Source organism: Pistacia vera, unplaced genomic scaffold (assembly GCF_008641045.1).
Source record: "Pistacia vera cultivar Batoury unplaced genomic scaffold, PisVer_v2 Contig1149, whole genome shotgun sequence".
NCBI classification, from domain to species: Eukaryota; Viridiplantae; Streptophyta; class Magnoliopsida; order Sapindales; family Anacardiaceae; genus Pistacia; species Pistacia vera.
In genome coordinates this window covers 70982-141724 of record NW_022195192.1, presented here as the reverse complement: position 1 = coordinate 141724, position 70743 = coordinate 70982, and the positions used below count along the sequence as shown (strand labels likewise).

Here is a 70743-nt window from a genome sequence, read left to right as displayed (position 1 = left end):
TTCATGAAAGAGATAGGAAAGTTAGTCGGATGGCTGGCAAGTTAAAACACAACAAGGCCAAACCACTACCACCAAGTGGTGCGAATACCATAGGGACCGCCATCATGTCACGTTGACTGTATTGCTCTTTGACTCGAAGTCACGGAACTACTAAAGAGCTTACGGAACTATAAGGGAAAAACACCCTCATACACAGGATCGCCAATTCACCCTTCCCCCAAAAGAACCAACCCTAGACGGAATGTGCTATGTTTACTTAGAGGCTTGAGTAAGTGAAGTGAGTTACTTCTTGACTAATGCCCCTTGAGAGTGGTTATCTGGAAGCTCATTCTTCCTAACCTCCTCACAAGTGCTGACCAATCAGACCTCGAGATTCATTGACAATGAAAAGGTCCCCTTGTCAACCCCCACCATTGATGCACTCGTCATCACCCTCCAATTGCCAACATCCTTGTTAAGAGAATCCTTGCGGATCTAGGTCCGGCCAACTATTGTTCCTTGAAAGACTCAATGTCTGGGTATTGATGATCCAACATCAATCGATGGTCCACCCTCCTTGTTGGCTTTAGCTTGAAGCAAAAGACTCTTGGGGAAATAGCCTTTTCGGTCTACGCGGGTGGGATCGACCTCTAACCACCTTCATGTACTTGATAGCCCCTCCCCTTATATGAGTCCTCAATCCGCATGGATCCATGGCATACTCCATCCCTTCAACCTTCCACAAACCATTTGGTTCCCTACCAAGTAGGGAGTAAGAGAGATATGGGGGGATCATAAGGCTTCAAGGGATTGCTATCAAAATGCCTTCAAGGCTAAAGCGGGATTATGTAGCAATTATAGTCTTATTTGGCTGGAGGAGCCAGCCAAGCCAATTGACTAGATGACTAGAGGAGGGTCTAAATACATCCTAATCACCCAAACTGAAATACTCAAGTGGGAGCCCAACTCACCTGACATCTGAGAGAAGCTTATAAACTTCTTTAGAAAACCAAGACTACTTTGCTTGTCTTATCAAATATGATGGGGATTAGCCCAGAAGCAATCGTCTTTCAACTAAACACGCCAACCTGTCACCCCCCTATAAAGCAAAAGAGAAGGAAGTTCGCTCTTGAGAGGAACCAAGTGATCAATGAGGAGTACAGAAACTGCTATAATGGTTCGATTCAAGAAGTTCAATATCCTGACTGGTTGGAAAATGTAGTGGTCATTCGAAAGAAAAATGGGAAGTGGAGAGTTTTGGATCAATTTCATTGACCTAAACAAGGCTTTCTCCAAAGACTCATTCCCTCTCCCCCACATCGACATGTTAGTCGACGCCATCATCGGGCTGAGGTACTTAGTTTTCATAGACACCTTCTCAAGTTCATCAGATACAGCATCTGGATGACCAACAAAAAATTTGTTCATCATTGGCAGAGTATCTACTGTGCAAGGTAATGTCGTTTGTCCTAAAGAATGTCAAGGCCACCTACCAATAACTTGTGAACAAAGTTTGCCGGCCTGTTGGGACACTCCATGGTAGTGTATATCGACAACATGTTGGTGAAGTCCTAATCGTCGAGCATCGCCTTGACCACCTTAAGCAAGCATCAAGGTGTTAAGAAGTACACAATGAAGTGAATCCATCCTAAGTGTTCATTCAACATCTCCTTGGAGAATTTCCTCTAATGTTTACTTAGCGCAATATTGAGGCCAATCCTAATTAGATCCAGCATTGCTCAACACACCCTCGCCTACATGCATCAAGGACATCCAACGCCTCACTGAAGGGTGGCTGTGCTAAACCATTCATCTCCAAGTCAGTAGAGAAGTACATCTCTTATTTGCTTACTTTAGAAGTTCAAATGGTTCTAACATGCGAGAGGCATTGACACAACTCAACAAGTATTTTACCTTAACCTCCTTTGCTCTCCAGCAAAAACAAGGAATGGCTCTCACCTACTTAGCTGTATCCGAGTCAGTAATCTCGGCCATCCTAATCCATGAAGAAGAGGGAAATAATAACCTATCTACTACATAGCAAGTCCTGCTCGACGTAGAGACTCGCTACAGCCAACTTGATAAGCTTGTACTTGCTCTTATCACTGCCTCAAGGAAGTTAAGGCCATACTTCCAATGCCACCTGATCGTGACTGACTTCTTTTCCCCTCAAGGAAATCCTTCATAAACTAGATCTCCCGGTCGACTCTTTAATGGACAATCTAACTAAGTGAGTTCGATGTCTCCTTCTAACCCACACCCGTCATCAAGTCTCAAGTGCTAGCTGACTTTATCATCAAGTTCGCACCTAACATTTCAATTCAGCGGAGAGGGAACTCCTATGCTTGACAGCTTGGGCAATCATCCAAGTGGACCCTCTCGTATATGACTCAGCAACGTCAATGGCAAAGATTAGGACTTGTTCTCACCTTTTCCAAAAGGGGATATCATCCAACAGTCCATTGTGGTATGACTTCAGGCACTAACAACGACCAAATATGAAGCTTTGACAGTCGGTCTCTCTCTCCTTTGCAAAGGAAATTGGGGTTATGAATTGGAAGTTAAATCTGATCTGTTAGTAAACGGTCGCCATACACGCCGGAAACAAATAGAATTCAGGATCATTTACATAGCCAAGATCAAGGGTATAATTTTACAATTCATATTAAATAAAATCTACGAAAAAAAATAAATCGAGTTTAAAAAAAAAACAAACGCACGTTGGAGGCTCCTCCAAATTTATCGACGATGTTTTGCTACCGATCCAAGGGTAGGATCGAACCTGCGTAGTCTACACGAAGACATCTAAAAAGAACCAAGAGGGATTTGCTAGATCCTCTTTGCTTAAGAATAAGAAGAAACATCATTAATTGATTTTGGCAAAGATGTTTCTGCCGTGGGAGTGTTTGGAGTGGCGTATGTGTTTTTTAATTCAAGAAGAATCAATTAATTAAAATTAACACACACACTTTCTTTTTATAGTAAATTAATTTGCCCTATCCCATAGGAATGCTTGGTTCCAACCCAAAACCCTATGTTGCCAAACACTCCCAATTTAGATATTTTATTTTTCCATCATTATCTCAATTAAAATCAATTAATATTATATATATAACATTTAACAATTGATAAATATATTTAATATGTGCAACACACATTAAACGTATTTTACTTATTTATTTTTCTAAAATTAAATAAGGCTACGACCTCACAATTTATGCATTGTGAAATTACCAAAATACCCTTTCGCCTAAAGAGAAAACCCCTTCTTTCTTTTGGTCTTAAATTTCTTCTATTGTGGTGACCCATAGGCTCCTCATCATATCGGCAGTGTAGTATCGCGATTAACACCAATTATAGTCTCACTAATACACAGACCAAGATTGGCCCCTATCAACATCGGCCACCCGATGGATTGGATTCAGCAAGTAGCTACCTGTCAATGATATGGTTACGTCAATTCGATCCTTTCATCATTGTTATCTCGATGAGAGAAGGCATAGAAATAGTGTCAACCTTCGGTTACTCTCGTATTAGGTATTCAGTTTTAGACCAATGACTATTATAAACTGGATAGCAACAACTCAATCCCACTGTGGCACAGTTTTACGTTATTGCCATATCCTGAATTGTGGCCGTTAGTATGTAATAAAACATTTCAATATACAATAAAAACACTCATGCTTATAAAATTTCATTTCCATATACACATTTTATAATATAAGCCATCTTTCATAACACATGTTGAAATCTCTCATGCCAAGACTTCTTTCTGAACACTATTATGGTAAACGAATAAATACTCATGTTTCTCTAAAAACATCATTTCTAATAAACAGTTCATATACGGATAACATTTACATTTATAAGTTCCCATTTTCAAATAAATGATATACATATATGTACATATCCAAACCATCTCTCAATCACATGTGAAAACTCTCACCCAACTAGTACCCAAGGGTAAATCCGTCCAACCCGGCAAGATCTTACATCGCGCGGGCTGAACCAATAAATCCATCCTACTAGGCAGAATCGGTCACCGCTCAAGCCTTCGACCCAGTAAGTCCAAGCATCACTCGGGCCGGCAACATCATATCCCATGTAGCGATATCTGCCTCACTCAGGCCTTCGACCCACTTGGGTTGGCAAATCAAATCATGTGTAGCAATATCTGCCTCGCTCGGGCCTTCGACCCACTTGGGTTGGCAATATCAATCCTCATAATTGAACATTTGTCGCTCTCAGATTTTTCTTAAAAATTCTATTTATTATTTTAAGCCATAATTTTAACAGAGGGTTCTAGAGACACATAAGTTGTTCCCATAATTTCCTCAAGTCATTCCGGAATCAATAACTATTTAAAACACAATTTTCTTTTAACTCATTCAAATCTGTCCCCTGTTTCCAGAATTGAGGTTACTGACTTGAAAAATTGATAACAATTCAGCCCTTAATCAAAACCTCACGAAACTCTCTAGAAATAAACTAGACACATATAGGATTCACAGAATTTAAAATCACTCAATTTGGATAAGAATAGATGCATCAAATCATTTTCCAAAAATACATGTTCTGCAGAAAACGAAAATTCCAGAATTCACAAGGCAACCTCAAAAATCCATATAAAATTCAATCCTTCGAGTTTTTAAGTGAAATAAATTTCAAAACACTCCTCAAGAAGTCTAAAACAACATATCCAAAATTCAGCTTCAAACAAAAAACCAAAACATACAAACAATTTTCGGAGTTTCAGATGGTCAGATTTCTATACAGTAAACCCTTACATCAAAAATCATATCTTTAACTCATTTTTGTTTAGAAACAACCTCTATGTTCTACCCACACCAAATTATTAAAATCAATCTCCCTATTATAGTGCAATCTCATGTCATTACACTCAATAATAACCAACACAATCTAGTGAACTAAAACTCATCAAAAAAAAGGAAATTTTAACCTTTACTCACCTCCCATATGCTTGATCTTCCTCCACTCTCCAATCGCCGGAGTTTTGCTCACTGGCGGCCACTTTTCCAGCCACCTCCGTCAGTCTCTTATCTCCTCTCTCTCTATTCTTGGTTTCATCTTTCTCTCCCTTTTTTTTCTTTTCTTCTTCCTGTCCTTCTCTTCTTCTTCTTTCTCTCCTTTTCCTTCTCTCCTTTCCTCTCTTTCCTTTTCTTCTTCTTCCCCATTTTTCTTTTCATTGATGATCACTGTTCATCAAAATATCTGGAAAACTTTAAGTTAGTCCTCACTTATTTTGGCTATTACATTGTACTCCCCAAAACTTTCAAATTATTACGCTTTACCCCAGAATCACAAAATAAAATTTAATAAAACTCCATTAAAAAAAAAAATGGGGTATTACATATTCCTTCATTTTTTTACTTAGTGTCTATCCCATGCATCTTTTGCAGTTTCACAGTTAGCAATATTTTTCATCTAACTTATACTAATAGCATTAAACAAGCCATCTAGGGCTTTTGAGTTAAAGCTAGACTCTTCTAACTCAGCCTTGGTCCATTGATCAATGGCTATTATTTTGCTCCCACTTGCTTCTTCAACTTTAGGTTCTTTCCAACCAAAAATACAAGCCATCCAAGCCTTCTCATCAATGGATTTCAAAAAGACATGCATTCTAGGTCTCCAAAAAGCATAATTGGTTCTTTCCAACAAGTGTGGTCTACCGGTAGACCCTCCTTCACTAAACAAACTCATGGTAAACAAACAATTAGTGTGGTCACAACACACTAAGAACTGAGGTGGTCACCCTCAAGTTTGTAAGACAGAGGTGACAGTACACACACATAGGTGGTCACAAAAAAAAAAAAAATAATTCAACACGGGGTGGTCACATAGCTCCATGGTGGTCCCCTAGGTCTATAGCAAGAAAACTACAGAAAAACGTGAAAAATAACCAGAACGTAAATAGAGATAAAAGTACGATAAAAACACAATCAACAAGTAAGGATAAATTGAAATAACTTTCCAAAACAAGCTTTGATACCAATTGAAAGTTTTAATTCCTTTACCAAGTGAATTAAACCTTAAGCGTAATGGGTTGCTAAGTTGATTTTAGTGTTCATTCTTCATAATTACAAAACAACCAACCATGAAACAAAATAGAGATCGCCAAGGGTTTTTACATGGTTTGGCAAAATGCCTATGTAATATATTATCTAGCTACTAATTCTTTAAGAAATATATGACAAAATCCACTAAATAACTTTTGTAAACATATATACATAATGTAAAATCTGAAAATTCTAATTTTAATTCATATAAACATATATATAAAATAACTAATAGTACAAGGTAGTCTTGAACAGTGCCACCATACTCCTCCGCTTCTTGACGTCCCATCCGATTGTAAATCATCTAGTACCTGCAAAACAGTAAAATATGTAAATCATCTAGTACCTACAAAACAGTAAAATATCAGAGTGAGCACTAATTGCTCAATAAACAAACCATACTGCGCATGAATGTTCTTCCTCCGTTACTCATGTTTTGATTTTCCTTTTCTCACTTTAATCTTTGCTAATATTCTTCATTCCTTTATGATATTCTACATTTTTTTCTGATACTCTGATTTGCTACTTATCAACGTGCAAAGACAATCAATAAAACTGTATATCGTCGAGCACATAAGAAATATCGAATCATGTAAGCAACATAATACATATGCAGAATAATAATCTTCCTGAGAAAAGAACTCTCTTTTCTTTTCTGTTATCTGTCTCTTAAGTTGTATCTCTTTCTTTTCTTCTCTGTTTCTCTTTCTTTTCTTTCTTCTATTCTGGTTTGCCAATCAGACTAGGTTGATGCATGGATTTAGAACCCTGGCCATGTGTGTGGGTACAGTCCTCATCTACATGCACTACTAACGGACTGTACAAATGTTGTATCTCTCTGTTGTGGCCGCTCACTGGTGGTGGCATGCATGTAGGTATGCTCTATTGGGTACAATCCTCATTCACATGCACTACTGACGAACTGTACAAATATTGTATCTCTCTGCTGATGCCACTCACTGATGGCAGCGTGCATGTCGGCATCTTTGTCACTCATGGGTTCCCAATCGCAAAAACCTTATAACATAGCATGTTGTAGAAAGAGAATAGAAAGAGATACTATACACATTTCAACATGAATTTCCAAGCTATGGAAATTCTACACTTGCATTCTTTAGTAAATGAGAAAATATACATACTTGCATGTTAGCTTAAAAGAAAATTACTAGCCATTTTCTTTTCTTTCTTTCTCATTCTTTGCTAACATATTTTTTCAATTCTCATTTACTAAATCAAGGCTATGTATAAATCATATGCACAATATATGCATGATCAAGCCCATTCTTTGATGTTCTTTCCAAGTTCACATACACAAACTTGAAAATTCATTATGGTATAATGGTATCTGACATATTCTACCATTCTCTACTATCACAATTGCCATATCAAAGAAACACTTTAATTTGCAATTCTTCTCTAACACTTCCATGTGCATTTCAAGAAGTAGTAAAGGTTCAAGTAACTAGAACCGAGCACTAAGAGCCATTTCTTTCATGGAACTAACATGACCAAGTGATGTATTAAATTTTGGCATAACAATATGCACTACTCTTGAATACTAACATTTACACTTGGTTAAGCCCAAACATAATCTTCCTACTTTAATTCTTGCCTTTCTCTAATCCTTTCTTTATTAGGGTTTAGCCAACTCATGCATGCATTTTCTCTTTGGATTTTCATCAAACAATTCATATGCACATACAACTACTAAGTTGGCTACACTTCCATATCTCTCTAATTCCACGAAAATGTGAGCCAAAAACTCACTAATTATAGCATCAAACCTGTATATTTTCAACAATTCTCAACAGTTCAAAAATTTCAACACTAATTCTTCCATAACTTCACCAAATCATCACATAACCATACACTACTTCTCATGGCTGGAAATTATACATCATTCAACATAAAAAACAACCAACAATTCTCACATACAATCACATAAAAACATGCAAGAATCATACTCCACAAGTCTTGCTCAAGTAAAGGCTAAAATTGGGGTTTGCTTATCTTGAATGTGTGATACCACCTCGTTTTGCTTAAAGTCTCTTCCTCTTGGATCTTAGGATGCTTTAGGATTGAAAATCTCCAAAAATCCAAGCCAAATCCTATGATTTCCCCTTGAAATTTAGTGAAGAAAATTAAGAGAAAATGGGGTGAAGGTGGCGTGAACAAGGGCTGCATATATGGCTAGTGTTTCTTCAATGAAACCTTTTATCTAATAATATATGCAGGTATTCCCATTTTGCCCTTGCACTTTCTATGAAATTCCATCTATGTCTTTTAGTCAATTACCAAAATACCCTCATTTTTATTATCTTTTTCACATGATTTTGCTTCCTTTCATTTCCCACTTTTCAACTAATTATGAGTGAAAAGACCATTTTACCCCTAATGAAGTTTTAAGGAATTTCTTTCACATTTGTCTAAGGTTACTTCAAAGAAATCCAACTAAGGGTATTAGGCCATAAATAAAATTACGTACCTTGATGCGGGTGTTACAACCTACATCCATGGGACCAAGTCAACATGAAGCCCATCCATTATGGTAAACATTTATAGTTCAATTACAATGCCAAAGTTAGGCATTAGTTGCAAGAACACTCCTTGTTTTGCAACGCTTCAAACTCCACCCTTTGGTCGAACTTCAAACTACCACAGCAAGCTCTACATTCACAAGACCACTTGGTTAGCCTTGAGCTCCTCTCAAGGTACAACAATAAAGACGCACTTTAGCTCCAAAAGCTTGAAACCCCATCAGCAACACCAATGGAAACCCAGGTTCCAACCATGAACAAATAAACAAAGTTTATCAAAGGTATTTGTAAGCCTACTGAGGGCATATGAAACCTAATTCAAAACAAAAGAAACCTTAAGGAATTTTCAGGGTAATATCGAAGGAATAATCAGGCTTAAGGAGAATTGCATTGGAGAAGACAAATATATAGAAGACTTGGGCTCCAATGCACGGGACAAGTGGCCAAAAAGATACTTTATGCTTTTAACTTTATGAAAAGGTTTATTCCATTATCTTGATGCCACCTATCAAAGAGAATAAACTTTCCAGCACATGGAATATTAATTTGACAAGTATTATGGACCACCCAAATATCCTGTAAGAGCACAAGACAGCTAATTGAAATTTAGAAATACAATACGTGTTAACCAAAAATTCTGCCAAATGCATTGTGATCACTCTAACTCCGAGGTGCTCACTCGATATAGCAAACAAACAACTTAATAAAAGGTGGTCACTTTAACACAAGGTGGTCACACTGGAAATTTAAACAAAACAATTGTGCTAAGACAAGGTGAGGTGTTCATACCATCACTTAGTGTTACACCACTGGAATCATAAGTTTGACAAAATAACTTACAATAGTAAATGTCAGATGTATAACCCGAAAGGGAGTGCCTAACATCTTAGGGAGTTCGATTTTTAGTCGTTACAATAGAATTTGAACAATTGGAATTCATAGATTAAGTTAGTATAACTCGGTGAAGTTAAAAACCCTAGCTTCTTTGTTTTGAGTAAATTTCATCCAATTGCTTTAAATTAGTTTTAATTTCAAATCTAGCAAGTTTTAACACTTTGTTTTAGTTTATTTTAGTTTTAATTATCTCCCATCAATCCAAATTTATTGTTGTTTCAATTAGTAGTAGATTAGAAATATCTATAGTTAACACACAATCTTTGAGGGACGATACTCATTTCACCACTTTATTCCTTTTTGTGACTAGTGCACTTGCTAAACATGCATGTGAATTAAGCACACATCGAGCACTCCGGGAATATGTGGGTTGTTTCAACAAGGAGAAAATTTCCATCAATTACTATAATCAAGAGACGATGATTGACGCCTTTAGAAAGGGACTCCTCCCTAATAGTGAGCTTTACAAAGAACTCAGCAAGTTTAATTGCTCCCTCATAGAAGATGTTCTGGCTTGGGCCTTGGTCGAAATAAGGTCTGAGAAAGATGAAGTGAACCAAGCTAAACACTTGGCCTATGAAGATCGTCGCTTGAAAAGAGATGAAGGGCGCCATGACAACCGCCCGAGAAAGTTGTACCCCTAACAAAGAAGAGTTCCTAATCAAGACACCAGGCATCCAATTGATCGCCGACTGGCATGACACACCAAAAGAACCTCCATCTCTATCAACCGATACAAAATGCTCGAGTATAACCTTAATATTGAGCCAATGGAGGTTGTGGCCTTCATGAAAGAGATAGGAAAGTTAGTCGGATGGCTGGCAAAGTTAAAACACAACAAGGCCAAACCACATACCACCAAGTGGTGCGAATACCATAGGGACCGCCATCATGTCACCGTTGACTGTATTGCTCTTTGACTCGAAGTCACGGAACTACTAAAGAGCTTAACGGATAAAGGGAAAAACACCCTCATAAACAAGGATCGCCAAGTCACCCTTCCCCCAAAAGAACCAACCCTAGACGGAATGTGCTATGTGATACTTAGAGGCTTGGAAGTAAGTGAAGTGAGTTACTTCTTGACTAAGTGCCACGCTTGAGACGTGGTTAATCTGGAAGCTCATTCTTCCTAACCATCCTCACAAGTGCTGACCAATCAGACCATCGAGTTCATTGACAATGAAAAGGTCACCCTTGTCAACCCCCACCATGATGCACTCGTCATCACCCTCCAAATTGCCAACATCCTTGTTAAGAGAATCCTTGCGGATCTTAGGTCCTCGGCCAACATATTGTTCCTTGAAAGACTCAATGTCATGGGTATTGATGAATCCAACATCAATCGATGGTCCACCCTCCTTGTTGGCTTTAGCTTGAAGCAAAAGACTCTTGGGGAAATAGCCTTTTCGGTCTACGCGGGTGGGATCGACCTCTAAACCACCTTCATGATACTTGATAGCCCCTCCCCTTATAATGTGATCCTCAATCGACCATGGATCCATGGCATACGGTCCATCCCTTCAACCTTCCACCAAACCATTTGGTTCCCTACCAAGTAGGGAGTAAGAGAGATATGGGGGGATCATAAGGCTTCAAGGGATTGCTATCAAAATGCCTTCAAGGCTAAGAGCGGGATTATGTAGCAATTATAGTCTTATTTGGCTGGAGGAGCCAAGCCAAGCCAATTGACTATATAAGAGCTAGATGAGGTCTAAATACATCCTAATCACCCAAACTGAAATACTCAAGTGGGAGCCCAACTCAGACCTGACATCTGAGAGAAGCTTATAAACTTCTTTAAGAAAAACCAAGACTACTTTGCTTGGTCTTATTCAAATATGATGGGGATTAGCCCAGAAGCAATCGTCTTTCAACTAAACGCCAACCTGGATCACCCCCCTATAAAGCAAAAGAGAAGGAAGTTCGCTCTTGAGAGGAACCAAGTGATCAATGAGGAAGTACAGAAACTGCTAATTAATGGTTCGATTCAAGAAGTTCAATATCCTGACTGGTTGGAAAATGTAGTGGTCATTCGAAAGAAAAATGGGAAGTGGAGAGTTTGGATCAATTTCATTGACCTAAACAAGGCTTTCTCCAAAGACTCATTCCCTCTCCCCCACATCGACATGTTAGTCGACGCCATCATCGGGCATGAGGTACTTAGTTTCATAGACACCTTCTCAAGTTACAATCAGATACTCATGCATCTGGATGACCAACAAAAAATTGTTTTCATCATTGGCAGAGGTATCTACTGTGCAAGGTAATGTCGTTTGTCCTAAAGAATGTCAAGGCCACCTACCAATAACTTGTGAACAAGATGTTTGCCGGCCTGTTGGGACACTCCATGGTAGTGTATATCGACAACATGTTGGTGAAGTCACTAATCGTCGAGCATCGCCTTGACCACCTTAAGCAAGCATTCAAGGTGTTAAAGAAGTACAACATGAAGTTGAATCCATCTAAGTGTTCATTCAACATCTCCTTTGAGAAGTTCCTCTACTATATGGTTACTTAGCGCAATATTGAGGCCAATCCTAATTAGATCCATGCATTGCTCAACATCCCCTCGCCTACATGCATCAAGGACATCCAACGCCTCACTGGAAGGGTGGCTGTGCTAAACCAGTTCATCTCCAAGTCAGTAGAGAAGTACCATCTCTTATTTGCTTACTTTAGAAGTTCAAATGGTTCTAACATGCGAAGAGGCATTGACACAACTCAACAAGTATTTTACCTTACCTCCTTTGCTCTCCAAGCCAAAAACAAGGGAATGGCTCTTCACCTACTTAGCTGTATCCGAGTCAGTAATCTCGGCCATCCTAATCCATGAAGAAGAGGGAAAGTAATAACCTATCTACTACATTAGCAAGTCCCTGCTCGACGTAGAGACTCGCTACAGCCAACTTGATAAGCTTGTACTTGCTCTTATCACTGCCTCAAGGAAGTTAAGGCCATACTTCCAATGCCACCTGATCGTGGTACTGACTTCTTTTCCCCTCAAGAAGATCCTTCATAAACTAGATCTCCCGGGTCGACTCATTTAATGGACAATCTAACTAAGTGAGTTCGATGTCTCCTTCTAACCCCACACCGTCATCAAGTCTCAAGTGCTAGCTGACTTTATCATCAAGTTCGCACCTAACATTTCAATTCAGGCGGAGAGGGAACTCCTATGCTTGACAGCTTGGGCATCATCCAAGTGGACCCTCTCAGTATATGACTCAAGCAACGTCAATGGCAATAGATTAGGACTTGTTCTCACTTTTCCAAAAGGGGATATCATCCAACAGTCCATTTGGTATGACTTCAAGGCAACTAACAACGAAGCCAAATATGAAGCTTTGACAGTCGGTCTCTCCTTTGCAAAGGAAATTGGGGTTATGAAATTGGAAGTTAAATCTGATCTGTTAGTAAACGGTCCCATACACGTAGCGGAAACAAAAATATAATTCAGGGATCATTTACATGAGCCAAGATCAAGGGTATAATTTTACAATTCATATTAAATAAAATCTACAGAAAAAAATAAATCTGAGTTTAAAAAAAAAAACAAACGCACGTTGGAGGCTCCTCCAAATTTATCGACGAATGTTTTGCTACCGATCCAAGTGTAGGATCGAACCTGCGTAGTCTACACGAAGACAATCTAAAAAAGAACCAAAGAGGGATTTGCTAGATCCTCTTTGGCTTCAAGATTAAGAAGAAAGCAAATCAATTAAATTGATTTTAGGCAAAGGATGTTTCTGCCGTGGGAGTGTTTTGGAGTGGCTGCTATGTGTTTTAATTTCAAGAAGAAATCAATTAATTAAAAATTAACACACACACTTTTCTTTTTATAGTTAATTAATTTGCCCTAATCCCATACGGAATAGGCTTGGGTTCCAACCCAAACGCCCTATGTTGCCAAACACTCCCAATTTAATATTTTATTTTTCCATCATTATCTCAATTAAAATCAATTAATATATATATTAACATTTAACAATAATGATAATATATATTTAAATATGTGCGAACACACATTTAAACGTAATTTTACTTATTTAATTTTTCTAACAAATTAAATAAAGGCTACGACCTCAGCAAATTTAATTGCATTGTGAAATTACCAAAATACCCTTTCGCCTTAAAAGATGAAAACACCCTTCTTTCTTCTTGGATCTTAAATTGTCTTCTATGTGTGTGACCCATAGGCTCCTCATCATATCGGCAGTGTATAGTATCGCGATTAACACCAATTAATAGTCTCACTAATACACAGACCAAGATTGGCCCCTATCAAGGCATCATGGCCACCCGATGGATTTGGATTCAGCAAAGTAGCTACCTGTCAATGATATGGTTACCGTGCAATTCGATCCTTTCATCATTTGTTATCTCGATGAGATGAAGGCATAGAAATAGTGTCAACCTTCGGTTACTCTCGATATTAGGTATTCAGTTTCTAGACCAATGACCCGTATTATAAACTGGATAGAGCAACAACTCAATCCCACTGTGGCCACAGTTTTAACGTTATTGCCATATACTGAATTGTGCCGTGAGATAACTTCTCCTGTACCCGGGAGTGATGAATCCTCTGTCAATCCACCACAGTCTTGATACACTCCTTGATGCAGCCAATCACCACCGTATTGACAGCTCTAAAAAGAACTGCGTTAGGCTAGTGTCAAACTACACCAATCGGTGCACAAGGCGCTCCGGTGATCTCAAGTCTAAGGATCACATGCACCACCATTCGTTAGAGGATTTGTTCCATAGACACTGGGGTTACCATCCATATGGAATCCTCTGGTGGGTCAGTCCAGTGAACTTGCTGTGGTGTAATCGCCTACAACAAACACCCATGTGTTGCACCAGGTTGTCACCAAACAACCTTGACAAGTGAGATCAGTCACTGCCTTTCGACAGGGTCGTTCAACACTATGATAGCCTTACCGTATTATCTGTGCCCTTACTTCAGAATAATACTGGGGCTACGGACGTTTCTAGAATGGCCACCATATGTGCTCATAGGGTTCTCACTATCAAGATTTGAAACACTTGATACCCTCGTCACAGTTCTACCATTCTAAGGACATATATCAATACATATTGCAATAATAATGATTTACGCGATATAGAATAAAATTCCTTTTATTGATTAATGAACATTATTACAAAGAGTCAATTCTACAATAATTGATTGGCTCTAGGGCATCTACTCTAACATGATTCACAGTTGGTCCTGAATTAGCTCCAAGGTTCCTACCAAGCTCGAGACACCAAGATGACCTCATACCTTAACCTAGCCAAGAAGCTCCAATCAGCATTTGAAGAGATCACTATCACCCAAGCCCCAATGACCAAGAACACACATGCACATGCTTTGTCAAACCTCGGCTCGACTCTTCAAACATCGTTACCAACATCAATTCCTTTGGTCCATCTCTAATCACCAGCCATTGGGATGAGTTCGACCGAAGTATCTCCAGTCGGCTCGGACAACTCATGGATGACTCCCATCCTCTATTACTTGGAGAATGATGACCTTTCGACTAAAAGCCAAAATGGCTTGGTTCACCATCCATGATGGCCGCCTACTCAAGAGATCTTTCTCGAATCCATACCTCAAGTGCATTACCCCCGAAGAAGCAAAATATGGGCTCGTTAAGCTCCAGGAAGTTGAGTGTGGCAACCACACTGGAGGACATAACCTCACCAACCGGGCACTCACGGCTGGCTATTATTGGCCACAATGCACCCCGACTCGGCCAAATTCTCTAAGCATTTTGATAACTACCAACATTTTTTCCCAAGTATCACACCTTCCCTCAAAACGACTCAACTCCATCGTCACCCCTTAGGCATTCGTGAAGTGGGGAATGGACATAATGGGAAAGCTTCCAACCATACTTGGACAACAAGTCTACATGCTTGCAGTTACTGACTGTTAGAGTAGGTGCCCTAGAGCCAATCAATTATTGTAAAATTCACTCTTTTTAATAATGTTTATTTATCAATAAAAGACATATTCTTCCATATCATGTAAATCATAATTGTGTGTATTGATATATGTTCTTAGGATGGTAGAACCGTCATGAAGGTATCAAGTGTTTCAAATCTTGATAGTGAGAACCCTATGATCATGTATGGTGGCCATTCTAGAAATGTCTGTAGACCTAGTATTATCTTGACCAAGGACATATATAATATGGTAAGGCTATCATAGTGTTGAACAACCCTGTCAGTGACTGATCTCACTTGTCAAGGTTGTTTGCCAAGAACCTATTGCAACGCATGGGTGCTTGCTGGAGGCAAGTTCACTAGACAGACCCATCAAATGATTCCATATGGATGGTAACCTAGTGTCTATGGAATAAATCCTTTAACGAATGGTGGTACATGTGATCCTTAGACTTGAGATCATCGGAGCACCTTTTTTGCATTGATTGGTGTAGTTTGACATTGGCCCGATGTAGTTCTATTTAGAGTTATCAATACGGTAGTGATTGGCTGCATCAAGGAGTGTATCAAGACTATGGTGGATTGACAAAGAATTCATCACTAGGTATGGGAGAAGTTATCTCACTAAGCAATTCAGTAAATGACAATGACACTAAATCTGTGGGCACAGTGGGATTGAGTTGCTGCTTAATCCAATTTATTAATTCGGTCATTGGTCTAGTAACTAAATACAAAGATATCGGAATAACTGAGGTTGACACTATTTCTGTACCTCAGCCTTGATGAGACAATGTATGATGAAAGGATTTGATTGCACGATAACCATATCGTTGATAGGTAACTATTTCGTTGAATCTGAATCTATCAAGTGGCCATGATGCCTTGCTAGGGGCCAATCTTGGTTTGTGTGTAGTGAGACGATTAATTGGTGTCAATCGCGATACTACTCACTGTTGATATGATAAGGAGCCTATAGGTCACACACTTAGAAGATAATTTAAGAATCAGTCTGTGGAAGGGGTATTTTCGTCTTCTAGGACAAAAGGGTATTTTGGTAATCTCACAATGCAATTAAATTTTCTGAGGTTGTTGCCTGCATTCAATTTTAATATTGAAATTAAAATTAGTGAGATTATATTTAAATATATGTGCGCATATATTTAAATGAATTATTATTAATTAAATGTTAATATATATATACATTAATTAATTTTAATAATAATAATTAATTAAATTTAAAATACCAATTAAAGGGTGTTTGGTTGCAAGGGTGGACATACAATGAGAAGGGTAAAAGATCACATGACAATTCAAGTCTTGAGAAGCGCATAGGGCAACCTCTCGTGCCAATCATGGTATTTGGTAGTCATTTTCTTGATTATTAGGGTTGGAGCCCATGGCCATTCCTTAGCAGAATAGGGTTTTAATTAAAACGCACTATATAAGTGCAACTTAAAATTAAAACTAATAACACGTTATTCAATAAAGAAAAACCCTAGCCACCTCACTCCCTCTCACGTTTACTGAAAGAATTTTTCTTTGATTCTTTACTTGATTCTTGAAGCCTACAAATTGTTCTAGCAAAACAATTGTCAGTTCTCTAGATTGTCTTTGTGTGGATCAACGTTCATGCAAATCTATATTGAATCGGAAGCGAAATCAAATCAGAGACATTTGAAGGAGCCTCCAAACGTATGTAAGTGTTCTAATCTTTGAATGGATTAATTTTGTTTTATACAGATTTGTTTTAACATGCAAAATGCTACAAGTCTTTACCTGGATTTTGGTTGAGAGTAAATGATCGATTCGTTTCAATTGTTCGTTTTTTTGCTATGCGAATCTGGTCATTTACTTTTAGTGGTATCAGAGCCTCAAGTAAATGATTATAGTATTTTATTTGATGTTTGATAACATGAGATTTGGTTGATAACATGTTATTGTATAAACTGTTTTTTAAAATTTGTGTTAATTCCATGATTTAATTGATCAAATGATAATCAATGTTCTGATGGATGAATTTTTTGTTGGTTGATATCCTGGTCATATGCTGATGCAATCAATTCAATTCGATTCAATTTGGAATTGCAACAAACTGCAAAACGTGAACAGTACATTCAAAGATCTGTTAAACCCTTACATCAAAAATCATATCTTTAACCCATTTTTGTTTAGAAACAACCTCTATGTTCTACCCACACCAAATTATTAAAATCAATCTCCCTATTATAGTGCAATCTCATGTCATTACACTCAATAATAACCAACACAAGCTAATGAACTAAAACTCATCAAAGAAAGGAAATTTTAACCTTTACTCATCTCCCATATGCTTGATCTTCCTCCACTCTCTGATCACCGGAGTTTTGCTCGCCGGCGGCCACTTTTCCAGCCACCTCCGTCGGTCTCTTATCTCCTCTCTCTCTCTATTCTTGGTTTCATCTTTCTCTCCCCTTTTTTTTTCTTTTCTTCTTCCTTTCCTTCTCTTCTTCTTCTTTCTCTTTTCTTTCTCTTTTCTTTCTCTCCTTTTTCCTTCTCTCTTTTCCTCTCTTTTTCTTTTCTTCTTCTTCTTCCCCGTTTTTCATTTCATTGAATGGTCACTGTTCATCAAAATATCTAAAAATTTTATTTAGTCCTCACTTATTTCGGCTATTACATTGTACTCCCTAAAACTTTCAAATTATTACACTTTACCCCAGAATCAAAAAATAAAATTTAATAAAACTCCATTAAAAAAATACGGGGTATTTCAATAAGATTACGAGAATGTTTCATTCCCAATAGTGAATATTGTTGGTCATGTTGGGGGTTATCAGATTACCTAGTCTAGGGGTGTTAATCTCTTTTTACTAGAGTTATCTGTTTTTTACCAAATTTACCCTTAAATAAAAGCCATTTCAAACTGAATTACCCTCAAATGTCTACCAAATAACAATTATCCACACCCCTTACATTTGAGAACTTAGCTAAAATACCACAGCCACAAAAAGTTTAAAAGTTAACAAAATACCCATAACCACCAAAGACCACTGCCAGCTGCCAACCACCACTACCACCACCACCACCAGCCATCGACAATAGTGGCTAGATCGATATACAACCAACAGGATCTGGCTAGCCATGTGTCGATCTGGTTGTTTCCAACCATATCGAAGGATAAAAACGGCTAGAACAGATCTGGCCGTTTCCGACCAGATCCACGACGATCTGGCTGTTTTTGGCCTTCAATCTGGCTAAAAACAACCGGATTGAAGACAACTAAATTGATGTGGATCTGATCGAAAACAGCCAAATTGCCATGGATATGGGCCATATCCATGGTGATCTAGCTGTTTTTTGCCTTCGATCTGGCAAAAAACAGCCAAAACGGTGCACGATCGGCCAAATCTCGCCTGTTGTGCTCCGTTTCAATGATTGCCACCAGTAGTCGGCGGTCAACAACAGTCTTGGGTGGCTGGGGGTATTAAACTTCGTTGTTGGGTATTTAGTTAAATTCTCAAATATAGGGGGTTAAAAGTAGTTTATTTTAATAATAATAATAATAACATTATAATGATATTAAAAAGGAAAGACAATTCAGTAAAAGCTTCTATTGATAATATTTTATTCTTCCCAACCAAACATCTTAATTTTTTATATTCACTAATCTAACCAAACATATTGATATAACATTCCCCCATAATCTTCAAGGTAATCTATCTCACTGATAATCTTACCTTTTCGGCAATAAAACATTCCGCGAACCAAATGCACCCTATTGGTTTTAAAAAATTATCGAAATCTTATATTACTTGACAACCAAATGTGATAATCTAAGTACTATAAGATGACATTACCTTAGGAATAGGAGATAACCCCCAACCAAACACACCCTAAAACGATTCAAAAATTGCTTCATCCTCATTCCAAGTTAGCCTTCCACGTGTTCTACACTTGACAAAAACCCCATCTCCGTCTTTCCATAAACTAAGGGGATGTTTGTCTGATCTTATAAGCTAGTCAAAGTAGCTTATAAACTCTAAAATCAACATGATCTATTTGTTTATAACTTTTTTAAGTTTATAAGTTGGGCTTATTAGCAAAAAAAAAAAAAAAAAAAATTTGGGGAGAACCTACTCTCTTTTTTTTTTTTTTTTGGCTTATAAGCACACTGCTTATAAGTTACTTTGATCAAGCATATTATCACATTACTCTTATTTAATATAATTATAATTCATTATATTTGTTTATTAGTTTATTTTGTATAAAGAATCTAACAGTTATTCATATAAATTTTTAATAAAATATTTGTCTATAAAGTACTTGTTCATTTAATTCTAAAATTAAATTATATTGTAATACGATTGAAATATATTTTGATAATATTATAGTATAAGATTGAGTTAATATAATATATTATTTAACACAATAATATAGTACCTTTTTTACTCATTTTAATAATAAAATATACTTATGATACAGATATGTTTGAAGAAGTTTTCTTTCCTCAACCTATTTGGATATTAAATAGAGAAGAAATCAATTCTTGCTCAATTGAGGGAGCTAGAAACCTCCACAGTTTAAATAGAACCTTTTATGCAAATAATCTTCATATTCATTCCATAGAAAGTTAGGAAATATATGGGAGCTTACAACCATACTTCCCTAATAAATGGGGAAACACGTTCAACAATTTAGACAAACCAAAATACACGTTCAATCCCAACTAAAGAATCTTAAATACGTGGCTGACTTATTCAACTAAAATAAAACTTATCTATATCCTAATCTAATTTATTTAAATTATTGAGATAAACTCAATATTAATTAACAAATAAATCTATAAGAAAACTCCTAAAATACAATTTAATTAACATTTACCTATTATCAAAATGGAATATTTGACTGTGGCGGACTGATTGTTAGAGTGGTTATCTCTTGTTTTCTAGGCATTAGTTCCCACTATTTTATATTTTGTTAATTATAATCTCTTATATAATGTAGATGAATCAATAAAGAAGGTGTGCTTTTTTATAGTCAAAAGGTGTTGCCTTGAGGTCTTGGTTTCCTCCATTAAACCACAATTTATTTATTTTTCTAGCTAGCTCTGCTCTACAATATAGGTACAGTAGAACCTCTCTATAGTCCGAATGTTAGGACCAATTAAATTTATTACTATAAGGAGGTTACAATTTAATAAAGGTGTAGTTACAAGAATTATTGTTTTGATTTCTTATTTTATAATTCATGTTTTAATAGTATTAAGATTTCAATTCATTGTTTTAATAGCATTATGATAGCATAGAAATGGATATCAAAGAATCACTGTAAAATTGAGTGATCGGATTTGACAACTTCACTACACTAATCAAATGGATATTAATGTCTTCCTTAATAATCCAAATAAGCAACTAGTCATGTATGTTTTAACTGAAAAAGAAATCATTACTGGAATTAGACAAGAAGAGAAAGGAGATAATCTAGAGGATGATAGTATGGAAATACCAAAAAATTCATGCCCAAAAGCTCTAAACATGCTTGAAAGCTAGAAATATTTTGACTTCAACAAGAAGGTGTCCATGCTGATGGCTCATTATGTACCCGCAAGATAAAAGTTGTGGTAACAAGTCTAAAGCATAAATCATTGTCTCAAACAACTATAGATAAATATTTTATTTTATCTTAAACCTTTAATGTAACATAGTATATATTTTTTTGCAATATGCATATAATTATTACTATGTAGAGGCAAGTTCCTTAAGACGAGACCTAGAAAAATTATAACTTATTACAATGTGAAATTTATTCTTATTTATAAATGGCCCAAGTTGAGACCGGAAGTATTTATGACTACATGGAGGTTATTCCTATATAAAGTATCACTATAGAGGGGTTTTATTGTACTTCTAAGAAGAAAAACCAGTTCGTACCAATGTTACATGCCTATTTTGATAATAGGTAAATGTTTATTAAATTGTATTTTAGGAGTTTTCTTATGGATTTATTTGTTAATTAATATTGAGTTTATCTCAATAATTTAAATAAATTAGATTAGGATATAGATAAGTTTTATTTTAATAAGTCAACCACGTATTTATGATTCTTTAGTTGGGGTTGAAATTGTATTTTGGTTTGTTTAAATTGTTGACGTGTTTTCTTATTTAGTAGGGAAGTATGGTTGTAAGCTCCCATGTATTTCCTAGATTTCTATTGGAATAATGTGATGATTATTTGCATAAAGGTTTTATTTGAACTCTAGGGGTTTCTAGGTCCCTCAATTGAGCAAGAATTGCTTTCTTCTCTATTTAATATCAAAGTAGGTCGAGGAAAGAAAACTTCTTCAAGCACGTTTGTATCAAGTGGTATCAGAGCCCAAGCATGGACCACCAAATTCAGAAACTTGAGTAATCAGTGAAAACTTTAGTAGCGGATCAACAATTTATGAATGAAATCCAAATTTTGTTTAGCAAACTCATTGATAAGATTGATCAATTAATAGGTAGGTCACTCTTTTGAGGAGAATAGAGAAGCAAAGTGCCCAGTCCAAACCCTTGCAATCATTGTTAAAAATTGTCCCGTTCAAGCAACTATAGGACAATCATCTTTCGCTCAAGCTATTGCAGTCCAATCTTCTTCCTCTCAAGCCAACATCTTCCAATCTTATTCTGCTCAAGCCATCATAGTCCAATCTTCCTCTCAACAAGCCATTGCAACCCAATCTTATAAAGCCACTACAATATCGGAAAGTATACGGAATTTATTTGAACTAATTTTTCCAGCAACTCATATTAAGTTGTGGTTGACTTTTGCTCGGAGCTATCTATTTTACCAAAACAAAATCCTTGAGGACAAGGATTGTTTCAAGAGGAGAGGAATGTTACATACCCATTTTGATAATGGGTAAATGCTAATTAAATTGTATCTTATGAATTTTCTTATGGATTTATTTGTTAATTACGATTGAGTTTATCTCAATGATTTAAATAAATTAGATTAGGATATAGATGAGTTTTACTTTAGTTGAATAAGTCAGCCATGTATTTAGGATTCTTTAGTTGGGTTTGAACGTGTATTTTGGTTTGTTTAAGTTGTGAACGTGTTTTGCTATTTAGTAAGGAAGTATGGTTGTAGGCTCATATATATTTCCTAGATTTTTATTGGGATGAATATGATGATTATTTACATAAAATGTTCTATTTGAACTCTAGAGGTTTCTAGCTCCCTCAATTGAGCAAGAATTGCTTTCTTCTCTATTTAATATCAAAATAGGTCGAGGAAAGAAAACTTCTTCAAACATGCCTGTATAAAGTGGTATCAGAGCATAGGCATGGACCAAAGAGTGGAACATTTGGAGCAAACAATGGAAACTCTTTCAGGAGGCCAGCAAAGTATTATCAACCAGTTGTATGATTTATTTTCTCAACTCAACACACGCATTGACCAGGTTGCAGGCCACCAAATTAAAGGAAGTGGGGAGAATTTTTCGGCGTCAGCAAAATCCAGCGAGCAGCGACAGGAAGGAAATATTGCTCATGCAAATCAAGGTTCAACATCATTGTACACTCCAAAATTTGCAAAATTGGATTTTCCTCGTTTTAATGGAAGCGAAGATCCAATAGGTTGGTTGTGTAGAGCGGAACAATTTTTCTAGTTTCATACGAACTGGTTTTTCTTCTTAGAAGTACCTATATTATAGAGTAGAGCTAGCTAGAAAAATAAATTAATTGCTTGTTTAATGGAGGAAACCAAGATCTCAAGGCAACACCTTTTGACTACAAAAACGCACACCGTCCTTGTTGCTTCATCTCTCTTATATAAGAGATTACAATTAACAAAATATAAAAATAGTAAGAGCTAATGCCTAGAAAATAGGAGATAATTACTCTAACAATCACTCTCCCAAAGTCAAATACTATCCTTATTTGACTTATTCTTATTTGACTAATTCAGCTATAACTCATTAAAAAACATATAATTTAATTAAAAATATATTTATTTTTTAAGCCACATTTTATCTAACGTATCAATTACTTATCAGTTACTTATAAATACTTTAACTAAATATGTAACTGTTTAAATTTCAAATGCTTATAAACTCAAATTACCTTATAAACTCATTTTCATAAGTTTGGCCAAACGGGCTCTAAGAAAGAAGCTTGACCCTTGAGACCTAAGGTATAATCAAATAACAAAAGTCTCCTTTAAGATTTCATAAATAACAACAAATTTCTTATTGTTAGTGTACCGTTAGAGTTTATAACGTGATAAGTAAATGATTATTTACTGAATTGCTCCCCCGCCGTTTATTTTAACATAAAAAATTAATAGTAGGGGATTTCTGATATTTCTATAACTACAGGGGAATTTTATTAAAATTTTTAAAGTAAGGTTTCAAAATTAAGAAATATATACTGTATATAAGTTTAAATTCAGCCAAGTCTGTCAAATTTGCGGGCGTGTTTGTTATTTTTTGGAACTCTTGCATGTTTTATTCTTTGTATTTGTTGAAAAATGGCTTTTAGCAAAATCACATGGGGTAGAAGTGATAATGGAGAAAGGTTTAGGGACTTATATGTAATAGGCCAAAAAAAGGTTAGTTTGTCCCACATTGAAAAGGAATGAAAAGTGGGAAACTTTTGGGGCCTATATATAAGGACCTAAATCAATGTTAATTGTATCCCAAGTTGTAATTCCATTACTTCTTTTGTTTAAGGTTCTTTCTTTAAGGACCCTTTAGTTTGCAAGTTTTGTTGTATCTTCCCTTTGTTTTGGGTATTTTTTGTATTACCCAAATATTTGTAATATTGTTTGGAGATAGTGGAGTTTTCTTTTGCAGCGCCTGAGGACGTAGGTTTTAATACCGAACCTCGTTAATTCCTGGTATTCTTTATTTTTGCATTTAATTTTGGTAATTTATTTATGCTTTATTACTTATATTATTATATTCAATAAGCTAGCGTTAGAGTTTATGTTTCCGTTGCATAACAGTATTTACTAAAACCAATGAGGAAGACTAAAAGTTAATAAGATATTTAGATGGGATAGACATGTAAATCAAGGTATTATTATTCTTGATCTTTTATCCTATAAAGTTTTTGTTTCTTTCACCTCTCACTATCAATTGCATCAATTGACTTATGTCTAATCCCAATTTCATCAATCCCAGTAGAACAAATTAGAAAAATAAACAATTTAACCATTACCGTATTACCTACCAACCAACTAACTAAAACTTAAAAAATAAACACGATGTTATAAATTATAATATCGAATGTTTTTAACACATGTTTAAAAGCTGTGAATTCATATACATTAATGTATAAAGGCATGATTTGATGCCCTTGTCTCATGCTAACTACGTTGTGACTAAACCCCGTATTTGAGTTGTCGATGCAAAAACTAATAATAAACATGTGATATTTGCTGCCTATATACTATTATTAGGGTTTGTTTCATTTGATTAATACAAATGAACAGATAACTCATTAGTTTAAATACTAAGAGGTGAATTGTTATTTTATAAAACTTACATGAGGGAAATGTAATTACCTCATTTATTAGAGCGTATATCTAACCATATGATCTCATGATCCTAATTTTAAACACTGAAATTTTCACTTAATTTACATTTACCGATCAAGGTAAAGACATAATTACTCTTAATTAAAAAAGTTTTAAAACTGCCTTAACATTTATAGGAAGCGAATCCCACACGTTCATTTGACAGATCAAAGGTGACACGCATCCCCTGTTGTTGAACGTTCCCTATAATTTGCGGAGACGAGTTCGTTGGAGCAAATGCAAAACAAAAAGTCCCGTCCGAATCCACCGGAATCAAATAATTCTCGGCGGGTAAATCGAAATATTTACCACCATAGAATATAAACGACACCGTTGGGACCTTTACGGTTGATAATCCTGACAAATCGTAACACGTGTCGAACAGAGCATAAGGTCGGGTGGATTTCAAGTTGCCCGTTTGACTTCGAAACGCGTCACGTAGCGCGTAATAAGCCTCAATCTCAAGCCGAGATACAGCGGTCCCGCAATCGACGATGATCCCGCCGTTGCCAGATTTGTCCAGTTCGAAAGTCGACTCTGCGATTTGAACCGGATGACCGCCGACAGCGAACCCGGTAAGCCCTATGTAGTAAAAAGTATTGGTTTTGCTGCTTTTTGATAACGTAGTTGTGACTGAGTCACTCGGTACAGGTGAGTTTAACTCAAGAGTACCTGACTTGTTCGAGTCACGGTCCACTAAACAATAAGAAAACGACGTTGCTTTGAGTTGTTCAGGGAGAGAGAGCGAGCCACCACCGAGGCCAAGCAACCCAGCAGCTGCTGTGAATAAACCTTCATTGTCGTGGCCACAACCCATGGCGACTTTTTCCACGTATCCACTCTTCCCAAACGAGAGCGTTTCGGTCATGAGAGTGCCAACTGTGAAAGACCCGTCACCGTACGTCACTTCATAAAGACACCTGTCTCTACTACAAGCTGACACTTCAAGTTGATCACACTGACGAGACTCGCACGAGACAGACTCATAAGAGGACGACGAGGACGGGTCGAAAATCGGGTCTGATTGATCGTAACAGTCAACACAAGGTTCACATTGAATCCAGTTAACGTCACTGCCAGTGTCGATCACCATGTAGAACTGCTCCGCCGGGGACCCGACGCCGATCCGAGTGAAGTACTCGCCGCTCCCTTGGCTCTCGCCCGACACCAGCGGAGCCGATAATTTGCCACCCTGAGTAAGCACCTGATTATCAGCAGATTTCACCTCCTCTTTCTTCAGAGCACGCTGGAGTTTGGTGACCAGCGAGTTAACTCGGGTTAAATCCCGGTCAAGTCGAGCTTGGAGTAGGGATTTGTAGTCTTTGTGTTGGGTTTTGTTGAGGAGTTCTCTAGAATGAAGAGGGAATGAAAACGAAAACGAAGAAGAATCAAGAGAGGATTGTTGTATCGTTTCTTGAGCAAAAGGTTGAAAGTCTGAGTGACCATTGAGGATGTCAAGTATTTGAGTTACTCGTACAAGAGCGGAGGTGACATCAAGAGGAGATGTTGTAGTGGTGGGAGTGGTGCGGGAGAAAGTGACGGAGGTGAGAAAAGAGAAAGAGAAGAGAAGAGTGATGAGAAAGAATGGGGTAGTTGTCGCCATTGTTGTGTTGAGAGTGAGAATGAGTGTGAAGACAGTTGGGTTATTGTGGGTTTATATTTAAAAAGCCAAAAAAGAGAGATGGTGTAAAAGGCGATAAGAGAATTAAGCTCACTGCTCACGTCAAGCTGATTGTTGGCAGATGAGATAAAGAAGAAGCTTTAAAGTCTTGATTAAAGTGCGAAAAACAATTCTAGAGACCTAATTATGAGCTTTCCCGCCACATATTTAACAGGGGAAATGAACGTCGTAGAGGAACTGGTTTTTAACTGAGAAATAATTCATTTTTAAAAACTCAAAATTTTCAGCCGTTAGTAATTAAATTAAGAGTAAACAATTTTTCCCACCCAAGGTTTGCCTTAATAATTTCCGCCCATTTCAAAGTACCACTTTTTTATTCAAAATTTATATTTCGTTAATACCCAAAACCAATTCTGATGACAAAAATTTTCTTCGTCACCATTATTTAAACCTCTGATCTCTTCTTTACAAAACTCCTCTCATCTTACACCTGATTTCTTGTTAATTATTGGCCATGCAAAGTTAGAACTTCCTATTCTTAGTTAATTTTTTGTTGATTCGGATGACGAATGTTCAATCGATCACCACCACTCGATTCGTCGACCTCTATTTTATAAAACCCCTCTTACTAGCTCTTGGTAACACGTCGAACGATAACTAAGAAAGTAAAGTGTATTTTGGGTATTAATGAAATATAAATTTTGGGTGAAAAAGTAGTATTTTGAAACTTTTTTTGTGGCAAAGTGTCAATAAGGCAAACCTTGGGTGAGAAAAGCAGTTAAATAAAGGGTATTTTGGGACATATTCATAAACATATTATTTTTCAACTAACACCAACTAATGGGTTATTTAATATAATGTCTCTTATCCATATATCCAGTTTTTATTATAATGTGCAATGTATTTTTCGTAGTTTGAAATTAACATATTTGTAATTGACTTGGTTGATGAACAATAACTCTTTAATTCTTAAGATTAGTACAATTGAATTGGTGTAAAAAAATATCTCAAAAGATTAATTTAAAAGGAAGATGTTTGTGTCTATTATTTATTTATTTATTTATAACGTGCACATACCATCGCATATAAAGGTAGTTGACATTTTACATTAGAAATTTTTCATTATAAATAAGAAACATGTTGCTCTGGTTATATTATCATGATTTGTTCTCTTTAATAAGTAAGATGTGTTAAACCTGTAGACCATTACAATTAAATTGGTTTTTTAATTCTTTTTTATATTTATATTTAGATGGGTATAATTTTTAATGCGTGCTTCTAAATTCAACAATAAATTTAAAAAAATATGCATTTTTTTTTTCAAAAAAGAAACTATACATATAGTATAATATAATTTAAAATATAAAAAATCTATAATTTTTAATGTAATTATTCTAGAAGAATGGGTAATAGGTGGCAACCGCCATTAGGTGGTCGAGTAATCAATTAAGATTTTTGAGTGTATTACTCAAGATGTTTCAATCATTAATTTTAGGGTTTAGATGATTAGTTTATTTGGCAACTAGCGTGAATACAAGACAAAAAATTCAAAAAGGAACAAATTTAGGAACAAGTTATCTATTTATATATTAAAATTGTACATTATTTATAACGTGAAAGGAAATGGTTGACTTTAATCTAATTACAAAATTAAGAAACATATTGTTCTAATAATTTTATCATGATTTTGTATCTTTGTTTGTTATAGATTTTAAACCTGGTAAGCCTGCATACTAGTACACAATTATTTCTTTTTAACTATAATTAGTCCTTTATAATACAAAAATATCATTAACAATAATGTTAGGTTGACAACTTCTCTTACAACATTCTTCTATAACCTCCGCCGTGATAACTCGTCATTGGTTAGCTCGCAAATAGGTAGGCGAAACCTAATTTGTGAGCTGACTAATGACGAACTGTCACATCAGAGATTTAATTGTGAACCTAATATTACTCCATTTAAATTCATAATTTTGTTGACCCGGGAAAAAAGAAAAAACCTTTTGAGTAAAATAATTTTTTTATAATACTCTAATCCTCAAGATATACACCGACAAAAGTTTTCAGAATTTTTTAACTTTGTTCACTTCGGTCCCTTCTTTAGTTAAACTTGACACTTTGATCTCCTTATGTACTTTTATAAATTTATCTTTTTATATGATGACCTTGTTGTTATGAGCATTACATTGTGACCCCAATGTTACGTATTTTTGTTATTGTTTAAAGCATATAACTTTTTTTTTTTGAGTTTTTTTGTACTTTTTTTGAAAAACATAGTATATCAAAATCATCATGCTTAAATAATATATTATTGCATCTCACATTGCTTATCAAACGAACCTATAATTAATTTTATAAGACTTGAGTCGTTAGAACCAATTATACGCATTTTAGGTGAATGGCGTTCGTGCGAAGTCCAATAACAAATATGTGCTGGCATGAACCGAAAAGCATACTATATTAACTTAGTTGAAACCGATATTTAACAATTGGTATTAGAGCGAACTCACTACTCGTAAGTGTGGACCTCACAAGAATGTGAAGTTCACAATATGCATGAAACCCAAAAATAAATCCATACAAACTTTATCTCAACAAACAATTTCTACTTGATTTATTTAATTAACTCAATTTAATATGGAGTTGGCTTGGAATAGTACATAAATGAAAAATCTATGATAAACTATTCATAGATAACTAAATCCTTGAACTAGTGTAGGATGATATAAGTATAAAGTTAAGTTAATTTATTTTATAATTATTTTCAAAGACTGTACTACAAGTTACCAACCCAATTAATTGAAAATTTTAGAAAATTTATGTAATTAAAGAGAAGGCTATTTGATTTATTTTTTATAACTAGCTTTAGAGGGTAGAAAATATTAGTGGTGTTCAAAACCGGTTAATCGATTTTGTGAACTGAACTAGTTTTTCGGTTTAGAAAAATTCCTGAACCAAAACCGAACCAGTTAAGGGGAAAACTGATTTTAATTTAATATTTAATATTTTTATAATAAACTACATTTTTATTTATTTTATATTTTAATTTAATATTTGTTTAAATAAACGGGTTAGTAAAACTGGTTTTCATATTTTTCCAAATCGGTAATCGAATCGAAAATTCGGTTTTTTATTGTTTTTGAACCGAACTGAACAGGTTTTTTGAATAACTGAACATTCAGTTCAGTTTTCGATTCAATTGGGTTTCTTCATGTTTTTGAACACCCTTAGAAAACATAGGTTTGGTCCCATACTTGATTCATTAAAAATATAAATTAAATTAGCTTAAGTTAAATGAATTTCTAATACTTATCTTAGATAAGAAATTTTAATGTTTATTTCTTGCTGTCCTATACCACTCCCATTGGGCTAGAGATAATAACAATTTCTCATTATATGCATTTATGAAAAATTAATTTTCTAAAAAGCCCATTTTAAAAAATAGATCACTGTAATAGCTTCTTAAAAATTAAAGTAATTATTTATTTTCCATAACAATAATTATTCCCCTCTTAAATGAAAAAAATTAAAAAAGAAATTGAAGTCGAAGCCTTCAGTCTTCCACTCAGCTCTCGCGGGCCAAGCGTGGTCAAAAACTAAACTAAAACCCTAATCAGCCAAAACTCTCTCAAAACCTCTGCAAAATTACACTCTCTCACTCTCTCACTCTCTCTGAAGCTCCAATCATGTATGGAGGAGGTGAGTACTCAAATAAACTTTAAAATTTTCGCATCTTCGGAGTCTTCTGAATTTGTTCGTTTATCCTTTTCAAACATCTAATTTTTTTTTATTTTTTTATTTTTTTTTGTTTTTTTATGGTTTAACGCAGATGAAGTATCGGCCATAGTTATCGACTTGGGCTCTCACACCTGTAAAGCTGGTTACGCCGGTGAAGATGCTCCCAAGGCCGTCTTTCCTTCTGTAAGTCCTTGTTTTATTTGATTTATTGCATAGTATTATCTGTTGACTACAATGTGCTTCGTTTCGAGGGCAATTTTTGATGTTCTGTTCGGTTTTTAGTGATTTTGAGTTTGTTTGTATGATTGTTAGTTCCTTTATGAAAATTGAGTGGGGGTGTGGTTGGAGCTTTGTTTGTTAATTTTCAATTGTGTTGGAAGTTGAATTTTTGTGTTGATTTTATTTTAGGTTGTTGGGTCAATTGATCAAATGGATGTTGATGACTCTGGAAATGCTGAGAGAAATAGTGGGTCCGGTGTGGATTCTAAGAACAATGTTGATTCGAACAAAGGGAAAGGAAAACGCAAATTGTATGTAGGAACACAATCCTTAGGGTATCGCCGTGACCATATGGAGGTCAGTTTGTTGATTATCCTCTTTTGATAGCTGGAAAGTTTAGTTTTGAAGATTTTGCTTTGTTATTTGCTGTGTTATCAGGTTCTATCACCCTTTAAGGATGGAATTGTTGCTGACTGGGATATTGTGGATAGTATATGGGATCATGCTCTTAGGTAACCGTTGTTTGTTCTGGTTTGTTTCCAATTTAAGGTTTGTCTGTTTGCATGGTTTTGGAATTGCAGTGAAACCTAAAATTCAAAATCCATTTTTCAGATCCCATAAATGAGTTTGGGTTTGGAATTTAATTACAATTCCACGAGCCTCAAGTTCGTAAATCCAAGTCCACATGAATACTAAAGAATGCTAGTTGGTTTGCTTTCTTCATTAAAGAATCATAGTTTACTACTGCACTCTCTCTATCTATTCCTTCCTCCTCCCCCCCCCCCCCCCCCCCCCCCCCCCCCCCAAAAAAAAAAAAAAAAACTGATAGAGAATAATAAGAATAAATGGCAGACAAATAAGTGTAAAGATACGCATACATTAAGATGTTATGCATCAAATTTTCTATGGTTCTAGAAAAAAAAGTGTATTTCACAAATGCCATTAATGAAGAGTTATTTTATTCATATAGTATTTCTTAAAAGTAAACTGAAAATTAGAAAAAAACCAACATGAAGTATAAATAGAGTTGGATCCAAACAATAGAATTCTAAGGTATTAAATCCCAATTCCATGCCACCAGATGCAACATTGAGTGAAAATTTATATTTCCTGTTAATTATTTCTGTATTCACTGATGCTGAATTGTTATTACTGTTTTAGGGAATGTTTGTTAGTTGATCCCAAAGAGCATCCAATGCTACTTGCTGAACCATCTTCAAACACTCAACAACAGAGGGAAAGGTGATCTGCCACTCTGAAGTTTTCTGTTACTGGTTTATGATAGAAGCGTAATTTTCTACTATTTCAACATCCTTGCATTTTGCCAGAAATTATTATCTATGTGGCTCACAAGTTGCCTATGATGGCGCTATATAGGATTCATGTGTTAGAGATGTAGCCAAATTTATAGATAGAGATGCTACCTTCTTGGCAGCTTATGCTCTTCAATTAATGGTAGTTTTCAGTTTTTGTTTATATGTTGTATTTTATAGTTTCTAGTGGCAAATAATTTGAAGTGACTCAGATAATTGTAGTGTTCCTTTCTTCGAGGATTGTTGTTTGGGGGCTGCTTTTGGAATTAGATGTCAAGTCTTCAGTTAGGCCTTTTTTGTACCTAGATTCTTAGGTGGATTTCAAGTATTCTCGTTTATCCTTTTGTTGACAGCTAGTTCACTTATATGTATACTCTTCGATTTACTTTGTTTCCTATATATATATAATATTTGTGGCACAATCATGCTGTTTAGCTAATTATCAAGTTCAGGTATTTGTTGGCTTGTGGCATATTAGTTTTATGTCCTGTGGTGGAGTTTGACTTGTTACATTCTGACAGGGCAGCTGAGCTTATGTTTGAAAAGTACAAAGTTCCAGCCTTATTCTTGGCCAAAAATGCTGTATGTCTCCAGCCTACCGTGTCTCTGTAACTTTAATACTGTAGCAACTATTAAGCGCTACTTAAAATTTTTTTGCTGTTTCCATCTTCTATTTTGCTTTTGTTGGTGTGTAATTGCTGTGTCTTTTGATGCCAGGTTCTCACTTCTTTTGCATTAGGGCGTGCTACCTCACTAGTTGTTGATTGGTATGATTTATTTACTTGTTGAATTTCATTTTAGTTCTTTTTGGGTTAATTAATGCCCTTGATTCTGCTTCTGTATTCCAAATGCTGCCCTTTAGTTTCAATCAGCTACTTTTCTACATTGCATGTCTGTTTAGCTTATTTTAGTAGAGGAAACTTATTGCAATCCACCATTTTACCCGGATTTGTGAAAAAAAAAAAAAAAAAGATTGAAAAGTTGATTTAGCCAGGTCTCAGTTATAGGGTATCTATATTATTTAAAAAGAATGTCCTACTTATCTATTTCATTATTTTGATGTCCAACCCACTCAATAGTTGCAAACTGATAGAAAAACTTTTTTCTTTTGTTGTTTACCTGTTTCAGTGGCTGTTTAAAAATGTTGATGCTTCTTTTAGGAAGTTTAAAATTATCTGACTGTTGATACGGATAAAGATTCAGTTTCTTTATAGGGCTGCTTCTGCTAATTAGTAACTAATATTTGCTTTGTGAAATTCCATGAATTAATTGTACTTTGATTGTTGCTTTTAGAATAGTTTCATTTACATGATACAGCCGCAAGGTATGCTATATTAAGTTTTGCAGTATTTCATCTACTTGTCATCTTTTGTTTTTCCTCTTAGAGCTACATTTATTTTAACATGATGAATGTTATTATTCATAATCACAAACTTTTTCAGTGGTGGAGGATCAACTACAGTGGCCCCAGTACATGATGGTTATGTTCTTCAAAAGGTAATTTTTCTTATAGCTACAATTCAAACTATATGCTAAACTTTTGTCCTGATATAGAACAGACTCCCTTTCTTAATGTTTGAATAAATCAAAACTTGTCAAAATATAACGGTGCTACTATAAGAAGGGAGTATTTTATCGAGTTTTTCATGATTCCATCAATCCTTTTTGTATTTCAGCCGATATAAAATATAAATTTGTCCATATCATATCAGAATTGTGTTTATTATGATTTTCTTAGTTCTGAATATATCATGTTTCATCGATCTGCTTTTCTTTTTCTTTTTCCTAACCTGATCCCCCTCTTCTTTTTGGCATGGTAAAACCTAAGACCTACCCAGTCATACCCCCCTCTGCTTGATTGCTTGTTTGAATACATTAAAATGTATAATTCTGCTTTTTATAATCAATACATTTGCAGTGAAAAGTTGTTGATGTAGGACAAGTTTTAGTTATTTTAGTTTTCTTGTTTTGAGTAGTAATTATTTCCTATTTTAAATAGATTTCAGAGTTTGCGAAAACTTGATTTAATTAAGTTTGATTTTCGAATTGATTTTTCTATTTGTTTTACCTTTCTAGTTACGGATTTTAGTTCAATTACAAATTTTATTTACCTTACTCTAGTTGTATTAGGAATAGATAGAAAAGGGTTGTTATGTAACAAGTTATTCATGGTTTATTAATAAACTTTTGAGTTCCCTCTAGGATTTCTTTCATTGTAGATTTGACATCCCTAACAAAGCTACATGATTGCCTTTCTTTTATCCTTTTTGCGTTTCCGCTTTGTCAATTATAGTTGTCATTTTATGTGGCTAAATTTTGCTGACACCTACATGCATATCTAGCTAGTTCTTTTTGATGGTCATTTTTTTTTTTTGCTTGTTATAGACTGACCGTTCTGTTCTTTTCCCTGTTATTTATTTATTTTTGTAATATAAGGCAGTTGTGACATCTCCTATAGGAGGGGAATTTTTAACTAATTGCTTGATGAAAAGCTTGGAGAGCAAAGGAATTACAGTAAGTGACTAGATCAATGTGCTTTCATTTTTTAAAGTTGAATTAATTTTCAAGAGCAGAATGTTATTTATTGTACCATTTAAAATAATTTCTTACATGGTTTCTGCAGATAAGACCTAGATACTCTTTCAAGCGAAAAGAGAATCGTCCTGGTGAATTTCAGGTCTTATTCTAATATCAGTTGCAATATTTTTGGCTTCACATAGTCCATTATTTCTATTTTAGCTTATTGCTCTCGTAAATATATGGGCATGGTGTTACAATTAAGTAATTCAGTTAGAGGCCGAAAAAATAGTTGGTATTTAATCATGGTGATTTGGTAAAATATTCTTTCTGAAATAAAAGTCACATGCAACTGACTAATATTAAATACAAGGACTGTGAGATGAAAGTAGTGGAGAATTGCCAAATATATGGAGACCACGGACAAGAGTGTTCTAAAGTTTACATTTCAATTAAAGGCATTATTTAGTTATTTGTTAGTGGGCTGCCTGTTCATTTTTGTACAGCTCCTTTTATATTAATGCATTTTTCATAGTCATGTAAAAATAAAATGGCAATGCCTAGTTGTGGGGCTGGAGAGAAGATTCTGTGCATTGCTTGCTAGTTCCTTAGCAGATGAGTTTAGGTGTAGTGGAGTACAACAGCAACAACAGTGTCTTTTTGTAGGAGAAGAGCCATTTCTTATCATATTAACTTATTAAATTGTACTTTGCAATGGTTGCATTCTTGTCACTATTAGTTTCTCCCTGTTACTTTAAGCAACTGTTGCTTTCTTTTCTTTATTTTCTGATTGTGACTTGACTTGGTATGTGTGCTTAATTGAACTGTGTAATTTGTTAGCTGAATTATAATCATCATTATTTTGCTATCTATGTCTTTTGACATTTTAACTTTTATATTGTTGTATCTTGCAGATAGTAGATCTTGATTTTCCAAATACCACCGAAAGCTACAAACTCTTCTCTCAGGTTATGATTTATCAGAGTGTTACTCTTTTGACGTCATTTCTGTTAAATATTGCTGACTGTTAGTTTGCAACAGAGGTTGATTGCAAGTGATATCAAGGAATGTGTATCTCGAGCTCCAGATACTCCATATGATGGTTTGTGGTCCTTTCATCTGTTTGATGTTCAACTTTTCATGCTTGTTTTCTTGCCTATTATTATGGCTATTTCAACTTAATTATGTACATATCTCGTCATGTACTGGCAGACATACCTAATGCATGTGTGAGTGATGGTAGCCATTTTGATAATATGGTGGTTTTACGTTTATGTAGCAGTGGTTTATGATGGTAGTGGTAGTAGCAACTATGATTTTATGGTGATGATGGTGGTAGTTTTGGTGGTGTTGTTGATGGTAGTAATGGTGGTTGGATGATACTGAGTGTGATTATTGAAGCATGCCAATTTGTATAATACTATTTGTACAAGAACAAAATTGGAATAAAGAAAAGAAAAAATTCAGCATTCAACATTTGGTAAAAACAAATGCATCAGGTTATCTATATATTGACTTTTTTAAATGAAGTGTTGACTTATGCTGTATTATCAAATCCGCTTAGATATTAGGTGGTGCAAAAAAAAAAATTATGATATCAAGTATATGTAAAATTATTAGGCATTGAATAATTATTTTTAAGTGCTGAATGTGGTTATCAAACATCCAACTGTCTTTTGAGTTACATTGCTTGTATCTTGAAAATTATTTAGCCAAAAGTTTTAGAAAATGTTCTTGGACACTCGTTTTTCGTGAAAGTTTCTGTAACTTCGATGANTAGATATTAGGTGGTGCAAAAAAAAAAATTATGATATCAAGTATATGTAAAATTATTAGGCATTGAATAATTATTTTTAAGTGCTGAATGTGGTTATCAAACATTCAACTGTCTTTTGAGTTACATTGCTTGTATCTTGACAATTATTTAGCCAAAAGTTTTAGAAAATGTTCTTGGACACTCGTTTTTCGTGAAAGTTTCTGTAACTTCGATGATACTAGGCAGTCTGATATTTGGATTTTTCTTTACAGAAAGTGCATATTCAAACATTCCAATGACCCCGTACGAGCTTCCTGATGGCCAGTAAGTCCCTTGCAATATGATTAGCTAAGTTTAAATTTGTAGTGTGATAGTTAGGTTACAATGTGCTAGTTTTCTGCCATTTTTTACCCTCAATTGCGTTTCATGGATATATTTGGCAAATTGTGGAAATGCAACCATGTTGTATTACCCTGATTGGATGCTTGCTTGGCTTTGATTTTCATTTTGATAATGGAATCATACTGATGAGCATTTGATACAGTATCTTTTTCTATTCATGATGCAGAACAATCGAAATTGGAGCTGATAGATTTAAGATTCCTGATGTTCTGTTCAATCCATCCTTAGTTCAGGTTGGTGACTCAAAAACTCGTTAGATTGTTACTCTTAACCCAGCATACTCTTTTATTTGATGACCACGCATTTACTTCTGGATAATTTAATGTGCATTGGACTTGTATTTCTTGAGTTTCTGTGAAATAGTGGTTTATGATTTGTTGCTTAGTTTTAGTTGCTGGTTCTTTTATCATCAGTTTTTCTGTGGTGCACTCATATTGTTGTTTTTAAATTTCTACCAGACAATTCCTGGTATGGAGAATTATGTAGACATTGCCTCTTCTTGCCGTGGTTTGCCACAAATGGTAAATTTATGAAGTATTAACCTACCTGTATTTGGTCCTAGCTATTGTTATTATGTTTTCTGTTTCCAAATTTTGTTTAGTACATTGTTGTCAATTTTGCAGGTTATAGAGAGCATTAACAGATGTGATGTGGATATTCGAAGAGAATTGTTTAGCAGTATACTGGTAATTAAAAAGTTTTTCTTTACTATTTTTGTCTTTGAATAACTTAGAAAAACAAATTCCTATGCTATTTTACTAATTTTTTTCACAAAAGCAAGATGTGGAAGTTATAGCCCAAAAAGATGCATGGGTTTTCAGACTGATTTTTTTTTTTCTTTTTTTGCCTAATTTCATGCTAAAAATAGGTACGTTGGGTTTTCTAATGATCATAAATGCCTTGAATATTGTGAATATTTATTTTGAGTTATCTTTATTTGCCTGCAACTAGCAGATTAGGAGCCATCTGACATGCTTTCCTCAGCCTGATATATCTAATATCAAAAAGAAAATGACCTATTCATATGTGGCACAATTTACTTATTTATGGTAGAATTTCCTTGTGGATGATGTGTGAAAATGGATAATGACCAGTTATCAACAGTGAATACATAGAATGGGAAAGAATGATGGGAATCAAGCATTGTTGAGTGTGATGTTTTCCTTCACCGAAAATGGTTTATTACTGGCAGGATATGTTCTGCTTCACCATTATCTGTTTTTCCAGTTGCCTTCAGATCTTGGAACTGATCTGGTTCTTTATGTTTCTCCTTTTACTACAGCTTGCTGGTGGGACAGCATCAATGCAACAATTGAAGGAACGTCTTGAGAAAGACTTGCTAGAGGTAGTGTTTACTGTGGCCTTTATTTTATTTGTTTTTGTTTTCTCAACTCCCTGGATTTTTTCTTCACCAAGTCCTGTACTTTTGTAATTGGTTTGGCAACTGGCAAGACCATCTGTACTAGAATCCTTCAAATGGTGAATTGTAGTTAGTTAATAAAGGTGCTTATGCAATTTAAAAGGAAATAGTTCAGTTACAAGATGACTTAATCATCATGCATCAACTTGTAGGAGTCTCCTCAAGCTGCTAGGGTCAAAGTAGTAGCCAGTGGAAATGCAACAGAAAGGAGATTCAGGTTACTCTCTTTCACTCACTCTTTCTTTGCCAAACTTTGCTTCACATTTGTTGAAATTGGTTAATGGGCACATTCACTCTGTATTTGCTTTTTCTATCTCTTGAGCATTGGGTTTGAAAATTTTTCCCTAGTGGTTTGTAATGAAAGTATAAGCCAAAAGATTGCTTGAATAAATTGCCTTTTTATCAAGTTAATGGCAAATTTGACACATGTTTGCCTTAATCATTTTAATGCTTAATGAGAGCGTAATTCCATATTTCAACATTCTTATTGAAAGGCTATAAATGGAAGTAGGATTTTTTTGACATTGAAGTGTTGCAACTATTATTTTGTTGATTGTTAGTAAGTAATTGTAGTTCCAGTCATCTAATGTAAAACTCTTTGCTGGTAGCCAATAATTGTGTTCTCTTTCACTTACATATTGGTTTTGATATGTGAAACAGCGTTTGGATAGGAGGGAGTATATTAGCATCCCTTGGTTCATTCCAGCAAATGTGGTTTTCTAAATCCGAGTAAGTTTCGTCTTTTAGATCCAGTCTCTCTTCTACTGCAGTTAATTACGCAGTACTGCAAAAGCATGCCCTAAAATTGGGCTTGTACTTACCCAATATTCAAACAAAAAAATGTAAGCACTCATTTTTCATTATTATCCCTTTAAGTTAATATTTTCAATTGCATGCGATTGACAGGTACGAGGAGCATGGAGCTTCATATATACAAAGGAAATGCCCGTAAGATGCTATCCTGCAGAGTAAATGCAAAGACCAGAGATAGTGTTCTTGCCATGTTATAAGTGATTTTGGGAGACCTGTAATTCTGAAAAACTCCCTTTAGATTTCAAAGCACATTCAGCTGACGTTTCTTCGTTTTACTTGACTCCCTGCTCCTTTAGGTGTGTACCTGTGCCAACCCTTGCTCCGTAGCTTTTAGGCCGCTGTCTACACAGATAAAAAAGCGTTAACTTAAGGTGTACCATTATTATGTGGAAAACTATTTGACCCTCTAGGCTGTAGCATATGTTTATTAAGCTTATTGTCCGTTACACATTTCTTTTAGTTAGGTTTTTTAAGTGATTGATAGCTTGTTATACCTTTATTGCACTCGAATTCTTCTGCTTCGAGATGCTTTTTAATTCTTCACTATTTGGCTTAGTTTGGGATTGTTTTAGCTTCTTCCTTCATCGCTTTTGGTATAATTTTACAAATAATCAACTATTGATAAAAAGTTTTCGGATGTTCGATTTGTTAAAATTTTAAAGTGCTTTTACTTTTGAAAAAGGATAGATGGCAAATGTAAAATGATTAAAATAGGTTATTTAATTAATAAAATATATTAAAATTAAATTACGTAAAATAGAAATAAAAAATTAATAGTGAGGTAGAAGTGGTTGGATTGGCCGGTTTTGTCTTTGGAGGTGTGTTAGGTGATATCGTTCATTCTATTGGATAGATCGATCTATCTGATGCAGTCAAAATAATTGGAATCGATGATGTTTTAAATGGGAAAGGTTTGACCAATCTTTTTTTATTTGTTGTAGCGAAACGTTGTAATTTCAGTTGGTTTGACTGCTCCATTAGGTTGATTGGGTGGTGGTCTATCTAATAGAGTGGACGGTGTCACCGGATGTGCCTCCAACGGCGACGTTTAGCCACCAATGGTGGCTAGCGTCTAACCACAATTCTATTGATATTTCTTTTTATTATATAAAAAAATCATTTATAAAGTAAATTATAATTTATGTTAATTTTAGAGTGTTTTTGATAATTACCTTTTTAAAAGCAGTTTTTGAATTAAAAAAGTGAAAATTTGTTATTTTGGAAATCCTTTAATAAAACAGATTACTGGGTAATCAATTTGTCCTATAATCACTTTTCAAATTAGTTTATCAAATATTTTTTAATTTTAAATTATAAAATAAGTGATTATGGGAGAAGTTACAGTAATATCAAGTTCACCTATAATCATTTTAGGTAATCAGAAAGACATAGTTTGTCTGTAATATCAAATCGATTCTAGAACTTGAAATTGATAACAGGAGGAAATGAGATTGGTACTATTTTTGATCATGATGAGCTGCACACTTGTTTCCTGAAGTAGTAATTTTTTGTAATTCTCAATTAATCTATTTAAGCGGAGAAAATCCTATTTAAAAGTTAATTCTTGTTATTTATTAACAGGTTCAAATTTTATTTACTTTTAAAAAAATTGCAAATATTATCCAAGAATTTGGGTTCTAAGTCAACTGTTCACCCTCACTGACTTGACTTGAAATAATGATAAATAAACGTGGCGCCAAACAAAGGTAAGTTAGTTAGTTCACCAAATCTTCGATCAATGGCCTGCAACACTCCTTCTTCTTCTTCATGGCTCAATCGGAGCCCACCTGTAGCCACCGGTTGCGCCTCCCTCAAGCGTCACTTCTTCCTCTTTTCCACCTCCAGCAAATCCATCACGAACACCGTTTTTTCCTACTCCTATGGTCGCACACATTCAACTCGTTGTTCCTACAGCCGTCGATGGCTCAACCCTCTCCGTCGTAAACCGTTGGATCAAAAACCTTCTCCGGAGATCGTTCGCCACTGGATCGACGCTGATCCTCTCCCACTCGTATCGCAAGGTAAACAGCCGAAAAAATAATTCTTTTGTAAAAATATTTTTTGAAGGTGTAATAAAAATGTTACATGTGTATCCTGTTTGTTTATTTATGGTGTAGAGAGATTTAGAATTGCGTCATATAACATATTGGGAGATAAAAATGCTTTCAAGCATAGAGATTTATACTCAAATGTTCCTTTAGAATACATCAAATGGAGCCATCGCAAAAGGTTAATATGCCAAGAGTTATTTGGATTGAGCCCAGATATAATCTGTATGCAAGTAAGCTTCCTTTTCATTACACTACTTTTTTGTTTTTCCTCAAGAAAATTTCATTGATTCCTCGAGGTTTCGGATAAATTTTATGAAACTTTAAGAGTGCCCCTATAATTTTAGGGAAGGTTTCTGACAATTTCCATTGTTCTTAAATTTGAAACTAGTGGGATTTATGTGTATTTCTGCTGGTACTGCAAGGAGGTCAATGAAAATTTCTTTTTTTTCTTCGTAAATTGAGACATTTGAGTATGATTTGAAGCTTATGGGTGTTCATATAATTATTTATTTTAGGAGGTGGACAGGTATTTTGATCTTTTCAATGTTATGGAGAAGGCAGGATATGTTGGTTCTTACAAGGTTATTTAATTTTCTCTTTGATAATGATTGTGTCTTACAAGTTTATGTATCAGAAATTATTAAGTAACCAATAGAAGAAGTTCTGAATCAAATTATATGCAATGGCAGCGGCGCACTGGAGATAACGTTGATGGTTGTGCTATGTTTTGGAAAGCTGATAGGTGAATAAGTTCTGGTCATTTAGTTCCACTGTCTAAAAAATAAGGGCAATTCTGATTATTTTTCTTGATTTTGTTAGTTTTCGGTTACTGGAGGAAGTGAGTATTGAGTTCAAGGAATTTGGTCTTCGCGACAATGTTGCCCTAATTTCTGTTTTTGAGGTAGCGATTCATTGCATTTCTGTGATTGTTCTTCATTGAATGTTAGATCCGTAATTTGCTGTTTTAGAAAGACTAGTAGATTGGTGTATTGTATCTTTAAATAACACATGAAATAAACCATATTGCTTGCTTTGATTGGTATCATTTTTGCATTATGTATTCTTATAAGTTGTTTACTCGCATATTTTTATCCTTTTTATATCTAACTTTCCCCTATGCAGGCAGACGTGTAGAGCAAAATCAAGAAGACTAGTGGTTTGCAACATTCATGTGCTTTATAATCCAAACCGAGGGGAAGTGAAATTAGGTCAAGTAAGCCCTTTTACACTGACAATAATCTAATTCTTAAGCTTGGAATCACTGCAACTTGTTTTGGGTTCAAGCTCTAGTTAGCTGACTCAAATTTATGTGTTTTCTGTAAGTAGCTGGCTTTACCAAGTGCAGCTACTATTGAGATTCACATAGCCTGAAGTGATCACATTAAGATTTAATAAGAATTGAAGGAAAATTTACTTTTTAGTCTCGGAATTTTTTTCAGATATTTCAGATTTGTCAACAATTTCCGAGTATTTTAAGCTTGAAATGGCTTCATGTTACAGTATGATTTTGATCAGCTTAGAATACCAAAAACTATGGTTTTCCGGTTTGCTTCAAGGTTTTGCTTCTGTTAAGAATAAGCTATTTGGCTTTTCAGATTTGCTTACTTTCTTCTAGGGCACAGCTCATCTCAGAGAAGTGGGGTAATGTCCCTGTTGTTCTTGCTGGTGATTTCAACTGCACTCCTAAGGTATGTATCTGAGATCCTTTTCTACCTAGTATATGAAATTTTCAGGTAATTATGCTTCTTACTGTGATAAAATTTATATTTTCTTTTCTTTTCATTGGCAGAGTGCAATTTACAAGTTCTTATCATCATCAGAGGTGAAATTTTAATTTATATAAAATTTCATTATCACTACTTATGAGTTGTATTCTACATTCCATTCTTTAGTGATCTAATATTATTTCTTTGCAGCTGGATATCAAGTTATACAACAGAAGAGAATTATCTGGTCAGAAAACTTGTCATCCTTCTCAAGTTTTTGGTGTCAAAAAAGAAACAAGTAATCCATTGGCATTAATAGACAGGTATATTTCCTCTTTCTTTCCTGATGATAACATTAGTACTTTTCTTTTTCACATCAGTTGCTGCCCTCATATGCATCAGTAGTAGCTTATATAAATTTAGAATTTTACATCTTAAAGATTTGACTGATATGACATTTTTTCCTTCCTAGTCCTTCAAGGTCCTTAGTTCATGGTTTCTTATCTAATACCTCTTCATTTCAGATTTTTGCAGAGTGGCTGGACAGATGAAGAGATTAAAATCGCAACTAGGAACGCTGAATGCCATCTAGCCGTGCATCCACTGAAGCTTAACAGCTCATATGCCTCTGTGAAAGTATTTAGATTCTAGTTCCCTGTTAGATAATAATTATATATATGTACCTTCCACATCAAAATCTTGCTAATATTTTTAACAAGAAAAATTCTTTTCAGGGTTCTACAAAAACAAGAGACTCCAATGGTGAACCTTTAGCTACTTCATATCACTCTAAATTTTTCGGAACTGTTGACTATCTATGGTAAATGAATAATAATAACCCTTTTGATTCTGATATTTATAATGTTGAAAATGAAACTATAAAATCGTTTATTCTTATTAAAACAGGTACTCAAGCGGCCTCGTACCTACCAGAGTCCTCGATACGCTTCCGGTTGATATACTAAGAAGAACAGGGGGCCTTCCATGCAAGGTAAAAACTCTGCACAGTATTAACAGAACTCAAAAGTGGTTTAATTTGTGATAATATATAAGAGAATGGATTGTTATGACGAGACACTGTACTCTTTGTAATCAAAATTCCCAGTTTGTCTTACTACACATTTAATTTTTTGCCTTGAAAAACATGTTCCTGAGCATGTGATATAAATTTTTCAGTCTCAATTCTGATTCTCATTGTTGGTCCAGAAATTGGGCAGTGATCACTTGGCCTTGGTTTCTGAGTTTGCATTTCTAGAAGGGACCGCCGATGACAACCATGGTAACAATACAACAGTAGATAACCACCACGGGAACAATACAACAATCTCTACCGGAGGAGATGTCCATACATTGCTCGGTGAACTGAAGAGGGAAGATGCTAATTCACATGGGCCTGCCCTTGTTAATTAAAAGTCGAATTTTTATTTATTTTTGTGTCAATCATTTTGTATTTATAATATAGTAAGAGAAAACAAATTATATTGTATTCTAATTTTAAGTAATCTTTACTTTAAATTGATTTCAGTCAATTTATTTAATGATATTTAAACTTATAAATGTAACATTACTATTTTATAATTTAGATTTGTTTGATTCAAGTTATCTATCAACTGACACTTTTAAAATTTTTTAGACTCTAGTGGCGTTTTAAAGGTATTTGTATGATATAAGTTAATTTACACATATGGAAAAAACTCAAGTCGAAATGCGCCTAAATTGATTTGGATATTTTAATTAACTAAAAAGTTTTAAGTTTATTTAAAGTGTATAAATTTAACTTTTGTATAATAGAAATCTTTTTGATAGATTAATCTAAAAAACTATTTTATATGTTCTTAACCATTTCAAAAAATCGAACTCTAATAAACTGTTATTTTATAAGCTTTATTCCAAGTTTGTCTTATTTAATCCACTAACTTTGACGTAAGAGTAAAGCATGTTCCTTCCCGCATCCAATAACGAAGGAAGATTCTACATATTGTTTTTCTTAATGGAAAAGAAAGTGAAATATCTTGATATATAAACTCTTAACGGGTATCATATGATGGGTAATTACTGGACAAAAGAAAAGTCCCTCAAGTCAAAAGTAGGACCCAAACGGATCTGAGCAGTTCAGATTTCTCATCAGCTCATCCACGAGCAGACAAATCACTTCTCATCATCCACACGGCAGTGCTGCGATAACGACACCTATTATTCTCTCCAAATAGTGTCTCCACGTGGCCTATCAAAAAATAAGAAAAGAAAATCTTTCCCGTACGCTAAGAATCGGCATTGTCTCATTTTGGTTTCCAAAAAATCGGAATTGGATTGATTTTTATTTTTTTTTATCCAAATCCTATACTTTCGCTCCAGTTTCTCTCTGTTTTTGACACCAACCAAAAAAAAGAAAAAAGAAAAAAAATCCGAATCCAAATTTCGAAAAAAGAAATCAGAATAATCATATCATGCAGCGATTTGTTGACAACGCCCTCGCTGTCACCAAAGAGTGAGTCCTTCTCTCCGACTCCGTCTATGACGCATGTGCATTTACATACATACGTGTATGTATGTATTTGTGTTGATTTGAGGGTTTAGTAGTTGCGGATCTTATGAATTGTGCTTTGATTGTGAATTTCTTAAGTTAATTTGGATTAAAATGAGGGTGATTTTGTGTAAGTTTTGTTTTTTGGTGAGAAATGAGCGGTTTTGGTTGTTGGTTTGTAGTGCAGGTCGGTGAAGACGTTCACATATGAGTCATTGAACAACATTGTGAGGCTGATCAATGGAATTTCAGCGCTTTTGTTGGCTGTTCTACCGGGGAAGGCCACTATTCTTGAAGGTATTCATGGTTGGGAGCTCCGTCCGACGTTTCGTGGGCCCAGGTTTCCCCGTTGGATGGAAAAGTAAGTTTTGAAACTTCAGAGCTTAGCTTGTCTGCATTGATGGAGTTCTTGCGAAAAGATATTGGCTTAGGATCAATGGATTTTTTATTTTTTATTCCAATTATGATACAAGGTGAATTGTTTAGAGTAAAGCAGTTTTTGTGAATTGAGATTAAACGAGATATGGGCAATTCCTCAAGTATATCAATTATGTGTCTTTGTTTTCATAAATGAGTTATCTGGGATGATGGTGCCACTTTTTGGTTTACTTTTAGCGCGAATAGAACTTTTAAGTTAAACTTCTTTGTAGAGGAGAGGAAGGTGAACTATTGCTTGCTTGGCCTTTTTGTTTACCTGTAGGCTCAAACGATGAGGAAATATAGTATTTTTTTTTTTGTTGTGATATCTTGTGAATTTCTGGAAAGAGATTTTTGGCTAGTTTGGGATTTCTCAAAACTATGATTATACCAGATTTGGCTGTCTAGCACACTCATGATAAGCGATAACATTGGGGACTACCTTCTGGGGAATTGTTTGATTAAAGCTAAATGGAAATTGTGAATGCATCTTAAGCCATCTAACTGAGCCAGAAGCCTCCACCTCACTCAGATCCTTAGTTCTCTTGCATGGAAAGGATATAATCTACCTTAAGTTACGAGCTGTAGGGGCCCACAAAGATAGAGAATGGGATTACCTTCAATGAAGGACTTTCTATGTAATCTTTGTTTATACTGTTATGGGTAATGAAACCACATAATTTTCTTGCTGGTTGATGGCTGATTTGAAACCAAATAATCGCCGCAAATTTCATATTTTGGCATAAATATAGTTGCGTAATGTTTTTGTGGCGAATTATCTTACATAGTTTATCTCTCTTTTCTTTTTCCATTCAAACATGTCCTAGTGTGTATGTCTTTCTCTTCAGTTGTGCTTTCTTGCATTCTTCCTTTCTAGATTTTTATTCTTTGACTATCAAATTCCTAATTTTCCTCTCATTTTCTTTAATTTTTTTTGTGGTGGTTATTATCATGCCTTGTGACACAAATTTCAATGATTTTTGACATCTCTATTTTCATGATGATGATAGTGGTGTATCCTCATTCAACCGATTCATTCATGAGCTTCCTGAGGATTCTGATACTTCAAGTGTAGATTACACTTCTGGAGAGGAGGATTTTGATGCAGGGTATCTTTCATCACCATCATCCAATTGTTCACGAATCTCCAGAACAACTAGTTTCAGTAAGTATGAAAGGCATAGGACTGGTTGGATCATGTTCATATTCTCATGGATTCTGTTTCCTCTAAAGTTTTTGCTGGGGATACCTTTTCGTCTTGGCCGCATGTCTTATACAAGGGGGTCAAAAGCCTCTTCTTCAGGTCATCAAGCTGTGCATTTACGGTCGATTAAGAGGATACACACCCTCAGGGACTATGTTGTTCACCGGACTACTGACAGGAGACGTGGAGTCATTGAGGTTTATTCAAGTACTTCTAACTATAATACCAAAGATATAGTGTTTACATTGATCATTGATTTTTCTAATATCTTGTGCATGTATTAATATGGATTATTTTCTCCTTGTTCATTTCCTATGTTATGTCATCAGGACCTTCATTTAGCAATTGAGATTGTCATAGAAGCTGTATTTGATTTTTTTCACAAGGCTGCACATTTTCTTCTTTCCCCAACAGAAGCTTTTAGATTAGTTTGGAGATGGTTTTCATCTGACAGCAGTGGCAGTGAAGATATTCATGATGGTGTTTATGATACCACAGTGCAAACAGCAACACTTGGTGAGAATAATCCAGCTGTTAGAGAAAAGAAAACTAGTCTCCATCAGGCTATGAATACAGATGCTCGTACCTGTCAAGATGTTATAACAGAGCTTGGGTAAGGACAATGCTTCTGTTGAATCTTTTCAATCTTCGTTTGGGAATTTTTCTGTATTTTGTAAATTTTTTCTTGCATTTATCTCCTTTAGGTATCCATACGAGGCTATACATGTGGTAACTTCTGATGGATATATTCTGCTTTTGGAAAGAATTCCCAGGTATGATTGGTTTCTTTTCCTTTCAGAATATAGCTTTTTGTGGGAATGTTGTGTCTGATGCTTATGAGTGTGATTTTGTAGACGTGATGCTCGGAAGGCTGTTTATCTACAGCATGGAATTCTGGATTCATCCATGGGGTGAGTTGTTTCTTCCTTTTTTTTTTCTAATTTATGATTGTTTTAAGTCAAGTCTCTTGAACAGTATATATTAGAAAAAAAAAAGTATGCATCTTCCTTTTTTCTCCTTCTTTTTGATAAGGAAGTGAACATGTTCCCTTGGCTTCTGCTTTGTGTATTCAGGAATTGTGCTAGTTTTTCATGCTAGACAGAAGAAAATGCAGTGTAGTCAGTAGATTATATTTTTATTTGGTGATTTTTTTTATTGGAATATACATGGGTAGAACGAAAGTCATCCTTGCTTTTTCTGTTCCAAATTACAGTTGCAAATCACCTAATTTGTTTTTTTACGACTTGATTAAATATTTTGTGTTTTATGAAGTACCTATTTTTGTTGCTTATAAGTTTATTTTGTTGTTTAGGTGGGTGTCTAATGGAGTTGTTGGTTCTCCAGCATTTGCAGCCTATGATCAAGGTGTGTTGTAATTGCCTTGGAGTATTTACATTCCAGTCACATCACTCTTTAGATTGGACTATAAACTGGCCAATTTTTTTGTTGTTAAAAATATATTTTTATATATATTTATTTGCAGGTTATGACGTTTTCCTCGGGAATTTCCGTGGTTTGGTTTCTAGAGAGCATATTGACAAAAATATTTCCTCTCGACAGTAAGTTTATAGGAGAAACTATTGATAATTTCCTTAGCAGTTATATTTGATTAATTTGAATATCAGAACCTGAAATTGAATATATAATTTTTTCTACATCCTGCACGTGCACACATATCATAGGAGGTGGCTGATTGGCACGTCAGTGGTATTTTACTAAAAGTTAATATGACTTAATGTAGGTACTGGCAGTACTCCATCAATGAGCATGGTATGGAGGATCTTCCAGCTATTATAGAGAAGATTCAAGAAATTAAAACTTCAGAATTGAAGATAAGTCATCCTGATCTCAAGGAAGAAATAAATGAGGATCAGCCTTACAAACTTTGTGCAGTCTGCCATAGCTTGGGAGGAGCTGCTATGCTGATGTATGTTGTAACTCGTCGGATTGAAGAGAAGCCCCACAGACTCTCAAGATTAATTTTATTATCTCCAGCAGGCTTTCATGATGATTCCAACCTGGCTTTTACAGTGTTTGAGTATTTATTCCTACTTATGGCTCCTATTCTTCAACATATAGTGCCAAGCTTCTATATACCCACTAGATTCTTCCGTATGCTGCTAAATAAGTTGGCTCGAGACTTTCATAACTATCCTGCTGTTGGAGGTCTGGTTCAAACTCTGATGAGTTATGGTGTTGGTGGAGACAGCTCAAATTGGGTTGGAGTGTTAGGGCTGCCGCACTACAACATGAATGACATGCCTGGAGTTTCATTTCGAGTGGCTCACCACCTTGCACAGATGAAACATTCAGGAAAATTTAGAATGTATGATTATGGTAGTGCATCTGTGAACATGGAGGTGTATGGTTCTCCTGAGCCATTGGACTTGGGCGAATATTATAAACTTATTGATATTCCAGTGGATCTGGTTGCTGGACGCAAGGACAAGGTAATTCGGCCTTCTATGGTAAAGAAGCATTACAAATTAATGAAAGACGCAGGTGTTGATGTCTCATACAGCGAGTTTGAATACGCCCACCTGGACTTCACGTTCTCCCACAGGGAAGAACTCTTAGCCTACGTGATGTCGCGCTTGCTTCTTGTGGAGCCTACCTCCCCAAAGAAACAACTCAGTCATAAGACCAAGCCTACCCCCCAAAAGAAAGAACTCAGTCACAAGGCTGCGAGGTCGAAGAAGAAAGGACAGGTAAGCTCCTAATGGTTGATATAGGACAAAAGCTAAGGACAGGTAAGCGCCTAATGGTTGATATAGGACAAAAGTTCTGTGCCTTTCGCTTATGGATTTGTTGTCTCATTTGCTTCAGATTGTTGTTTGTACATGATTTATAGATAGGATTTTATTTGATGTGATTATACGCGTAAGCTTCCCATTCAGTTTTTTCATCGGCAGGAAGTGAAGCGTAATCCGAGATAGAGTTATGTACTAAAAAGTTGTATACTAGACACCAGAGTACTCGAATTGATTTTGATGTGTTGTCTGTAATCTTATACTGCAAAGCTTAGTTCTGGAAAATATTTCCATCGCCATTATTGCAATAATGTGAGTACTCTTATGGGGGATGAATGTAGACAACAGTGAACTCATGTGATTAAGTAGCAGTACACAAACTAGTTGTTAGTGGCTTGCATTTTGATTTTGTCCAAGTATTTTTGATATCTGGGTATTTTCTGAATAAAGTATTTTAGTATGTAAATGAATTTTGGTATTATGTTTATTTTCTTGTATCAGAACAATATTTCAAGTATAAGAGTTGTTATGAAGCTGTTAATGTTATAGTAATCTTCAAATGATGATCTGATAAAATGTTACCGATTATAAAATAGTTTCGCCCTATATATTATCAAAATATAACCAATTTAATTTGTGATTCAATAATAATCTTTTAAAATTTAGAGTACAACATAAAAATAATATTATGAATTATAATTAAGAGTTGAAAAGTTATGTAAAACGAATCATATAACTTTTTTTTCCTCATTTTACACTGAGTTTTTTTTAAATTTTGTATGAAAAATCCCCTCACTTAAATTCTGCTTTAATTTAAATGAACTCCAATCCAACTGGATAAAACGACGACGTTACCACTTTAACCGCAAATTTTGAAGGAAGGCTCGAAGCGGTGCGTTTAGATGAAGACAGAAACAGGCAGACATAGTGCATAGAAGAGGTTCGTTTGGTTTGCGAGAAAACAGAGAGTTCGGAAAAAAATAAAATAAAATAAAATAAAAACCAGAGAAAGCAAATGGCGGTGAGTTCGCCGTACTGGGCGTCCGTACGGATAATAACGGGCACCATTTCCGGCGGCATTTTAGGCTTCTACGTTATGCACCGTGTTGAAATAAGCTACAAGGTCAACTTCTTATTCTCCCTCTATATGTTTGTTTGTTTCCACTCTCTGAAATCGCTGGAAAATTTTGGAATTCTTATTACTTTTTATCTCTTTAGGGATTTTCTTTTCCGGGATTTTTTTTCAAACTAAGTTTATTTAGCTTACACATTTGGTGGGGGATTTTTTGGTACCATCCCGGTACTGTCGCCGGGATCGGCGGCGGCACCATAATATTGTATTGACAATCTGAAATGCCAGTAACATTCAATGCCTAATTACTTGTCATTTTAGTGACATATATTGGTAAATTTTACTATTTTTGCGTTGTAACTGGCCCTGTAACGTTACTGGCAATTACCATTTTGCTTTCTCCATTTCTTTATTGATTTCGTATAACAATCTCGTGTGTTGTGGTCAGGGATTGATGAGTATAAAAGTATGAACTTTTATTTATTTGTTGATTTGGTTAATATACAGGAGAAGATGAAGGAGAGACTGAGATTGTATGAGATTGAGATGAAGAAGAGGCAAGAGAAGTTGAATGAGCTTGAGGATTCTGCCTAGTTTTGAATGTTATGAAGTAGTTCTAAACTTTTCCTTTTTTCTTTTGATTTTAAGCTTTTTGGTTTCTGTGAAATTATAGGAAAGTTGAGGAACAGAATGAACTCTTGAGTATTGTGTATTATATTGTTTTAGTCACCGAAATAACGAGAAATTTAATTGCAAGTGAAAGTTGAGTTCTGAGGTATCAAACAATTCAGATGGTCAGATTCTCTTATCTTGAATTCTCTCAGTCTCAGCTACCAAACAGACTCACGTAAGATTTTAGTGTTGATGTTAAAGAAGGAGTTTCTAGATTTGGCTTGGTGTACATTGCTGATGATTTGGAGCAGTCCTGCCAATGCGATAAGCCAATAACCAAGTAGGTAAGGCTTTCTCTAGAATTGGTTGCTTATATAGTTGGCATCAGATTCGACTAAAAAATGAATTTTTCAATTGTCTGTTCGGTGTATCTTGAGGTGTTGATTGTTATAATTGATCATCTTTTTTTTCTAATCAGACAAGAACTAGTGAATGGTGCAAACTCCAAACCAAGCCAATAATTTGAATTTTTTGGGGTATTTCTCTTTGAAAGGATATTTAGACCATTTTCTTAAGCCTCCAGGTATTTTTTCAGAATTTTTAGTTGATGTTATCTATAATGATTCAGCAGTTCATTAAGATGGTGGAATGGTATATGGTTGCATTCAGATTGATACTAAAACAGTTCCTTTTAGTGGTGAACATGTTTAATTAATCATGTTATTTTGGTTAGATAGTGCTATACAAACTTGACCTTATGATGTTAAGCATTTCAATCCAATTTCAACATGAACAGTTCCTGTAAAATCAAATGTACTAATTATATGCTGGAGACAGGATAGTAGAGGGGTTTTGCTGATAATTTTAAGTTGATACCTCAATTATATGAGTGCTTCACAGCTACCTGCAGGATTTTCTCTGTACTCGGAACCATTAGAATTTTGTTTGGGTGACTGTATGATTAGTGATTACCATAGAACCTGAGAAGGCTCTAAGCTTTCTTCAGGCAAATATAGATCAGCTTGTTCTTGGAAGCAATGCTGAATGAGTTAAGTTGCTGTGAACATTAAGAATTTCTATGGGTCCCCAGACTTTGTCTTAAGACAATGACCCTTAAAACTCTGCCTCTAACTACTGTTTGCTTGAACTGTTTGCTCATGAGCACTGTTAGTTTATGAAGATAAGAAGCAAGAAACAACCCTTCAAATACATCCGATGTTTCTTCCTTCGAGGCTACTGCTTATGCATTACCTGATGTTGATGTTCTTGTTTAAGCTTAATTGCGGAGTGTGCTATGTGTTTTGGCTAAGTTTCGAAGCATGGTTCTGAGAAAATTTAACTCCCCGGCCATCCCAAGTTTCAATTTAACAAAATGGCCTTGAAAATGTTTTTCATTTTTTCTTTTTTGAATTTGGAGAAGCTGACGTGGCACGGTTAGGATTCGATAAACATGTAAAATGGGTTAAAATGAAAGGATTAAAACATATGTGGGAAAAATCATAATTAATGAAAGTTTTTTAAAATTTGAAATTTAAAAGTTCACCCCACCCGTTCAAATCGCTTAATCGAAACTGATTAGGGCAAAAATCGATTTGTTGAACCCTAAACAAAGACTGTGTGATTCCGATCCAAACTCCAAATTTTCACACCATATTCAATCCTAAAATCAATTTGTTGAACCCTAAACGAAATACAGTCGCGATTTCTAGCGATACAATCGCGATTTCCAATCGAAACTGTAACTTTTCACACCAAATTCAATCCTAAAATCGATTTCTTGAACCCTAAACGAAATCTCTACGATTTCCGGCGATATAGTCTAGATTTTCGATCGAAACTGTAAATTTTCACACCAAATTCAATCATAAACCATGGTTGACATTCACAACGAGGACGAAAACCCAACATCACTTGGAATCCTAGAGTCCGGTGGCGCGAGTAGTTTAATGGCTGTTTCGATGGATCATCCGATCAGTGAAGGTGGTCCACAGGCAGAGGAGACGACGACGACACAACAACAGAGAGAAGAATCGCAAAACGGTTCTGAAGAGGAGGAGGCTAACGAGAATTCAAGCAAGGAGGAGGAGGCTGGAGAGAATGCAAGCGACGAGGAGGCCGACGAAGAAATGGTACATATTTGTTTTGAGAGTGTATTGCTCTGTATTGTCGTTTAAGCGATCATTTGTATCGCTTAAACGATTCATCCCTTTTACTCATGGTCGCTTAAACGATTCCAGATCACTTAAGCGATCTTGTCTGAGGCAGATTATCTGCCCAGATCTAAGATATCGCTTAAGCGATTTATCTTTACTATTGATCGCTTAAGCGATTCCAGATCGCTTAAGCGATCTTGTGCGAGGCAGAATCATCTGCCCAGATCTAAGATCTCTTATGCGATTCATTCAGTTTACTCTTGGTCGCTCAAATCGCTTAAGAAGATCTTGCACGAGGCAGAATCAAGATCTCTTAAGCGATCCAAAATCGCTTAAGTGACCACAGAGGTGATTTTTTGTTGCTGATATATTGTTTATTAGTTGTTTTGGTTTATTTTTGTTGCTGATATTTTGTTTATATCGATTGTGCAGATTGTGCGGACCGTAAACTATAAAGAGTACGGGTTGGACATTGTAAGTGAGAATGTACCGTACTTCCCTGTAAGGGTGACGGTTAGGTCGAGTTGGGATGTTTTTGAGAGAATAAAGGGGATTTTAGATGGATTGAGGAATGGTCAACGATGATTCAAAGAGACTTGTTTCGATCAGTTTTTGAAAATCGGAACAAATTGGAAAAAGACGTTCTGGGGGCAAGGAGTGCATTATATGTTGTTGTACTTAGTAAAATGCCAAAAAAAGCAAGAAATGTGGTTCGTGGTGGATGGAAAGCCACTACGTTTTGGGATGATGGAATATGCGTTGGTGACCGGCTTAGGATGTGGGAAAATGCCAGATGAGGATGAGGCAAAGGCAATAAAGGAGAGTGGGGCAGCCGTAAGGTTGGTTGAGAAGGTTTTGCAGGGGAAAACGTCTATTGCAGGATGCGATTTAGAGAAGATTATAAGAAGAGTTCGGTTTACCGATCCAGAGAAGTTCAAACTGTACTTGATATTGTTCTTACATTCGATCCTAATGGCTGGTGACTCAACAAAAGCCATTAATATGAATTGAGTGAGGTTTGCAATCAACTTGGACTTCTTTAATTCTTATTTGTGGGGACGGGTAACATTTAAGCGAATCATGGACTCCCTGTAAGGGAAAAACATGGCGTTAAAGCAATCCCAATGGGTCGGGAAGGATAAACCGAGCACGTACAATTTGTTTGGCTTCTCATGGGCAATGCAAGTAAATATTAATAGCTTTTTGTTATATTTTTTGTAATATATGTGTTTGAATTATGATATTGGACTATTTTTTTACAATGTAGGGTTGGATGTATGACCTCGTCCCTATCTTCGCTAAGGCGGGGGGAGGGAGGGAGGGAAGAGTTTGGATGTGCGACAATAATTTCCTAGGATGTTGCGGTGGCATGTCCAGAAGTGTACCCATTGGGATTACGACAAAAAAGACATTGAAATTGAAACGGCTGTGGTAAGATTAAAGGATTAAGCTTTTGAATATGTAGTTGCTTTAACATGTCGCTTCAATCTCATTGATTTTGTTTCTTATTGTAGGGAGTCGTCCGTCTCTTTCTCACCTCTATTGGGGGTGAAGCGGAACATGAGTATGTCACATCTTTCGAACCAGTGGAGATAAAGGGATGAACGGATAAACTGCCTGATGCGGGACCTAGAAGGGGTCACGCATGTGACAGTAGTTGCAGGACCACTGCTTGAGAACGTGGTTGACGTCAAGGATGATGAAGCTCCAATCGGTGGGAGGGAGGAGGAGGAGGAGGATGAGAGGGATGAAGAGGTTCGTATGCCTCAGCAAACTAGTACAACAAGTACCGCTTTGCCGAGAAATCGGCATCGGGAGAATGAGGTGGTTGACCTCAAAAACGGCTTGTTTGAGAGTTTTACAACAATCGTTTATGATAGGTTTGACAAGATGGAAGAGAGGATGAAAATGGTGGAGGAGAAAGTGTATAAGGTGGTTGAGAAAGTTGGTACGGTGGAGGAAGAAATTGGTGGAGTATTAAAGGCGGTTGAAGTGCAACCTGGGCTGAAAAGAGAGAGCCGAAAGAGCAAGTTTGTCAAATCGCCTTACATGATAGTAACACATGGAAAGAAGAAGAAAATTAAGAAACAAATGGAGGAAGAAGAAAAAATGGAGGAGGTTAAGGAGGTTGGTGGAGGAAGTGGGGCAGTGATAATAGAGGAGGATGAGGTGGGAGGCGAAGGAGGCGAGGATGTACAAACGGAGGAAGGGGGAGGAAGTGGGCAAGCATAAATGGACTCAAAGGTCGATTTGTATAGGCCAATAGAGGAAGAAAAGAAAAAACTCTTCTATGCCTATTACAATAAATCAGGAAGTGATACCCATGTAAAGTGTAAGACAGGGGATTATCATCGGGAATGGTTTAAACAGTTTGTTACGATGGGCAGGTGGCTTGAGGACTCGGTGAGTTATTTTCGCTTAATTTTCCTTATTTTTTCTTATGTTTTCCATACTTATCATGTTGTTTTTAATTGATGCAGCACATCGATGGGTTATTGGCACTGATAAGGCAACGACAAACCAGTAATGGTGATCTATTGTATACCAACTGTGCCATCACCGATGTGGCATTTGGCCAAACGCTTGTTTCGACATATCACAATTTGATAAAAAAGGTCGTTGGTAGAGGTGCAGCAAAAGGAGCCAAGCGAAAAAGATTGGCCCTAGAAGACTCGGACTGCATCCTTGATGATTTTAAGTTTGATGACAGGATTATGCAGTATGTACGAGGGGAAAGGCCCAAATATGGCCACAGTTGGGCAAAGGTTAAAAGAGTCTACTACATCATCAACGTTAGAGATATGTATTGGATAGCAGTCGTCGCGCATCTAGAGGAGGGGTTGCTGAAGATCCTTGACTTCAACCCTACTATTTGTCGAGACAAGCAGTTGGAGATCGAGTTGGAGCCACTGTCATTGTTGTTCCCGCGGCTGTTGTGTGACAACAAGATGTTTGAGCACTTCGGTGATGAAGTACTGACCGGAAAGTGGCCAGTTAAGTGCTCTATCGTCCCAAAGAATGAGTCAAGGTAAATTTTGTATAAAACTAACTTACATAATACAATTGTTCTATAAGTTGATTCTAATGCTCATGTCTTTTTTCTATTGTAGTGCTGATTGTGGGGCATATGCCTTGAAATTTATTCAGTTTGACATGACCAACACCCCGATGGACGACTTGAATGACGAAACAATGAGCAACTGCCGGGAATGTTGGGCTGTTGAGTGCTTCCAGGGGCATATGGATCCGTTTTGAGTGACCAGAACCCAATGAAAAGGTATGGAAGTTGGACTTTGAATATTATAGTTTATGTGATGTTGATGTTAATACTTGGGTTGTGGTGCTGATGCTGCAGGTGTCATGCTTGTACAGAGGTTTACCGAAAGAGACGGACTAAGTGAACTTCTCAATCTTGCACTCCATAACTTTTTGGATTTTTTTTTTTAATTTACAAAAGTTGACGTGGCTGCAAGTGTGTGCCGGATAATTTTGCAGGTTCTTGGCAAACAATGAGAGGAAACTTCTTAGAGGCTAGTTGGCAGGAGGTGGCATCTACAATCAAGGCTGTTGGCAAGGCATGGTACCAAACAATGATCTCAGACAGGTTCCTGGCAAATAGAATTCGAAAACTTCTCAAAGGTTGGTTGGCAAGAGGAGGCATTTGCAATCAAGGCTGCTGGCAAGGCATGGTACCAAACAATGATCTCATACAGTGATTATATAGAATTCGAAAACTTCTCTGAGGCTGGTTGCAAGAGGAGGCATCTACAATCAAGGCTGCTAGCAAGGCATGGTACCAAACAATGATCTCAGACAAGTTCCTGGCAAACAGAATTCGAAAACTTCTCAAAAGTTGGTTGGCAGGAGGAGGCATCTGCAATCAAGGTTGTTGGCAAGGCATGGCACCAAAAAATGATCTCAGACAGTGATTATACAGAATTCGAAAACTTCTCAGAGGCTGGTTGGCAAGTCACAGGAGGGAAATGAGAATGTATGGAAGGGAAATGGGACAAAAAATGATACTTGGAATTGGGTTCTTCTTTGCAATTATTTGGGTAGAGGAAATTTTATTACAATCAGAACTAGAGTTAAATGTCTTAGGAATTATTGTGTTTTGGCACTATTATGGATGATTTTAAGTTTAAATTTTCAATTACATTGATGTCTCTTATATTTTGAGTTGTGATGAATTAGATTGATATAAATTACTTAATTTTGCGATACAAATTCTTTTTGGATTTGGGAGGGAAATGAGTGAGGTAGAAATGTATCCCAATCACAGACATTTCGAAATTAATTAACTTAAAGACATGCATGGTACCAAACAATTACGTACATGAGCGACCACATATATCTCTTAAACGACCAAGAGTTTTCCACAAATGATCGCTTAAGCGATCTAAAATTGCTTAAGCAACCAAGAGTTCTTTTACGAAGGATCGCTTAAGCGATTCATAAGATCGCTTAAGCGATCATACATCTGGGTAGATGTTGATTCTGCCTTGGTCAAGATCGCTTAAGCGACCAAGAGTAAAAGCTAGGAATCGCTTAAGAGATACGTAAGGATCGCTTAAGCGATCATAGATCTGGGCAGATGTTGATTCTGTCGCGGACAAGATCGCTTAAGCGACCAAGAGTAAAAACAAAGAATCGCTTAAGCGATACGTAAGGATTGCTTAAGCGATCATAGTTCTGGGCAGATGATTCTACCGCGGACAAGATCGCTAAAACGATCTGAAATCGCTTAAGTGACCAAGAGTAAAAGCAAAGAATCGCTTAAGTTATCCAAATGGATCGCTTAAGCGATTATAGGTCTGGGCAGATGATTCTGCCTTGGTAATGATCGCTTAAGCGATTTAAGATCGCTTAAGCGATCATGTCCGTGGGCATCGCTTAAGCGATCTCTTAAGCGATCGTTCGTGTGGGCACTTGTGTATTCTTTGCTCATGATCGCTTAAGCGATCATAAATCGCTTAAGCGACCAAGTGTAAAAGGTTAGGATCGGTTAAGCAATATCATAAATAACACTGGATCTTTTAAGCGACTAAGTCTAAATACACAGGATCGCTTAAGCGATATAGCAAATCGCTTAAGCGATCCTGTGTATTCGGATTTTATTTATTGTAATTCAGAAGATCGGTTAAGCGATTAACGCTATCTTAAACATATAAGGTGTACGATTCATTCTCAGTAGAACATGACCGTTATTGTATTTTAATTAAACATATAGTTCTTTTACGTCAATATGAAATATATAAGGTGTAGAATGTTTACGTCTATGCTAAACATATAGGGTTTAAGATTCATTCAGTGGACCATGACCGTTATTATATTTATATTAAACATATAGTTCTTTTTGTTTTGCATAAACAAAGAAAGAGCGAGAAGTACCTCATGAAGTTTGAAGGGTTTAAGAGAACTAGGTAACCATGCAAGCTTAACATCTGTATGTTCCGAGAAAAGAAGAAGAATATCTATTCATAAAGCTTGCATGGTTACTCAGTTCTCTTCAACCCTTCAAAATTCATGAGGTACTTCTCGCTCTTTCTTTGTTTATAGAAAACAAAAAGAACTATATGTTTAATACAAATATAATAACGGTCATGGTCTACTGAACGAATCGTACACCTTATATGTTTAAGATAGCGTTAATCGCTTAACCGATCTTTTGAAATACAATAAATAAAATCCGAATACACAGGATCGCTTAAGCCATTTACGATTCGTTCAGTGGACCATGACCGTTATTATACTTTTATTAAACATATAGTTCTTGTACGTTTATATCAAACATATATGGTAGAATGTTTACATCTATATTAAATATATATGGTGTACGATTCGTTCAATGAAACTTGACCGTTATTATATTTTAATTAAATATATAGTTCTTTTACGTCTATATTAAATATATACAGTGCAGAATGTTTACTTCTATATCAAACATATGTCCATAAACTTGGAAAAGAAATATGGCAGTAAATTACCCTTAATCATTTAAGCGATCCCGTCTATTTAGCTTTCGTCGCTTAAGAAGGTTACAGCAGTTGTGCTGAAAACCTTATAATGATAATAGGAGCCATTGTTAATAGTCTAAAAGTTTGTGAAAAATTCTGGCAGTCTCTTGGTCTACAGAGTGCAGAGCATATTGTTACAGAGTTCAATTTTATATATCGGTTAAGCGATCCTATATACATAAGTCATGATTTGCTTAAGTGATATCTCGCATCGCTTAAGCGATCATGCCTAATTTCCTTTGTATTGTACAATAATCATTCTCAAATTCAAGGCTAGAGATTTGGGTCGAAAAGAACTAGATAACCATGCAAGCTTAGTGAACATATCTTCTTCTTCCTTCTTCAAAACATAAAAGGTGCGTTTGGTTGAATATTTCTATCCATATTCCCAATCTTATTCCCAAAATATTTGTTTGTTTAATTATTTAGTAAATATTAGTTTATTTTTTTAATTACTTTTAGACCCCTTAAGTTTATTAATTTCATAAAAACCGGTAGGAAAAATTTTTAAATTTAACAAAAACACCCCCACCTACCCACCACCGTCGGAATCTAGCCGGAAAAGGGCGTTATGATGCAGACCTATTGGATCTGGTCGGTAGGGCGTCGATATGGCCTTTTCCGGCCACATCGACCGTAGATCTGGCCAGAAAAGGCCAGATCTACGGCCAGATCTGGTCGTCGACGGCCGCAAAAGTCCAAATCTGGCCGTTACTGATGGCCAAAGAAATGGCCGTCGTTGTCGGTCAACGATGGCTAGATCTGACCTTTTCTGACCAGATCCACTGTGGATCTTGTCGAAAAAGGCCACATCAGTGAATTACCGGCCAGTTTCGGTCCTTTGTAGGCCGTTGTGATAGATTCCGGTTACCACCGACAATGATTGCCGGAATCTGGCAAGTATGGGTGGTGGGGGTGTTTATGTTAATTTTTAAACTTTTTTTCTAGGGGTATTTAATGAAATTAATAAACTTAAGGGGTCTTAAGTAATTAAAAAAATATACTAATATTTCCTAAATAATTAAACAAACAAATATTTTGGGAATATGGATAGAAATATTCAACCAAACGCACCCTTTATGTTCTAAAGAAAGAAGAAGAAAAAATATTCACTAAGCTTGCATGGTTATCTAGTTCTCTTCGACCCAAAGATCTAGCGATCCTTGATCGCCTCTACAAAAGGAAATTCGTTTAATCGCTTAAGCGATTTAATGTCTCACTTAACACTAAAATATAATAATAATAAAAATTTGAACCCTATAACCATATGCTCTGTAGTTTGTAGACCAAGAGAGTGCCGAAATTTTTCAGAAACTTTTTGACTATTAACAACGGCTCCTGTTATCACAATAAGGTTTTCAGCATAATTGTTGTAACCTTCTTAAGCGATCGCCTGCTAAATAGACGGGACTGCTTAAGTGATTAAGGGTAATTTACTACCATGTTTCTTTTCCAAGTTTATGAACATATGTTTAATATAGACGTAAACATTCTACACCATATATGTTTAATATAGCCATAAAAGAACTAATTTAATTAAGATATAATAACGGTCATAGTCCACTGAACGAATCGTACACCTGATATGTTTAATATAGACGTAAACATTCTACACCATATATGTTTAATATAGATGTACAAGAACTATATGTTTAATTAAAATATAATAACGGTCAAGTTCCACTAAACAAATCGTACACCCTATATGTTCAGAGTTCGAGCAAGAAAATGGCTTCAGAGTTGAGATATGAATAAAGAAGAAGACGGTTAAATTTTCACTTGGTCGATTAAGCGATCGTATGTGATGGGCAAAATCAATATCTGCTCAGGTGCATGATCGCTTAAGCGATCCGTGATTTTGCTTAAGCGATTCTTCTCTTTTTCACTTGGTCAATTAAGCGATCGTAGCGATCATGTGATTGGCAGAATCAATATCTGCCCAGGTGCATGATCGCTTAAGCGGTCCGTGATTTAGCTTAAGCGGTCCGTGATTTAGCTTAAGCGATTCTTCTCTTTTTCACTTGGTCAATTAAGCGATCGTAGATCGCTTAAGCGATCATGTGATGGGCAGAATCAATATCTGCCCAGGTGGACGATCGCCTAAACGATCTGTGATATCTTAGGCAATACATACTTTTCCATCTTTTCTCCTGATTTTTGACAAACTAAAATTACCAACACATATTAATTCTATACTTTCTCTTCAATTTGACAACCTAATTCCAAACTAAAATCACCAACCAACACATATTTAGGCTGTGTAACAAGAATACTAAATACAAAGAATTATTTATTCAAGGTAACAATAAAATTGAAAACATTAATAATTGAAAACAATAACTCATCAACGGTTGGCCTTGGCAACTCCCTGAATTTCATCCTTCTTCAAACCTAATTTTCAGGATCTGCATGTGATTACTTTTGGCAACTGCTTCTCTTGTGGCCAGATTGCTTACAAATTGAGCATTTATTCATCTTTCGAGGAGCCTCATAGGCTAATGAAATACGCTTAACTCTTTTTCTCCCCTTTGCTGTCTTCTTGAATGGCGGATGGATGATAATGTCAGCCAACTCTGGCGGCACTACCCACTGCTCTTCTGGAGGCACTGGATATATCATTTTTGACTAAGCTAGCATGTAGTGATTTGCCATATTCAGAGGGGAGCAAAGTTCCATATAAATCTTTGAACCAAAATTCAGCTTCCGTTGGTGTTTCAGTGCTACTGGTGCATGAGGACAAGGTAAACATTGAATGTCAAGCACTTTACAGCTACAAGTTTTACTAACAAGGTTAAATAGGGCATCCGAACCATAGCCGCACATAGTGAACTCTTGAGAATTAAGAGGATAGGCAAACAGTGCATTTGACAGTTCCATACGTTCTCGCAATAATTTTTCAGCTAACGGAACAAGGGTTGTAGTAAAATTATCTGACTTCGTACGATGCTCATGGAACCATCGTGACAATGTCCTCTAGATTGCATCAAAAAGTGCAACTATTGGAAACTCTCTTTCTATTAGCAACTTCGAATTTATGGACTCGGCTATGTTCGTGGTCATGACATTAAACCTTCTTCCAGGAAAGTAAGCTCTAATCCATCGCTCGAAACCAACATCATGCTCAAGATACTTAGCAACTCTATCATCCTTGATTTTGATTTGCTGGAAGTGCTCCTCGAACTCATCAACCCGATAAGCTTTTACTGCCATGTAGTATGTCTGAAGGAGGTCAGCACACTTAAACTTTTGTTTTATGTTCTCACCAAGGTGCCTCATACAGAATCCGTGATATGCTTGAGGGTAAATAGTGGCAATCCACTTCTTTATAGAGTTGTGCCTATAAGATATTATGCACAACTCGTCACTGTCAGGCACTATCATACGTAATTGCTGAAAAAACCAAGTCCATGACTTGTCATTCTTAGAGTCAACCACACACCATGCAAGAGGATATGTGTGATTCTCGTTGTCCTGTGCAATAGCCACCAACAATGTACCTCCATACTTTCCCGTCCAAAAGCAACCATCAACAGTCAACACCTTTCTCATGTTTACAAAACCGTTTATAGCAGAACCGTAAGCAACAAAAAAATATTTAAATATCATATTCTTATCCCACTTCAAAGCCGTTTTGCTACCTTCGTTTGTCAACTCAAGCATATAACGGTACGCTTCTAATACTGCGTACCCGTGCTCCAGCGTGCCCCTCACAAAATCTTGTGCACGTTGTCTCCCTTTCCAGCATTTCCAGTAACTAACAACACATCCCAACTCTGTGCGTACAAGTCTCTGAATTTCTTTAGGAGATGGACATTTCCCTTCAACGAACTGACTTTTGACAAATTGTCCAATAACATCAACGGAGGCTTGTCGATGCTCACCTAAAATATGTCCCAAACCACATGTGTGCTCATGGGTATATGTGCTAAGAATAAATTTTTTGGACTTCGCCAACCTTCTACAATAAACCCGCCACTTGCACTTTCGGTCACGACATGCAACCGTCATCACCAATGAATTTGACTTTTTGGTCATGAACTCAAAATTACCTCTCACCGTAACAAGTTTTAGCTTCCTCACCACTTCCTCTTTGTTGTCAAATAAATACCCTATGTGCAACTCCGATCCATCCGTAAAAACATGAGCTGATTCACTACTACCTGCAATTGCCCCCTCTAAACCTGCATAAACGACCATAGTGTTCTCTTCCTCATAAACTACACCTTCTGCATAATTTTTATTTAAAGGAATCTCTACATCTGCGGGAACATGTACGTGGTCCTCCTCCTCAACATTTTCATTCTGCCGCCCATGACCAACCTCTTCTACAGTGTCCTCCTCACCACCCAATTCACCATCTACTCTTGATATTTCAACTAACAAATCAATGCCCTCATAATTCAAATTAAAACCAGGCAAATCTCCGCCAACTTCCTCGTTATCCCCTTCCTTTGAACCAACTTCCAACGGTTTTCCTACAAAAGAAACCCTTAAAATCGGCCTCGAACCATTATCGGCCACATCAATCATTTATAACTTCACACTTTCATCCGACTTTAATATAGCAGGAGGTACCTTATAGTGTTCAGGAACTCTGCTTAAAACATACTTCACAACTATATCACTACATGAGCAACTCAAATCACCTCTTCTAATTATTTCATCAATCAACTCATCAAAACTAACCCCTGTGCTCACAGCAATTGGTATAACTTCTTTACTCTTCCCAATCCACTTCCACCTACTTTCTTCCTCCACCCACTCACCAAAATATTTAACACCCAAAACAACTTGTCCCATGTCTAATAATAGCCAACGACCTATAATGCAAGAAAAAAAATATTCTTAACTGATGTACTAAGGGTTGAAATATTTTAAAAATCATCTCCACAGTCGCTTAACAGATCTGCTGTATCGCTTAAGCGATCTGGTATATCGTTTACTGGAATGGATCGCTTAAGTGATCCAGTGTAAATAAGCATGATCGCTTAAGCGATCCAGTGTAAATAGGCATGATCGTTTAAGCGATCTGCTGCTATACACCAGACTTTTAGCAGATCGCTTAAGCGATCTTATGCCACATACCTGATCACTTAAATGATATATCTGCTGCATTACTAGACGTACCTGATCGCTTAAGCGATACACCATATCGCTTAAGCGATTCATCATATCTAGAACACGTTTTCAGTCATCTCCACCTACAATCGGTGCTACCATCCCCAGCTACCCACAATGCAAGAAAATTTTCAACAAATTCCACTCTTTTCAACTTCCATTACATCAAACACAACCCAACAACCTAAACAACTAAATCAAAATCATAACCCAAACCCAATCCATCACTAAATCTTTGTAAATCGAAAGGGAAGATACACATATTTAAACGAAATTTCAACAGGAGGAGGAGGAGGATCTATGTTAGAGAAGATGTTAATGGCGGAGGAATGCGTTAATGTGGCGGGAGGAAGAAGAAGAAGGTGTTTGGGTTTGTTTGCAAGATTTTCGACTCTTTGGAGACTTATTATAATTTTTAAAAGATTACACAATTATTCATTAATCCTAATTAACCCCTTAATCATGCTTAATTAAGCTTAATAAAAAACAAGGTCATTCAGTTAAAATTTACAAACTCTATAGTCTTTTAATTAAATTTTTAGTTAAAATGGTCTTTTAATAAAATGTCCCCATAGTTCTTGATCTCCTTGAAAGCCTTGGTCATTGGACAATGAAGTTGATGAGATTCTTATTTGAAGAAAGAAACTTCAGGGGAAGAACAGTTATCCTGAAGACCAAGAGCTCTTTATTTTCTCTCATTAAGGTCAATTGAAATTTTTAAAGAATAAACCCATTTAAAGCTCAACAATATAGCTACTTTATATATTAAGCTTTATCGAATATATTGGGTGCGCTAGACAAGGCATGCTAAATGGAGTGGTTTAGCACTGTAGACACCATTGTTAAACGTGTAAAATACACAAAAATATGGGTAATGCCGTAATGGGTCACCACAAACAGAAAAGCTTGCTTTTGGATTTGGAACCTCGAGTGTCGCCCTCGCCCATGCTTTGCAAATATATATATATATTTTTTTAAATTCTTTATATATGGTTTATTTTCATTTTATTTTATAAAATAGATTAATACGAACACATTAACGTTATTAAAAATAATTACATTCTTTTAGAATTTAAAAAAAAAACCCTTAAAACATATAAATTGTAAAAAATATATATGTAAAAACCCTGTAAAAATATTTTTATAAAATCTTTTATTAGATATATAATATCTTTTGGAAACTGTTACCCTCGTAATTTCTTCTTATAATTTTGACGTGACAGTTCATAATTGATAAGTTTATAATGGCTACTGCTTGGGTTTTATCTAATAAATTGTGGTTGATTAATTATGAATTATCACTTGAAATCATGAGAAAAAATTTATGAGAAAAAATTTATAAGAAGAGTTTGTGGGTATAAAATTAGTGACATCTTTTTTCAATTTCAGTATGACTACAATTACACATATAAACAAGAATTTTGAAATGAGTGATTTTTGTTTTTTTTGAAAGGAAAGAAAACAAGAGGTCAAACATTGGGGACCTAACAGAGTTATTAAGTGCAAAGCATGTAATGAGAGATTACAAAATCAGCTTGTCTGAATGTGCATGCAAAAGCACACTCAGACTCAGCCATGGTAGTTTCCTCTGCTAAGTCAAAGAATAACAACAGTAACAACCAGAAGAAAACTCGTACCAGCTCAAAGAATAATAATACTAAAAGTGGAGCTCAGACTCGGCGCAGCAAGTCCCCTGGAGTTCGACTCATTGGACGCCGAATCTACGATTCCCAGAATGGAAAAACTTGTCATCAGGTTTAACTCATTCTCATTTCCAATATAAGTTCTTTTTTTGTTTTCATTTTTCGTTTCCTCTTTACTGTTACTAATTCGTTAGCCAGTTATTTTCAGATGGAACCCAGAAATTTTTTTTGGTTTTGTTTTATGTTCTTTAACTACATTGTGTCTTTGGTTGGTGAGAAAGATGAAATGTGATGGAAATTTTTTTACTTTTGAGTTTCATTCTCGTCTTTTGATGATTAGAAGTAAAACCCACCAAGTTCTTTGTCCTCTGTTTTGATTGCTGAGAGAAAATGAGGAAAACTATGGTTTTGATTTTATTGACTGAAAGGTGGGTGCTTTTCATTTCACAACTGTTAAATGTTCGTTTTTCTTTTCGTCGCATATTCTATTTGGTTGTTGAGGAAATGAGGAAACAAGTAGAAAAGAAACTTTCTGAGGTTTATGTTATATGATTTGCACATGCGTACAGCCCTTTAGTATAGATGATGTGGTACATATGCCCCTTATAAGACTATCTTGTTGGTTTGATGTTTAGACTTTGAAATGAAGCGCATTTAGTGATAGTGATTAAATGAGGTTTATTTGGGGTTCTGTAGAGGGCTTTTTTCTCTATGAAACTGTTTGTTCTTTAACTTTTACTTTTCTTGAGACTCAAATGATAAAAAGAATCATTTAATTTCTTTGACCTGCGTTTCATGGCAACTCAATGGGACAGTAGCATTTCTAGTTGTTTGTAAGCTGATCAACTCTTCTAACAGGAATCTGCTAAATCTGGGGCCAAAATATGCGGAGAGGTGGATGGTTTTCAAAGACCAAGAAATTCAAAGGTGCACCTGAAGCCTTCGGAACTACATGGTGCAGGGGTAGAAACTAGAAGTAGTAAGGTGAAAAGGTTAAGAGACAACAACAGAAATGAAAATGCATCTGGAGACAACAAGGATGCTGAAGTGAAGCTTTCGGATATACAGGATGTGGGGGTAAAAACTAGAAGTAGTAAGCTGAAAAGATTAAGATACAATAACGGAAATGAAAATGTAACTGCAGACAAGAAGGATGCTCAAGTGAAGATTTTGGAAATATGGGGTGCAGGGTTAAAAACTAGAAGTAGTAAGTTGAAAAGATTAAGAGACAGTAATGGAAATGAAAATGTATCTGGAGACGACAAGGATGCTCAAGTGAAGCTTTCGAATATACAGGGTGCAGAGGTAAAAACTAGAAGTGGTAAGATGATTAGATTAAGAAGCAATAATGGAAATGAGAATGTGTCTGCAGACAAGAAGGATGTTCAAGTGAAGCTTTCAGAAATACAGGGTGCAGGGGAAAAAACTAGAAGTAGGGAGTTGAAAAGATTAAGAGATAGTAACGGAAATGAAAATGTATCTAGAGATAACAAGGATGCTCAAGTGAAGCTTTCGGATACACTGGGTGCAGGGGTAAAAACTAGAAATAGTAAGTTGAAAAGATTAAGAGACAATAATGGAAATGAAAATGTATCTGGAGACAAGGATACTCAAGTTAAGCTTTTGGAAATACAGGTTGCTGGGGTAAAAACTAGAAGTAGTAAGTTGAAAAGATTAAGAGACAGTAATGGAAATGAAAATGTATCTGGAGACAACAAGGATGTTCAAGTGGAGCTTTCGGAAATACTGGGTGCAGGGGTGAAGACTAGAAGTAGAAAGCTGAAAACATTACAAGACGGTAATTGGAATGTAAATGTATCTGTATACAGCAAGGATGCTCAAGTGAAGCTTTCAGAAATGCAGGGTGCAGGAGTAAAAACTAGGAGGAGTAAGTTGAAAAGATTAAGAGACAACAAAGATGCTGATTCAGTTGCCCAGAAGAGCAGTCCTAAAAGTCATCAGAGATCTAAAGGGATAGAAAGTGATTCTCCAAGACCAAGTAATTCGATGGGACAAGCAAAGTACTCAAAAATAGAAGGCACAGGGATAGAAATTAGAAGTAGTAAGTTTAAAAGATTAAGAGACAACAAAGGAGGTGAAAATGTGTCGGGAGAGAAAAATGATGCTACTTCCAATACCGAGAAAAGTAATACTAAAAGACGTCAGAATCCCAAAGGAGCATCTAGGGGAAAAGAAGAGATTTTCCACAGGGATCATGGTGGTCGGTTAATCAGAATGAATTCTGATATGAAAACTCCAGAAAAAGATTTTCAAGATTCTATCAATTACCATAGTGAAACTGAACTGAACAATTTGGATATTGATGATACTGTAGCAGAAAATAAGCCACTTACAGGGTCAGACGGTCATGAGAAGAAGAATATTGTGGAAGTGAAGAGGAAATTTTCCAACAAGGAAATCTCGTTGCCCTGTGGTATTATATTAAATAATGTAGCTTCAGTTGACATACCTGCTGAGGATGTTGGACATGCCTTTCAGTTCCTAGAATTTTGTCAAGCTTTTGGACAGGTAATATGACAAAGATTAAATTTGTATTAAATTACTATTGAGGTAGAAAGGCCTTGGCAGCTTGGCAAATGTGAATGCTGTAATTAGCTTTTAATTCTTTGTGCTTGCCATGTCAAAGTTGTGTATATTGTTGATGAAATTTTTTTGGCAGTAATAGTAGTATACTCAAGCTGTTTATTTATATGATCATCTTCCTTTTCTTAACCGTACTACTTGAATTCATGACTAGTGAAACTTGGCTTCTATTTTCTGGTTATATGGTTAAGTACCATTTTTCAATACCATTAGCTTATTTAAGAGATTCTACTGTTATTTAAGAGTCAAGTATCGGATCATATCTCCTGTGTCATATATTTTAATATTTTCAAGGACTTTAATTCAGTATAGCTGCATATGCTTGTGTTGCTCCATTCTTTTTATTGAGTGGGGCATATTTTTCTTCCTTCTCATTTATGTATAAAAGCTAGAAACAGTAGAGCTTTACCTATTGAATTGTGCATGTCATCTTCTAAGATGATTTTTTATATCTAGATTCTTAATCTGGGAAAAGGGCGGTCTGAACTGCTCCTCCGAGAATTAGTTTGTGGAAGAAGTAAGCGTCGGGTATGCAGTTCTCCAATTGCTCAGTTCCACATTCAGCTTCTGTCTCTGATACAAAAGAATTCTGGAAAAGGGTATGAATATTGTTTTAACTTCTTATTCAATTCCTTTTTGGTCTCTTTCAAATTGATTGACCATCAACACACAATTTTTTTTTGCAGATATCCTTACTTTCACTCACTAAGTGAAAATTCTTGGGTGCAAGTGCTTTTTAGATATGTATCTGAGTCTCATTTTTCCTTTAAGGAACTACAAGTGGATTGCTTTGAAGTGGCTGATTATGATCAATTAGATATCTCTAAGAAGCTGAAACTTTTAAATTTTCTCTGTGATGAAGCTCTCGGCACAACGTAAGTCATGATATGCTTCTACACATCCTTTTCATATTTATCTCTCTCCTTTATTGTATATTATATAATAATGAGTGAATTGATTCAAAACTTTTCCCTGCAGAGATTTTAGAAGTTGGATTGATGGACGAAATTCAAAATTTGTTCAAAGAGAGAAGAAACTGAAAGAAAAAGTTCTTGGTGAAGAGGAAAAGGTAATCTCGTTTCTTAAGAAGTACTCCTGTGAGCATCTGCTTAAATATTATGTCTCAATCTGCCTGTTCTGAACAAAATGTTTTCATAGATGAAAAATATGAAGAAGAATAAGAAGCTGCAGGACAAAATAGCCAAAGCTTGTCTCGTGAAAAATGGTGCTCCTCTTTCGATATCTGAGCACGCGGATCTTGTTTCAAAAATAAAGTTGAAAGCAGCTCAAACTCTATCAAGAACAGTGGAAGCATCGGAGGCAATGGTCAATGGTATGTTCTGGAGGCTTGACATACTGAAAATTTTGATTCCATAATAATAGTAGGTTTTATGATATACTGGTTGTGATTAAACTAATATGTAAGTCTACCCATTTGCAAGATTGAATTTATTGAGTGAGAATTTTGATGTCTCAGTATTCGCTTATTTAAATTTTGGATGCAAGCATGACATTTTACTTTCAAATAGTGTCCAAAGAGGAGTTGAGATCAGATGCTCTTAGGTTGGAGCCTATGTTTCTGGATGGACATGGTCACAAATTTTGGAGACTGAGATGCTACTCCGCCGAGATGAAAATTCTTCTTCAAGGTACATCCTCACTTCTTGATCCAAAATTCAGAGGTTTTCACTTTAACAGGAAGTTTTGCCTTAATTTTTCTCCTCGAAGATGTAGAGATTGAAACGGGGGATCAGGTTGTGGCTAAGGAAAGATGGTATACCTATGATGTTGAACAGAAAGCTCTGGTTGAGAAATATGTTTCTTCCTTCAGGTATAAACAATATTTTGTGTTAAGTTGATTGACAGATTTGCATCTTTCTTATATTTGCACATCCCTTGTCATTTGATTGCAGAGACATCGGAAAATGATTAACAAATCCATATATCCCTTGTATATATTGATGCTCCTCTCTATGAACTCATCTTATTTTGGAGAGCAACTGCTGGCTAATTTCTGATGGATAAATTCTTGTCCATTCTTTTGGTTCTGCCTCTTGTTGTACCTTCTTGAAGGGGTACTTCTTGTAATGTTGGTCA

The 70743-nt window shown here is 35.7% G+C and overlaps 6 protein-coding genes across 9 annotated transcripts; 5 read left to right on the top strand and 1 right to left on the bottom strand.

Annotated features, from left to right (window-relative positions):
- Nucleotides 1–25097: 25097 nt before the first annotated feature.
- Nucleotides 25098–26621, bottom strand: LOC116146271 (protein ASPARTIC PROTEASE IN GUARD CELL 1-like). Its single transcript, XM_031431687.1, has one exon. The coding sequence runs from the start codon at nt 26574–26576 to the stop codon at nt 25098–25100; it is 1479 nt and encodes a 492-aa protein (XP_031287547.1). The 5' UTR covers nt 26577–26621.
- Nucleotides 26622–30146: 3525 nt separating this feature from the next.
- LOC116146311 (actin-related protein 4) lies at nt 30147–39346 on the top strand. The gene is made up of 20 exons (XM_031431720.1): nt 30147–30296; nt 30427–30518; nt 30744–30911; nt 30993–31066; nt 31716–31796; nt 32389–32449; nt 32585–32634; nt 33310–33364; nt 34304–34381; nt 34491–34544; nt 35299–35352; nt 35426–35486; nt 36413–36464; nt 36709–36775; nt 37001–37063; nt 37166–37228; nt 37825–37887; nt 38115–38179; nt 38623–38691; nt 38869–39346. The coding sequence occupies exons 1-20, from the start codon at nt 30284–30286 to the stop codon at nt 38912–38914; spliced, it is 1329 nt and encodes a 442-aa protein (XP_031287580.1). The 5' UTR covers nt 30147–30283; the 3' UTR covers nt 38915–39346.
- Nucleotides 39347–40468: 1122 nt separating this feature from the next.
- LOC116146244 (carbon catabolite repressor protein 4 homolog 3) lies at nt 40469–44110 on the top strand. Its single transcript, XM_031431654.1, has 13 exons — nt 40469–40796; nt 40893–41056; nt 41342–41407; nt 41516–41568; nt 41646–41727; nt 41953–42039; nt 42422–42514; nt 42616–42648; nt 42743–42855; nt 43057–43168; nt 43267–43352; nt 43439–43523; nt 43739–44110. The coding sequence occupies exons 1-13, from the start codon at nt 40514–40516 to the stop codon at nt 43940–43942; spliced, it is 1461 nt and encodes a 486-aa protein (XP_031287514.1). The 5' UTR covers nt 40469–40513; the 3' UTR covers nt 43943–44110.
- A 700-nt stretch (nt 44111–44810) lies between these two features.
- On the top strand, nt 44811–49413 carry LOC116146229 (lipase member M-like). Of its 3 annotated transcripts, none has more exons than XM_031431633.1 (9): nt 44811–45020; nt 45244–45417; nt 46484–46874; nt 47007–47290; nt 47382–47450; nt 47532–47588; nt 47990–48042; nt 48161–48236; nt 48419–49413. In XM_031431633.1, exons 1-9 carry the CDS (start codon nt 44980–44982, stop codon nt 49395–49397), a joined length of 2124 nt encoding a protein of 707 aa, XP_031287493.1. In that variant the 5' UTR covers nt 44811–44979; the 3' UTR covers nt 49398–49413. The 3 variants fall into 3 exon arrangements, with proteins under 3 accessions (XP_031287493.1, XP_031287501.1, XP_031287503.1); XM_031431641.1 differs by having other exon boundaries at nt 45239–45417; XM_031431643.1 differs by lacking the exon at nt 44811–45020 and adding an exon at nt 45034–45075 and having other exon boundaries at nt 45239–45417.
- Nucleotides 49414–50268: 855 nt separating this feature from the next.
- LOC116146338 lies at nt 50269–51850 on the top strand. Of its 2 annotated transcripts, XR_004130482.1 has the most exons (3): nt 50269–50550; nt 51007–51455; nt 51590–51850. XR_004130482.1 is itself a non-coding variant. In XM_031431756.1 (2 exons), exons 1-2 carry the CDS (start codon nt 50443–50445, stop codon nt 51091–51093), a joined length of 195 nt encoding a protein of 64 aa, XP_031287616.1. In that variant the 5' UTR covers nt 50269–50442; the 3' UTR covers nt 51094–51567. The 2 variants fall into 2 exon arrangements, 1 of the variants encoding a protein (XP_031287616.1); XM_031431756.1 differs by lacking the exon at nt 51590–51850 and having other exon boundaries at nt 51007–51567.
- Nucleotides 51851–65952: 14102 nt separating this feature from the next.
- Nucleotides 65953–70387, top strand: LOC116146255 (uncharacterized protein DDB_G0287625-like). The gene is made up of 7 exons (XM_031431665.1): nt 65953–66154; nt 66901–68571; nt 69103–69245; nt 69333–69521; nt 69625–69715; nt 69805–69979; nt 70176–70387. The coding sequence occupies exons 1-7, from the start codon at nt 65975–65977 to the stop codon at nt 70385–70387; spliced, it is 2661 nt and encodes an 886-aa protein (XP_031287525.1). The 5' UTR covers nt 65953–65974.
- The last annotated feature ends 356 nt before the right edge of the window (nt 70388–70743 follow it).

What these genes read in the sequence shown, in the direction of transcription:
- LOC116146271 (XM_031431687.1), bottom strand. Translation starts at nt 26,576, where the DNA reads ATGGCGACAACTACCCCATTCTTTCTCATCACTCTTCTCTTCTCTTTC.
- LOC116146311 (XM_031431720.1), top strand. An exon ending in ACCTCACTAGTTGTTGATTG is followed by an intron (nt 32,635 to 33,309) that starts GTATGATTTATT and finishes AAACTTTTTCAG; the next exon opens with TGGTGGAGGATCAACTACAG. An exon ending in TACGAGCTTCCTGATGGCCA is followed by an intron (nt 36,465 to 36,708) that starts GTAAGTCCCTTG and finishes TTCATGATGCAG; the next exon opens with AACAATCGAAATTGGAGCTG.
- LOC116146244 (XM_031431654.1), top strand. Translation starts at nt 40,514, where the DNA reads ATGGCCTGCAACACTCCTTCTTCTTCTTCATGGCTCAATCGGAGCCCA. An exon ending in GATATGTTGGTTCTTACAAG is followed by an intron (nt 41,408 to 41,515) that starts GTTATTTAATTT and finishes ATGCAATGGCAG; the next exon opens with CGGCGCACTGGAGATAACGT. An exon ending in CCATTGGCATTAATAGACAG is followed by an intron (nt 42,856 to 43,056) that starts GTATATTTCCTC and finishes TCTTCATTTCAG; the next exon opens with ATTTTTGCAGAGTGGCTGGA.
- LOC116146229 (XM_031431633.1), top strand. Translation starts at nt 44,980, where the DNA reads ATGCAGCGATTTGTTGACAACGCCCTCGCTGTCACCAAAGA. An exon ending in GGAGACGTGGAGTCATTGAG is followed by an intron (nt 46,875 to 47,006) that starts GTTTATTCAAGT and finishes TTATGTCATCAG; the next exon opens with GACCTTCATTTAGCAATTGA. An exon ending in ATTCTGGATTCATCCATGGG is followed by an intron (nt 47,589 to 47,989) that starts GTGAGTTGTTTC and finishes TTTGTTGTTTAG; the next exon opens with GTGGGTGTCTAATGGAGTTG.
- LOC116146338 (XM_031431756.1), top strand. Translation starts at nt 50,443, where the DNA reads ATGGCGGTGAGTTCGCCGTACTGGGCGTCCGTACGGATAATAACGGGC. An exon ending in GTGTTGAAATAAGCTACAAG is followed by an intron (nt 50,551 to 51,006) that starts GTCAACTTCTTA and finishes GTTAATATACAG; the next exon opens with GAGAAGATGAAGGAGAGACT.
- LOC116146255 (XM_031431665.1), top strand. Translation starts at nt 65,975, where the DNA reads ATGGTAGTTTCCTCTGCTAAGTCAAAGAATAACAACAGTAACAACCAG. An exon ending in TTTGTCAAGCTTTTGGACAG is followed by an intron (nt 68,572 to 69,102) that starts GTAATATGACAA and finishes TTTTATATCTAG; the next exon opens with ATTCTTAATCTGGGAAAAGG. An exon ending in GATGAAGCTCTCGGCACAAC is followed by an intron (nt 69,522 to 69,624) that starts GTAAGTCATGAT and finishes TTTTCCCTGCAG; the next exon opens with AGATTTTAGAAGTTGGATTG.